This window comes from Capra hircus, chromosome 15 (assembly GCF_001704415.2).
Source record: "Capra hircus breed San Clemente chromosome 15, ASM170441v1, whole genome shotgun sequence".
NCBI lineage: Eukaryota > Metazoa > Chordata > Mammalia > Artiodactyla > Bovidae > Capra > Capra hircus.
In genome coordinates, this window is record NC_030822.1 from 63420426 (window position 1) to 63492514 (window position 72089).

Consider the following 72089-nt stretch of genomic DNA (forward strand, 5'->3'; position numbering starts at 1 on the left):
CCACACTAGTAGATATAATGGTCATATGAGTTAAATGCACCCATTCCAGTCCATTTTAGTTCACTGATTCCTAGAACGTTGACGTTCACTCTTGCCATCTCCTGTTTGACCACTTCCAATTTGCCTTGATTCATGGACCTGACATTCCAAGTTCCTATGCAATGCTGCTCTTTACAGCATTGGACCTTGCCTCTATCACCAGTCACATCCACAACTGGGTATTGTTTTTGCTTTGGCTCCATCCCTTCATTCTTTCTGGAGTTATTTCTCCAGTGATCTCCAGTAGCATATTGGGCATCTACCAACCCAGGGAGTTCCCCTTTCAGTATCCTATCATTTTGCCTTTCATACTGTTCATGAGGTTCTCAAGGCAAGAATACTGAAGTGGTTTGCCATTCCCTTCTCCAGTGGACCACATTCTGTCAGACCTCTCCACCATGACCCTCCCGTCTTGGGTGGCCCCACATGGCATGGCTTAGTTCCATTGAGTTAGATAACTCTGCAGTCCATGTGATCAGATTGGCTAGTTTTTTATGATTATGGTTTCAGTGTGTCTGCCCTCTGATCCCCTCTCCCAAAACCTACCAGGAAGAATACATGGAAGAACTGTACAAAAAAGATCTTCATGACCCAGATAATCATGATGATGTGATGACTAATCTAGAGCCAGACATCTTGGAATGTGAAATCAAGTGGGCCTTAGAAAGCATCACCATGAACAAAGCTAGTGGAGGTGATGGAATTCCAGTTGAGCTGTTTCAAATCCTGAAAGATGATGCTGTGAAAGTGCTGCACTCAATATGCCAGCAAATATGGAAAACTCGGCAGTGGCCACAGGACTGGAAAAGATCATTTTCATTCCAATCCCAAAGAAAGGCAATGCCAAAGAATGCTCAAACTACCACACAATTGCACTCATCTCACATGCTACTAAAGTGATGCTCAAAACTCTCCAAGCCAGGCTTCAGCAATACGTGAACCGTGAACTTCCAGATGTTCAAGCTGGTTTTAGAAAAGGCAGAGGAACCAGAGATCAAATTGCCAACATCTGCTGGATCATGGAAAAAGCAAGAGAGTTCCAGAAAAACATTTATTTCTGCTTTATTGACTATGCCAAAGCCTTTGACTGTGTGGATCAAATAAACTTTGAACAATTCTGAAAGAGATGGGAATACCAGACAACCTAACCTGCCTCTTGAGAAATCTGTATTCAGGTCAGGAAGCAACAGTTAGAACTGGACATGGAACAACAGACTGGTTCCAAATAGAAAAAAGAGTACATCAAGGCTGTCTTTTGTCACCCTGCTCATTTAATTTATATGCAGAGTATATCATGAGAAATGCTGGACTGGAAGAAACACAAGCTGGAATGAAGATTGCTGGGAGAAATATCAATAACCTCAGATATGCAGATGACACCACCCTTATGGCAGAAAGTGAAGAGGAACTAAAAAGCCTCTTGATGAAAGTGAAAGAGGAGAGTGAAAAAGTTGGCTTAAAGCTCAACATTCACAAAACTAAGATCATGGCGTCCAGTCCCATCACTTCATGGGAAATAGATGGAGAAACAGTGGAAACAGTGTCCGACTTTATTTTTGAGGGCTCCAAAATCACTGCAGATGGTGACTGCAGCCATGAAATTAAAAGACACTTACTCCTTGGAAGAAAAGTTATGACCAACCTAATAATATATTCAAAAGCAGACACATTACTTTGACGACTAAGGTCTGTCTAGTCAAGGCTATGGTTTTTCCTGTGGTCATGTATGGATGTGAGAGTTGGACTGTGAAGAAGGCTGAGCACCGAAGAATTGATGCCTTTGAACTGTGGTGTTGGAGAAGACTCTTGAGAGTCCCTTGGACTGCAAGGAGATCCAACCAGTCCATTCTGAAGGAGATCAGCCCTGGGGCTTCTTTGGAAGGAATGATGCGAAAGCTGAAGCTCCAGTACTTTGGCCACCTCATGCGAAGAGTTGACTCGTTGGAAAAGACTCTGATGCTGGGAGGGATTGGGGGCAGGAGGAGAAGGGGACGACCGAGAATGAGATGGCCGGATGGCATCATGGACTCGATGGGCGTGAGTCTAAGTGAACTCCGGGAGATGGTGATGTACAGGGAGGCCTGGCGTGCTGCAATTCATGGGGTTGCAAAGAGTTGGACACTAGTGAGCGACTGAGCTGAACTGAACTGGACGTGGGGTATCTCTTCATGGCTGCTCCAGCAAAGCACAGCCGCTGCTCCTTACCTTGGACGAGGGGTATCCCCTCACCGCTGCCCTTCCTGACCTTGAACGTGGAGTAGCTCCTCTCAGCCCTCCAGCACCCACGCAGCCACCGCTCCTTGAATGTGAGGTTGCTCCTCTCGGCCGCCTCACCTGACCTCGGGCATGTGGTAGCTCCTCTCAGCCACCGCCCTGACCTCCAGCATGTAGTGGCTCCTCTCGGCCGCCACCCCTGACCTCGGACTTGGGGTAGCTCCTCTCGGCCACTCCTGTGCCAACACAGATTGGCACTCAGTCGCTGCCCTTGACCTTGGGCGAGGGGCAGCTCCTCTCAGCCACGCTTCTGCGCAGTCCATCACAGCTGGCGCGCTTCTGCTACGACCCCATAATTCAAATGTTGTTGCATTTAATGTTATCCCAGAGGTCTCTGAGATTGTTCTCACTTCTTTTCATTCTTTTTTCTTTATTCTGCTCTTCAGCAATTATTTCCACCATTCTGTCTTCTAACTCACTTATCTGTTCTTCTGACTCAGCTATTCTGCTACTGATTCCTTCTAGCATATTTTTCACTTCTTTTATTGTATTGTTCATCACTCTTGGCTTGTTCTTTAGTTCTTCTAAGTCCTTTTTAACATTTCTTGTATTTTCCCCACCTGTGCTTTCACTCTATTTCCAAGATTTTGGATCATCTTTACTATCATTACTCTGAATGCTCTTTCAGGTAGATTGTCTACTTCCTATTCATTTATTTGACCTTATTTTTTACCTTGCTCCTTCATCTGCAACATATTTCTCTGTAATTTTATTTTCTCTAACTTACTGTATTTACGGTCTCCTTTCTGCAGGCTGCAGGGTCATAGTTCCTCTTGCTTTTGTTGCCTGATCCCTGGTGAGTGAGTAGGTTCAGAGGCTTGTGTAGGTTTCCTGATGGTTGGGACTGGTGCCTCTTTTCTGGTGGGTGGGGCTAAGTCTTTTCCCTCTAACTGATAGGGCCATATCAGAGGGTGTGTTTTGGGGTATCTGTGACCTTAGTACTATTTTAGGCATCCTGTCTGCTGATGGGCAGAGCTGTGGTCCTGTTTCACTGTTTGGCATGAGATGTCTAGCATGGAAGCCTGCAGGAAGTTGGGTGGAGCTGTGTCTAGGTGTTAGAATGGATACTCAGGTTAGGGAGGAAATGGTGGATTTGTGGCTAAAGTTTTTCTTTCAGCTAAGCATGGTCTTAAAATTGGCTCTATTGTCCGGCTTCCCAGTCATACTCCTATATTTCAATTTTTTAAAAAGTAAAAATAATTCAACACAGAAAAAGCAAAAAAGGATGAAAAGTAAATGTGTTGGTTTCTCAGTTGTATTTCAGACTCTTTGAGACCCCATGGACCATAACCAACCACACTCCTCTGTCCATGGAGTTCTCCAGGCAAGATTACTGAAATGGGTTGCCATTCACTTCTCCAGGGAATCTTTCTGGCCCAGGGATCAAACCTGTGTCTCTTGCATTGCAGGCATACTATTTACTTTCTGAAAGTGAAAGTGTTAGTCACTCAGTCATGTCTGACTCCTTGCGACCACATGGACTACAGCCCACCAGCCTCCTCTGTCCATGGAATTATCCAAGCAAGAATATTGGAGTGATTGCCATTCCCTTCTTCAGGGGATCTTCTCAAACCAGGAACCTGGTCTCCTGGGTCGAACCTGGGTCTCCTGCATTGTAAATATTCTTTACTGTCTAAGCCACTAGTAAACAAATAGGGCAGAATCTTCAAAATAATTGAAAATTAATATACCTGTGGAACTTCTTATTTCTCTTTACTTTTTGTTTTTAAGATACTTAGAATATTTTTTAAATGAGTCTAAGTAGTTGTGTTAACGGAAGTGATGACTTAAAAAATTACAGATAGAAATGCAGTTGGGTTTACTTAGAACAAAGAAATAGCTTGAGGGATAGGGCAAAGGTGCAACGTAGGTTGAGGATCCTGGCTTGGGAAGGGCCAGTCTGCACCGATGGAGGAATATAAGTGACATATAGGAACTTGTTTGTATGAGAAAAAGAAGAAAGGAATCAAGGGATGACACACTTTCCCAAAGCCAAACAATCCAATCATGTAAGGATCAGCCAAACTCCAAGGACATCAAATAGAAAATTCAGGATTGGCTGGTCAGTAATGGACAAAACAGGAAGTGAGGCATAGCATGGGGCCTGGCACTAGAGCAGCGAAAGTGCAATGAATACGTCTCCTTAACCTGCACCATTCTTGCAGGTGTCCTGTTCTTAAGCTTTCCTTCTTCACTGAAGCCAGCGCTTCTTGCTCTCTTTTCTGGTTTCTTAGAATAATAGCTGCGTACTCAGCGCTATACATATTTAATAATGACACTGGCAGACATTTATCTGGTGGTTGCCTCCTGGTAAGGTGAGCACACTGCTCAGGGATTCTCTCCATGAATCCTCATGGCAAACCAAGGAGTCTGAATGATGTTAGATCAAAGTGAGGGAATTGGGATTTGAGTGATTGCAAGGCCAGAACTCCTAAACAAAAAGCAATACTACAATTACAGCTTGTTAGCTTCAACTTCTCTGATTTATTCTTCAAGAAAATATTTCAGCATCCAAACAAGTGATGTTTAGAAATTACACTGAATCCACCCTAATAATATACAAAATAAATAACTCACAAATTTTAGGTTTTCAGTTATTATTACTAGTAAATTACCTGCAATAAATCTCACAACCAATTGTGACACATGTGTGTAATAGTAAATACTGTAGCTGAAAACTGAATTCCTAATATGCATAGTCTTCAAAACGTTTTCTTTTCAATTTCTTCTGTGGTTAAGCACTTAATTTTTCTGTTTTGTTCATAAATATGAGACATTAATGCCAGATATTCCCAGTAAATTATAATCTCCTTGAGAGGAAAAATTAAGTCCTGTGATTTAAAAAAAAAAAAAAAACACTCTCCAAAATATTCAGAATATGCCAAGCATATTCAGTTCAGTTCAGTTCAGTCACTCAGTTATGTCCAACTCTTTGGGACCCCATGAACCACAGCACGCCAGGCCTCCCTGTCCATCACCAACTCCCTTGAGTTTACCCAAACTCATGTCCATTGAGTCAGTGATGCCATCCAACCATCTAATCCTCTGTCGTCCCCTTCTCCTCCTGCCCTCAATCTTTCCCAGCATCAGGGTCTTTTTTTTTTTTAATGTAAATTTATTTATTTTAATTGGAGGTTAATTACTTTGCAATATTGTATTGGTTTTGCCATACATCAACATGAATCCGTCACAGGTATACACACGTTCCCCATCCTGAGCCCCCCTCCCTCCTCCCTTCTCCCTCCCCATACCATCCCTCTGAGTCGTCTCAGTTCACCAGCCCCAAGCATCCAGTATCATGCATCGAGCCTGAACTGACGATTCGTTTCATATATGATATTATACATGTTTCAATGTCTTTTCAAATGAGTCAGCTCTTTGCACCAGGTAGCCAAAATATTGGAGTTTCAACTTCAACATCAGACCTTCCAATAAACACCCAGGACTGATCTCCTTTAGTATGGACTGATTGGATCTCCTTGCTGTCCAAGGGACTCTCAAGAGTCTTCTCCAACACCACAGTTCAAAAGCATCAATTCTTCTGTGCTCAGCTTTCTTTATAGTCCAACTCTCACATCCATACATGACTACTGGAAAAACCATAGCCTTGACTTAGAAATCACTTAATAAATATTCTCTGAATAGAACCAAATTACTGAACTAATAGTAGAAGTAGTAACAGATGATATTAAAATGGGGCTTTCCTATTTACAAAACCCTTCCATCTAGTCATCAGACTTCTTTTGAAAGTACAGAATAGAATCAGAGACTCCAATCCAAAATGGGTATTTCCATTGTGATAGAGTTGCCTTTTTTATCCTATGTCTTTAGAAAAGACATGGATGGAGAAGTTTTCTAGAATTGAGAGTGTAAATGACACAGCTGGATCTCTTTTGTTTTAACTCTGAACCCTAGTGCATTCTAGCATAGCTTCACAAGCTTATGTTTGCCTAAATAAGATCTTATATCAGCACCCAAAACTCAGTCTATTAACAAGTAAATAAAATTGATTTTCTGTACAGAGAAATGAATGCTCACCTGACAATGTAACTCATTGGTTTTCAAAAAATATTCATACACTTATATAACTACTGTAAATTCTTTAGTATGGATTTCTAACACAAAAAATAAAGTAATATCTACCAAACTAGGCAGTTTAAAAAGTTAAGAGTCAAAAAGAGAATACAGAGTCAAGTTATATTACAATTAAAGACATTCTGCAAGTTTAAAAGGTAAGGTAAAAAGAAAACATCAGAATTTGCAACAACTAGGATACTTTTCACAAAACGGGCTCATGCTCTTGTATTTTAGGTCAGAAGAGTAGCAACTTTTCCTTTTGGGTACTTCCTAGCAGGGAACTTAAGAACATGCTATTTTAACTAGGCAGGACTGCCTGAGGACACTTGGTGAATGTCAGCTACCATCTTCCTTGCCTCTAGGGATGAAGGAGCTGTAGGGTCTACACTGGTTCATGTCTTCCTAATAGATGGGGGGCCCTCTGTGCTCTGTGACCACTCTTCCTAGGCAGACCTTGCTAGGTGAATATACTGCCCAGAGAGATGGTCCTGCAGTCTTCTCATGAGCTTTTCTGCTCCCCCACAGATAAACAGCTGGGTGGTGAACTGAGTCCAAGACCTGTTCTGAAGACCAACTAGCTAGCTCTTTCACTTTTTGTTCACTTCCTTTGTATTGCTAATAAAAAGGTTTCAGATCCCAAGACTTGTAAGGAAGGCAGAGCCAATTAGGCATCAAACTCAGACCCCAAATGGATGCCAGGCAGCACTGAAGCATGGCTGAATCAGAATCACATCATTTCATAATATCAGAATTCTACTATGACCCAAATTGTCATTGTTATTATATTTCATTGCTGTTATTACTGACTTTGAAGTGTGGAGGTCAATTGTGTAATTGATTGACTTATAGAGGCTTCCCATTGTCTGTGTGCATCAGTCCTATCTTACCCTTGTAGTTCACTTTCTGGCTAATTTTTCCTACTATGTGTAGGTATCCTTTATTGGGCGCCAATCACTTTGGTCATGTTTATACAGTTCTTTTTGTCTTAATATTAATTAGTCTTTGCTATTCATTCTGAAATAATTCTCTCCACTTTATATAAGATGACATGGACAGAGAGTTTAAGTAACTTGTCTAGAACCATGCAGCTTATGAGTGGGAGACTCAGATCTGAAATTCAGATCCATCTGACACCCATGAGCATACCTCATATGAATGTCCCTACTTTACCATATCCATTTGAAACCCCTTGAGAACTTCAGTTGCCTTAGTTTCATAGAAATGGAATCAAGGTCATGGATTCAATATATAAGATCCTCTATCCCTTGAGTCAATTGTGAATTGACTCAAGTCCCTTCTCCAACCACCACAATGCATATCATCCGCTATCTCTGACCCACTCAGAGTTAAAAAGTTTTCTCTGATCAAGACTGCTTCTTCCAGCCTTGTCATAAGTCAGATATCTTTGTTTAAAATCAGGACCTCTGAACTTTTAGAGTAGGCATCAATTAGGACACAAGTCACCCACCTCTTGTCATTCAGCATCTACCACCAAACCTCAAAGAGACATACGGCTCAGTGGTGTAGGAGGAGTGTACTTGCCCATCACTTAGATCCTAGATTGACTGGATTTGGCAGTGCTCAAACCTCAGGTCTCCATTTTTCCTCATGTCAAAAAAAGAGAGGAAAAAATGCCCAGATACTTTTATGTGACATTAGAAAAGGTCCCTTTACCTTTGGAAGTTTCTCCAACAGTCAGAAAGAGCATATGTTGTATTTAAATAATACCTCCAGCCCTCTCAGTGATCATGAGAAAGCCAGAAATGAAAACAAAAGCTTGCAGCTGAACAAAAGGAGGAATGGTATACTTGAAAGGAGGATAAATGATAAGACACTGTATATTGTGAATCACTGTCAGTTCAGTGGGAAAAGATCAAAGCTAGGCCTTCTATTCAAAGAATTGTGCCAGGCCATTATTTGACTCACTTTGTCAAATTTTTTTAACAATTTCTTTTCAGCCACCTTTGTAAAGTGTCATCTCTTGACTTCAGGTTTCACCATTTATTACAAATCTTGGCAGGAAATCCCAAATACTATTCAAGCTTTTATCAGTTAGTGGTAGCTCAGCTGGTAAGGAATCTACCTGCAATGCAGGAGACCCCGGTCCAATTCCAAGGTGAGGAAGATCCCTTGGAGAAGGGAGAGGCTACCCACTCCAGTATTCTTGGGCTTCCCTGGTGGCTCAGTTGGTAAAGAATCCACCTGCAATGCAGGAGACCCCAGTTCAATCCCTGGGTTGAAAAGACCCCCTGGAGAAGGGAATGGCTACCCACTCCAGTACTCTTGTCTGGAGAATTCCATGGACAGAGGAGCCCGGCAGGCTACAGTCCATGGGATAGCAAAGAGTCAGACACAACTGAGCAACTTTCACTTTCAGGCATTATTTTAATTAGAACAATTTCACTATGAAGCTGTTGTGAGTTCCTTAAAAAGAAAAGCAGACTCTCCAGAAGGCACAATATCTCAGTCTTCCCTGTAATCAATTGAGCAGTGGCTTCCACGTATTTTTCTTAGAATTAAAAAATTGCTAGAGCAAAAATCTCAGAGTCCTCAGGTGAATTCAGTGAGCACACAAGAATCTTGACACCAGACATTATTAGGTCTCATCCAGTTAGAAGAAGATAGAGTAAGAATGTTTTGGGAAAGAGTCTTCAACCAGATGATGGGACATTGTCCCACCGCCCAGAAGGCCCTCTCCTCCCTCTTCAACAAGTTAACCCCTTCTCATCTGTTAAAACTCAGCTAAGGCCTCATTTCTCAGCTAGCATGGGACACCCTTCTCCAGCATCACTGTGCTTGCCTATAGAGCAACCCACTCTATGCTATAATCACTGATCTGTCTGTGTCTCTCCTGTTACAATGAGAAGGGGAAACTGACTCTTTTCTCTGTATCAACACATAAGCTGTATCTCTAGCTCAACACATAAGTGTTGAATGACTATTTCTTGAATAAATAGATGGATAAATAAGACAGATGCAATGGATGGATGGATGGCTGAGTGAGCAAGGGAGTGAATGAAGGAATAGCACAACCTCAAGATACAGGTTTGGAATTCTGCTCTGGTCTAGATCAGTCCAAATGACAGTGGGCCTATCTGAAGCAGGAATAATAGACCAAGATAATAATTTCCACTTACTAGCTTTATTATTTAAAAAAAAAAGATAGTCACTCAGTCATATCTGACTTTTTACGACTCCATGGACTATAGCCAGCCAGGCTCCTCTGTCCATGGAATTCTCCAGGCAGGAATAATGAAGTGGGTAGCCATTCCCTTCTCCAGGGGATCATCCCAACCCAGGGATTGAACCCAGGTCTCCCGCATTTCAGGAAGATTCTTTACCATCTGAGCCAGCAAGGTACTAGTTCCATTATATAAGGATATGAATTCCACCTTTCTTCCTCAAACACCAGTATTAACGCTTTTTTCCTCTCTTATTGACATGTATCTAGGCACAAGCTACATACCTAAAGACACTAAATTTGCTCAAAGAATCTCATTTCTTTCTGGGTAGAACTCATCTGATACCATAGTTCTTCAGCTTTACCTAGCAAAGACCCAAAGGACCATACTGTCCACAAAAGCTTTAGCTTCAGAAACCAGGAGACAAAGACCAGAGGAATCAATAGAAATACCTCAACCAAAAACTGCGAGACACTCCTTATGCCCTCAGGCCAGAATAGACCACCACGGGGACTACAACCCTGAGTGACTTGTTCCAGGACCAAGCAACCATTGTTTGTCTTCAGACCTCAAAGCCAGAGTTCACTTAGAACATGTCCACACCTTTGTGTGTTAATTACTGAATGCACTGAAAATCCCCTTGTTTTTATTTCTCCCAAAGTTCCCCGTTTATGCTTTCACCCGTGCCACATAAACTAGCTCAGTCTGCAGGGGAGATACCGAAGGAAAGAAGCAAGAAATAAGAGCCTTTAGGGGCACAATCTCTCTGGCAAAAGTTGTGAAGATGTTGATTACTGAGGTCCAGAGGTCACCAATAAATAATATAAACATATAACCTAAATTCTTCAGCCAAAAACCCAGCTGCCAAACCATTTGTCTGCAGCTGGCCCAAAAGATAGAGGCTACATGAGAAGAAGTAATACAGAATGAGTACTGCTAACCATTCAGCAGGGATTTTACATCATTACTGCCTCTGCCAGTATGCTGGGAGATTCTGAAGTTCTTTTAAGATAATCTCAGTTTGTGTATTTTATCCACATAACCATCAGAACTGAAGTATACAGTAAGAAGTAGGAGGCTCTTTGCAATCTGATGAAACGAGGTTAAGAGGATTAGTTTGACCCATATCCACCAAAAGAGATTGCATTCAATTAAACTTGGTTTTTCTCACAATTTATATTTTCAGTGCTTCTGAGTAATTCTCATGGGCACATGTTTAGAAGTAAAAGAAAGGAAGATTCAGAATTGCATCCTTCCACTTTGGAATTATTACATTTATTGGAAGGTTTGTGCTGTTTTTCTTTTTTAACTGCAGTACTTGAGGCAAGTCCATATACAGCATAGTAATATTCTCAAATATCACAGCAGAGATTCCAGAAAATGTCCCTTGGCTCAAATAGAGTCATCACTGTACTCTAATGCAGTGTATCAATACACAATATAGTCGTGCACATGACATTACAATAAACTTGGTCATTGTAATCCCTCACCCAATGCTCTGATAAAAAGACTATTTTCACAAATGATCTGGGAAAGAGATGGGTTGATGAAATCCCTGAGTACAGTATATACTGAACAGAGAAAGGAACTGTCTAGGACTTGGAGGATGACTAGTGTACACTTTAGGAAGGTTTGTGTTCTCCCTTCAGTTACTATTTCAAGAAGAAATAGTAATCAGCACTGTGGGACCTGACCATGAACTGTGCCCAGAAATGCTTTAGATGCCTGTCTTCCAGTTTTGACTTCTGGAACGTAAGCACTGCCTCTGCTCCACTAATTCCCGACAAACTGTTTCTCTTTATATATGTTGAGTGACATAGGATTTCAAATGAGAATTCAGATAACATGAAACTCAGTTTATTCTGCTTTCGAGAAAATAAAGACTAGCTCATGTTCATGATTTTTAGATAGGATAACAGAAGCACAGATAACAAAAAGGAAAATAGACAGGTGGAACTGCATCAAATTAAAATCTCTGTACAGCAGAGGAAACAACCAACAGAGTTAAAATGCCACCTATGGAATGGGAGAAAATTTTTGCAAACTATATATCTGATAATTGGGCTAATATTCAAAATATATAAGGGATGCATACAACTTAATAGCAGAAAACTAATAACCCAAATTTTTTAAATAGGCAAAGGACCTGAATAGACATTTCTCAAAAGAAGATGTACTAATGGTCAATATGTAAATGAAAAGGTGCTCCACTAGGGAAATACAAATCAAAGCCACAATGTTATATCATCTCATACCTCTTAAAATGCTATTATCACTGTCAACTATAAATTGTCACTTGCCATTTACATCTACAAGGATTAAATCATGTGCTCCTGTAGCTACTGACCTTCAAGACCCCCTGAAAGGAGTTCAGGGTGGAGAGCAGAAATGAAGCACTTTGTGCTCAGGGGAAAAAACTGCAAAGATAGGTCTTCAGATGGTTAGATATTTTCAGGAGCCAATTTTATGAGCCCAATTCTTGTATCTCCTCAACTGTGACCTCTTGACTAGCGGAAAGCTTCATGAGAGTAGTAGAAACTTTCTAAAAAACTATGTGCTTGATTGCAGATCTTCCCCCTTCACCAAAATCACATATATACTGACTTTTCTCCTTGCATCTTTGGAGCAGTTTCTCAGAGCTCTCTGAGGTGCTGTCTCTTGAGCTGCAGTCTTCACTTTGCCCCAAACAAAATTTAACTTGCAAATTTTGTGTTGTGCAATTGTTTTAAGTTGACATCAGAAAGAAAAAAGATAAAAGTATTGGTGAAGATATGGAGAAAAGAGAACCCTTGTACATTGTTGGTAGGAATATAAATTGTTATAATCACCATGGAAAACAGTATGGAGGATCCTCAAAAAGTTAAAAGTAAAGCTACTTTATAACCCAGTAATTTCAATTCTGGGACTATATCCAAAGGGAATGAAGTCAGGATCTTAAAGAGATAACTGTACCGGGGCTTCCCTGGTGGCTCATTGGTAAAGAATCCACTTGTCAATGCAGGAGATGTGGGTTTTATCCCTGATCCAGGAAGATCCCACATGCCTCAGAGTAACTAAGCCTGTATGCTATTGAGCCTGTGTTCTAAAGCCCATGAGCCACAAGTATTGAGCCCCTGTGCTGCAACTACTGAAGCCTGCATGCCCTGGAGCCTGTGCTCTGCAACAAGAGAAACCATCACAATGAGAAGCCCATGCCCTGCACCTAGAAAGCAACCCATGCTCACCACAGAGAAGAGCCTGTGCAGCAATGAAGACCCAGTGCAGCTAGAAATAAATAAATGAATAAATTTTAAAAAGAAACAGCAAGAAGGCCAGTATGTCTGGAGTGAATGGGAAATGAGTTCAGAGAAATAATGGAGGATCATATTAAGTAGGGGGCTTCCCCGGTGGCTCAGTGGTAAAGGATCCACTTGCAATTTAGGAGATATGGGAGACACAGGTTCAATACCTGGGTCAGGAAGATTCCCTGGGGTAGGAAATGGCAACCCACTCCAATATTCTTGCCTGGAGAATCCTATAGACAGCGGAACCTGGCAGGCAACAGTCTATAGGATTGCACAGAGTCAGACACAACTGAAGCAATTTATCATGCAAGCACGTATATTAAGTAGAGGGGCCTTGAAGGGCTTTATGAAGACACTGACTTTTACTATGAGTGAAATGCAATTTTAAATAGGAAGTACAATGACCCACATTCTTCACATCCTAACAAAATAACTCTGACTTCTCCACTGAGAATAGGTGGTAGGAGAGGGGATGAAAATTAGGAAACTATGGCAAGAATCCAGATAACAGGAAAATGAGACTGACACCAAGGTGGTAGTTAGAGAAGTGGTGAGGAATGGAATTCTGAATCGATGCTGAGGATAGACCCAACAAAACTAGCTGATAGATTAGATGTGAAATGTGAGAGTCAAAGAATTCCAGGTTTGGAGCCTGAGCAACTTTGAGTTCAAGCTCAAAGTTTGAAGAGTTTGGAAAAGAGTTCAATCTTTTTTCTTTGAGAGTTTAATCAGTCCTCAACTATATGTAGCAGTTTAGGAATATGCACTGGGAACTGGGGATGGTAGGGTAGGAAGGAAAACCATAGTATACAGCTCCTGTGCTTTCAACTATATTTTGTTTCTGGATCACTAATTAGTTCAGTTCAGTTCACTTCAGTTCAGTTGCTCAGTCATGTCTGACTCTTTGCGACCCCATGAATCGCGGCACACCAGGCCTCCCTGTCCATCACCAACTCCTGGAGTTCACTCAAACTCATGTCCCTTGAGTCAGTGATGCCATCCAGCCATCTCATCTTCTGTCATCCCCTTCTCCTCCTGCCCCCAATCCCTCCCAGCATCAGAGTCTTTTCCAATGAGTCAACGCTTCACATGAGGTGGCCAAAGTACTGGAGTTTCAGCTTTAGCATCAGTCCTTCCAATGAACACCCAGGTCTAATCTCCTTTATTTATTTTTTTTTTAATTTTTTGTTTTTTTTAAATTTTAAAATCTTTAATTCTTACATGCGTTCCCAAACATGAACCCCCCTCCCACCTCCCTCCCCACAACATCTCTCTGGGTCATCCCCATGCACCAGCCCCAAGCAAGCTGCACCCTATGTCAGACATGGACTGGCGATTCAATTCTTACATGACAGTATACATGTTAGAATTCCCATTCTCCCAAATCATCCCACCCTCTCCCTCTCCCTCTGAGTCCAAAAGTCTGGTATACACATCTGTGTCTTTTTTCCTGTCTTGCATACAGGGTCGTCATTGCCATCTTCCTAAATTCCATATATATGTGTTAGTATACTGTATTGGTGTTTTTCTTTCTGGCTTACTTCACTCTGTATAATTGGCTCCAGTTTCACCCATCTCATCAGAACTGATTCAAATGAATTCTTTTTAACGGCTGAGTAATACTCCATTGTGTATATGTACCACAGCTTTCTTATCCATTCATCTGCTGATGGACATCTAGGTTGTTTCCATGTCCTGGCTATTGTAAACAGTGCTGCGATGAACATTGGGGTACATGTGTCTCTTTCAATTCTGGTTTCCTCGGTGTGTATGCCCAGAAGTGGGATTGCTGGGTCATAAGGTAGTTCTATTTGCAATTTTTTAAGGAATCTCCACACTGTTCTCCATAGTGGCTGTACTAGTTTGCATTCCCACCAACAGTGTAGGAGGGTTCCCTTTTCTCCACACCCTCTCCAGCATTTATTGCTTGCAGATTTTTGGATCGCAGCCATTCTGACTGGTGTGAAGTGGTACCTCATTGTGGTTTTGATTTGCATTTCTCTAATAATGAGTGATGTTGAGCATCTTTTCATGTGTTTGTTAGCCATCCGTATGTCTTCTTTGGAGAAATGTCTATTTAGTTCTTTGGCCCATTTTTTGATTGGGTCGTTTACTTTTCTGGAATTGAGCTGCAGAAGTTGCTTGTATATTTTTGAGAGCTCCTTTAGAATCAACTGGCTGGATCTCCTTGCAGTCCAAGGGACTCTCAAGAATCTTCTCCAACACCACAGTTCAAAAGCATCAATTCTTCAGCGCTCAGCTTTCTTCACAGTCCAACTCTCACATCCATGCATGACCACTGGAAAAATCATAGTCTTCACTAATTAAGGGATCTCTAAACTTGAAATCTTCCAGGAAATGGTCATCCTCTGCTCAACAATAATAGAATTTGTGCTTCAGAAGTCACTGGCTCTTGTTTCATAAAACAGTCACACTCCAATGTGGAAATATGCTCCCTACAATTTCAGTCTATTCGGGCACTATTCTGAAATAAGAAATCATTGATTGCACTGTCTCCTCAACCCTGGCAAGGGTCTTAGTAACTATTTCAATTGGATGAGAGTTCTTCCTCTTCTCTTGAAGCCCATGAGAAGCCTAGAGAACCAAACAAACTTTTCAGGTTGCCACTGTAGGCTGAACCTGCACCAAATCCTGCATTAAGACTTCTCTGGCAATGAGTTTTGAACTACTTCCTTCTAGCCACAGCCTCTATTACAATGGCCATAGTTCAGCCAAGGAGTGCTTTGTTTAAACAAAGTCATAAGCAGTGGCCCAATATTCAGAGCCAAGCCACTATGGTTGAAGGGTAGGTAGGAGACCAGGAATCCCAACTCTTGGCCTCCCTCCCCACCCATCACATTTTCACACTCTCTCATTCCACTGCAGGCGGGGGGTACTCTAAGGAGACACTGAAGAAAATTCAGGGCTCTGTGCAACATATTTTGAAAATGAATGAACAATGGCCTTCTGTAAGAACAACAACACAAATAAGTAAAGTGTTCATTTGTTCATTCTCTTCCAGTTCATCAAGCTTAAGAAACTGGCACTGTCCTACAACTTCCCATATTTGAATAACTGTTAAATATAACCAAGTTCTCCATCACAGCATTCTGCCAGAGAAGTTGGACAAACTCCAGCAAAGAGCCATACAAACTATCAACACCCTTATTTTATTTCTTTCTGGAGCCTACCTCTCAGAAGGCATGTTTCAGTCAAAGTTCAAAGGTTTTTAGTAAGGCCGGAAAAGAACCCTCCAAGGAAACTGTCCATTTTCTGACTTCATTCTTTTTATTAATACAAGAGGCTGTCAAATTTCCTCACCATTTTTCCCACTACAAAAATTTATTTCTCTGGTGGCATGCCAAACCTTGAGACTGTGTGAGTGACACTGTAGCCAGGGTTGATACAGTCTAAGTTTTTCCTTGGAAAGTATCATCTTTTAAAATACTCGGTGCCAATGGTATGGGGCTAAAGATCTCTTCTCAATCCCACTTTTCCTACTACCTCTCCTATAGCACAATGAATTTTACCAAAGCTGGAAAGGCTTTAGCTGGAATTCTCCTCACTTCTGAGCTGTTGGCTGATGGAAGAGAATGACCCTCTGTCTACTTCTGGGTTGCATTGCACCAACTGAGCCTCAAAGGAGCTTCACCTATGCTTAGAGGCTCATCATGACCTTCCCCAAAATATCTTCAGCTTCTGCTTATAACTTCTCTTGTTCTGGGGGCTCAGAATGAACCCAAATTATCTGCCCTTTCATTATATTATTCTTTTCTTGTGTTGCCCTTATACCTCCACAGAAATGTCCTTTTTTTCTCTTCTGATGAAGAAGGGAGAGATGCTCTTGTGACTATTATTTCATGAGAATATGCTCAGTGGAAGATGAGCTTGGGCTGTTAGGACACTCAGCCCAATCTATGCTTAAGCTGAGCCTAGGGCCACCCCAGCAGCTACATACAGATGAGGAAACGAACCCCTACTCATCATTAGGAAGACTTATTTGAGGTCACAGAAGTCATTAGAGACAAAGCTGGCCTTTTACATGATGCACCTTAATTCCCTATCTAAAGGGCATCAACTCTCTGAATAAAAGTAACAGATTTTTCAAAGATCAAAATATTTTATTATTTTTAAAATTTAAGTATAACTCGTAAAAAGTGTTGTTATTTATCACAGGGGGAAAAAAACTTATTCTGGAGAAATTCTTTTTTTCAGCCTTCTAGTGACTAATTTTCATCCTTTATTATGAATTAGCTCAAAGGCATGTATGTGCCTGCACCTAAAATCCATTAGCCATAAAAGTGGGAGGGAAGTGGGCTGAATGTCTGACAGGATCCCTCCCAAACCCTCAGCTGCACAGGTAAAGGGATGAATGAGCTCTGTGTGCCTACAGTAAAAAGGGAAAGAGTGGAAAACAGGACACTGGCAAGGCTCATACATCAGCTTCTCAATGATTAAAAACTGCCCATAGGGGTGGCATTTTCTGAACTCGTATAGTCAGCTGCTGTGGCTGTGCTTTCCGCTTATTACAGGGGTCCTCAAGAAAGGACTTGGTTATTATTCCCTGTTCTTCAGAGCTAAATTATCTTGCAGTGCACACAAGTCAGCAAAGCTGTTTCCCCACAAATTGTGAACAGTCACTTCCCACAGTAATTGTTCTGTGAATTCCTCTGTCTGCATAGACAAAAGGTTCCAACTTTAACTTTATGCATAAGTTTGGCAGTTACTGTGAGAATAAACCAGCTCTCAGGCTGGAAGTCAGGAAAGCACTAATATGGAGGGTATTGTGCTGGCCAAATTCAGGGGAGAAACTGACAGCTTGAAATGACAACAGAATAAAACATGGCAAATGACTATGGATCTTTTAATAGAGGGCATTTCAGAGGTCTCTATATTTTAAATTAATTTTTAGAGAAGGAATGGATAAGGAGGGGCTGACAGTGGAAGGGAAGTGAGATAAAAAGGGATAGAAAGGAGTGGATCCTTTTGTTTTCTTTTATTTGTGTGGTCTTAATCCATAGGAGAAAGAAAAATTCTGGATGCTGAGCATGACCAAAATAATTTACCTTCATATAATGTGACCACTTGCTTACTCAGTGAAACTTGCCTTAAAAAATGAAAGTGTTAGTAGTTCAGTTGTGTCTGACTCTTTGAGAGCCCATGGACACCTGCCAGGCTCCTCTGTCCATGGAATTCTCCAGGCAAGAGTACTGGAGTGGGTTGCTATTTCCTTCTCCAGGGGCTCTTCCTGACTCTGGGATCAAACTGACGTTTCCTCCATTGCAGACACTTTCTTTACCATCTAAGCCACCAAGGATTTAAGGCCAAAGTTAGGCTTGCTCTTAAAACAATAATAACAATAACAACATTAGTAATAATAACGCAATGCCATATTGCTGACTCACTGTCAGCTAACCTCCACTCACTATGATCCTGTGCCTTTTCTTTGTCTAAAAGCACCAACCACTCTCTCCCCACCTTTCTCAGTCTCTAGAAGTTCAACCTTTCAATATTTCATTGCCTAGAATGTAAACAACAGACTTAGATATGTGCAGAACCCCAAAAGCATCTGCTTCTCTCAATACCTACTTCAGGATATGTCTGCTTCTGCTCACCACTATACTCTGCTCCTAGAGGGTGCTTAACAAAACTTTGTTAAAAGAATAAATGAATCACTCCCTCCCGATCTATCTACCCAGTATAAAGAAATAGGTACTGCCTTATTTTCTAAATGTTTAAAATTTTATGATTTTTAAATTTATCTTTGGCTGTGCTCTCTCTTTGTTGCTGTTAATAGATTTTCTCCAATTGCAGCGAGCAGGGTCTACTCTCTAGTTGTGGTGTGCAGGCTTCTCATTGTGGTGGCTTCTTTTGTGGAGCATGGGCTCTAGAGCGTGGGCTTCCACTGGGTTTCAGTAACTATGGTGGACAGGTTTTGTTGCCCTGTACCATGTGAGATCTGCATTGGCAGGTGGATTCTTAACCACTGGACCACCAGGGAAGTCCAGCACTCCTTCTTGGACTTGGCTTTTTCAGTTTCTAGATTTTTCTGTAACTCCTCAAGGCCATTTTGAACCACACACTTTTTCTTCAGAGTGTGAAAAACACACTGATGATGTCAGTGTCATCTTAATATTCTAAATGAACTTCAGATCCAGCTTGTGTTCTGCCTAGTTCATGAAGCCTCTGCTGCCCATATCAGCTCAAAGTGACCTTTCTACTCTGATCTTACAGCTCATTTGTCATTTATTTGGTTTCATTTTATTTCGTAGATTTTCAGACATGTTTGCCAATTATAAATACATTGAAGAAAAGAACCGCACTTTATATTTCCCTTACCTCCTAATCAGTGCACAAACTTTAGCAGGAAGGCAGTAACTAAACATTGATATGAACCAATGAAAACACTTTCTATTTCAGCATTCCTGCTAGAGTTTTTAAATGCTGGACTTAGTTTTGACTGAGTTCTGAGTAACAGTACTGATAGAGCCTTAAAAACAGAAATAAAACTGTTCTCTTTTTATTCTAACAGTTGTGTGGCCTCGTTAAAATGATATTCATGAAAAATATCACCAGTCAATACATATCCACAAAAACCCAGAGCCTGAAAGAAATCAAGTAGCAAGCAAGAAAAATTACTAGTAAATAACAGCTATGGGGACGTCAAGATTAGTTTGTATTTCTACCTAAACAACTGGCCCTTCAATTATTAGGCACTGATATATAGAGGAAAGAGAAGGTTCTTTTTTATTGTTTATGTTTTAATCTCTGGTTATACATTTATTGCCTGGAAGATTCATTTATTTGTCTTCAATCAAAAGTTCCTAAATGATATCATCATCATCACGTTCCTCATCATTCCTGGTATGGAGTTGAAAGATAAAAAGAGAAAATAAGGCATATCTGATTCCTGACACCTTGAAACATCGCAAAAACAGGCACACTGGTGGGAACACTCCTTGCAGAATACACCGGTAGCTGAATCTTGACCAAAATCTATCTTGCGATTGAAACATGCAGAGAGTCATAAGGCGGTTAAATAGAAGTAGTACTGATAGAAAATATGGGTTCTGATTTCAACTTTGCCTCTACTCAATTGAGGGATGTTATACAAGTGACTTAGAAGCCCTGGCCCAGATTCTTAACTTCCAAAATGTAAGAATTTGTACTAGATAATCTCTAAGATCCCTTCAAGCTCTAAAATTTAAACAGCAGCAGATTTTTGTCATGTCCCCACTCCAGGGCCACCATTAACAAAATAATATACAACTGATGACAGTACACAAACAAAGTGGATGAAGACAAGCCTGGGTTCAATTCTGACTGTGCCACTCACTAATTTGAGGCAAATCATTAACCTCAGTGAGTGCAGCTCTGCAAATGTAAAATGAGTCCAGTGATATTCGTATACTATCATAAGAATGACAAGAAATGTAAGTTACCCGGAACATACTTGGTATTCAGTAAATATAAGCATTATTAAAATTATTTCCCCTCTAACATTTAATGCATAAAATAGACTCAGAATCCTTTTATAGTAAGCATACAAAAATCTGTTAGCTCCAAGATTTGAACAATTTGGATGTTTGACCCATCAGTCAGAGGACTAAGAAACCACCTTGATGGCTGTTCTGGGGCTTAAGTGCTAGGACAATTTGTCACTACACTGGGCCTCCTCACATTTCTTCCTAGATATCCAACACCCACCAAGATCAGGACATGGCTTGCCTTATATCAGTTTTTTATGTGATAAAAACCAAAGACCACCAGAAACTTTCTACTTCTTAGAATATTTTCCAAAAGTCTCTGCAGTATTTGAAGTTTCACTATTAGAGACTTGCTTCTTGGATAAAAGCTCAAAAAAGAGTCCTCACCAGATTTCTTTTTTCAAATTGCAAGTTCTTTAGAGAGTGATAAGTTATCTGTTAGTGATTAAGCAGATAGAGGGCATCATAGGAATGAAAATGTCCTGAGGGAGGAAAAATGCTACTGAATTCTAATGATAAACTTTTACTAATCTCACAGTTCTGAGAAGCACTGTACTGGGATGGAGGTACTTTGTGGAGAAAATGTGTCCCGTTGGTGATATCCACGGGAGGTGATTTGTGCCAAAGGACATCATACGCAATATCCTCCACTTTTCACCTGACTGGTTCCCAGTGTTCAGGCTATATATCCATGGGTATCTGCACCCCTAACTACTGTGGAAATGCCTCCCTGGCCTTCTGCTTCATGGAACTTACAGCTTTCTCTATATCTAGTCTGAGCTCTGTGCCATCTCCTGACACTGCACATCCAGTATCCCTGCCCAATCTCTCTAAAGAAAGTGAGAGAGGTCTAGGAGAATGGCTGAAACGGGAGACTGATGGCCCAACCCAGAGGGCCAAATCTTCACCAGAGGATTCTGAATGCCACAGCTGATTAGAAAAGGCCGAAAGTTCCTCCACTGAAAGAGCATAGTTTACAACTCTGATAATTTATACACGGGTTCACTTTCCCTGAATAATTACAGGTTATTATCCAGCTAATTACAGTACGTGGTATTAAAAGATCTGGAATTCATTACTTCAATCTAGAAAATTACTTTGGCACGTGTTTTGAAAAGAAAAGTGCTAGAAAAGGAGTTTAATTCTTGCCAGGGTGATCTACTGCAATAGCTTTATGCTCTCTTCCCAGCATGAGACAGGCTTATATTTCCATGTATCCTGCAGATGTCCTATAAAGAGAATTTTAGCATCTCAGTCCCAAGTGACTTCTCTCTAAGTAGCAAATAAAAACACAGGATGCCCAGTTAAATTAAGATTGTACACAAACTTAGTGCAAGTATATGGGCTTCCCTGGTGGTTCAGATGGTAAAGAATCTGCCTGCTGGGTTGGGAAGATCCCCTGGAGGAGGGCATGGCAACCCACCCCAGTATATTTGCCTAAAGAATCCCCAAGGACAGAGGTGCCTGGTGGGTTACATTCCATGGGGTCACAAAGACTCAGACACAGCTGAGCAACTAAGCATGGCACAGTGCAAAGATATACCAAATATAGCATGGGACATATTTGCACTAAAAATTATTCATTGTTTATCTGAAATTCAAATCTAAATCAGCATCCTATATTTTATCTGACAAGCTTATTCCCAAGGAGGTTTGAAACAGCAAATATTTCTGTAAAAGGCTATGTTCAACAAACAGCGTCCTAGTGTCAACAACTGGGAGGTCAAACTTCATCCAAAAATATGAATCTCCAACAGTAGGAGGAAAATATCCATCAGTTCAGTTCAGTCGCTCAGTCGTGTCTGACTCTGCAACCCCACCAGGCCTCCCTGTCCATCAGCAACTCCCGGAGTCCACCCAAACCCATGTCCATTGAGTCGGTGATACCATCCAACCATCTTATCCTCTATCGTCCCCTTCTCCTCCTGCCTTCAATCTTTCCCAGCATCAGGGTCTTTTCAAATGAGTCAGCTCATTGCATCAAGTGGCCAAAGTATTGGAGTTTCAGCTTCAACATCAGTCCTTCCCATGAACACCCAGGACTGATTTCCTTTAGGATGGACTGATTGGACCTCCTTGCAGTCCAAGGGAGTCTCAGGAGTCTTCTCCAACACCACAGTTCAAAAGTATCAATTCTTCAGCACTCAGCTTTCTTTATAGTCCAACTATCACATTCATACATGACCACTGGAAAAACCATAGCCTTGACTAGACGAAGCTTTGTTGACAAAGTAATGTCTCTGCTTCTTAATATGCTATCTAAGTTGGTCATAACTTTCCTTCCAAGGAGTAAGCATCTTTTAATTTCATGGCTGCAATCATGGGAATTCTCAAATGAGTCTTCAACCCCAGATCAAAATAATAAAAGGGTTAACTATTCCATTCCTATGTAGATCTGATCCTTGTGGAGAGTGCCTGGCTATCTTCAGCTACTAAGAATCTTCTCAATCAACATTTCAATCATCATCATCTCTCTCTCTCTCTGTCTCTCTCTCTCTCTTCCAAACACACACACACACCTACATACACACACACAGAGCCTTTGTGTGTGTGTATGTAACAGAGTTCACTGAGGGTTTATGAGAGGCACATAAAGACAGTTAATTTCACCACAATACAAAAACTTAAAATTGAGTGTTACCCATTCCTGTTATAAACCATCTTGGGGCACTGTATCTATCATTTTGCTTCTACCTTCTGGGCTTCCTCTCCAACATTCTCTTCATACCTAATAATAACTTTTTACTTCTTATGTTGATTTACCTTCTACTAAACTACCACTTCAGTGTCTCGCCTTTTGTTCAGCTTATCAAGGTATTTCTCTAAAGAGTTTCTTTCTTAAAGAGAAATTCTGGTCGCAGTTTTAAGATAATAATTCGTTTCAACTAGTTACACATAATAGTCAGAAATCTACATTTTTCTCTGTTGTCTGAGTATGTGAATTATCAAAATCCCTTGATTTTGTGGTAACAGAAAGTTTGAGTAAAACCAACACTATTTCTTCTTGCAGTCAGTTTTCCAGATCTTTTTTGTGTACATAGACTATATGTCTGGTGCACAATAAGTTCTTAATAAACATTTAATGAATTTAATTCAGTGTAATACAGCCTGCTTGTGTACCATGGAGAGCATAGAGCAGATAAACGAGAATGAGCCAACATCAACAAAAGCAGCCAGTTTATTCAAAAAAATTTGCCACTACCTGCCTTTAGGAGTAAGTTACTATTCATGCTATTTAGTATTCTTATAATTAAAATATACTTAAAAGGTACCTTTTGAAGCAAGCTCAGGAAGAATATATCTCTGTCCTTTGAGATTTCACATTTATAGATGTATCACCCAGAAGGTCTCAAGAGGATACTGAAAATAGAAGTAATTAAGCCAGCGTCAGTTAGATTCACCCATTACCCACATCTAATCAATGTATCAAAATTTTCTCTATTTAAACAAAATTGAGTAACATCCTAATTGCGCTAGAATTTTTCAGAGTTTCTTTATGATTCGTTCTTGTCTTAATAGGATTTGTTGTTGTTCAGTTGCTAAATCGTGTCCTACTTTTTACGGCTCAAGTACTGTAGCATGCCAGGCTCCTCCGTCCTCCACTATCTCCAGGAAGAGAGTGTCCACTGAATCAGTGATGCTATCTGGCCACCTCATCCCCTAACACCCCCTTCTCCTTTTGCCTTCAATCTTTCCCAGCATCAGGTTCTTTTCCAAAGAGTCTGCTCTTCCCATCAGGTGGGTCAAAATATTGGAGCTGTCAGTCCTTCCAATGAATAGGTTGATTCCTGTAGAATTGACTAGTTTGATATCCTTGCAGTCCAAGGGACTCTCGAGAATCTTCTCCAATACCACAGTTCGAAACCATCAATTCTTTGGTGCTCAGCCTTTTTTATGGTCCAACTCTCACATCCATACATGACTACTAGTAAAAACAGCTTAGACTGTACGGATCTTTGTTGGCAAAGCAATGTCTCTGCTTTTTAATACACTGTCTAGGTTTGTGATAGCTTTTCTTCCAAAGAGCAAGCATCTTTTAATTTCCTGGCAGTTACCATCTGCAGTGATTTTGGAGCCCAGGAAAAAAGAAGTCTGCCACTACTTCCATTTTTCCCTATTCTTTTGCCATGAAATGATGTGACTGGATGCCCTGGTCTTAGTGTTTTGAATGCTGAGTTTTAAGCCAGAGTTTTCACTCTCCTCTTTCACCTTCATCAAGGGGCTTGTTAGTTCCTCTTCCATTTCTGCCATTAAAGTGGTATAATCTGTATATCTGAGGATGTTGATATTTCTCCTGGCAATCTTGATTCCAGATTGTGAGTCATCCAGCCCAGCATTTCACATGATGTACTCTGCATATAAGTTAAATAAGCGGGGTGACAATATACAGCCTTGACATACTCTTTTCCCAATTTTGAACCAGTCATTGTTTCACGTCTGGGTCTAGCTGTTGCTTCTTGACCTGCATACAGGTTTCTCAGGAGACAGGTAATGTGGTCTGGTATTCCCATATCTTTAAGAATTTTCCACAGTTTTTTGTGATCCACATAGTCAAAGGCTTTAGTGTAGTCAACGAAGTAGATTTTTTTTTTTTAATCCCTTTGCTTTTACTATGACCCAGCAGATGTTGGTAATTTGAAATCTGGTTCCTCTGCCTTTTCTAAATCCAGCTTGTACATCTGGAAGTTCTCTCTTCATATATTGCTGAAGCCAAATTTGAAGGATTTTGAGATTAATCTTGCTACCATGTGAAATTAGTGCAATTGTCCAGTAATTTGAACATTCTCTGTCATTGCCTTTCTTTGGTACTGGAATGAAAACTGACCTTTTCCAATCCATTCAGGTATGACCTATGTACCTAAATCAAATCCCCTTTGATTATACAGTGGAGATGATAAATAGCTTCAGGGGATTAGATCTTGTAGACAGAGTGCTTGAAGAACTATGGATGGAGGTTTCTAACATTGTACAGGAGGCAGTGAACAAAACCATCCCAAAGAAAAGAAATGCAAGAAGGCAAAGTTGTTGTCTGAAGAGACCTTACAAATAGGTGAGAAAAGAAGAGAATTGAAAGGCAAAAGAGAATGGGAAAGATACGCTCAACTGAACACAGAATTCCAGAGAACAGCAAGGAAAGATAAGAAAGCCTTCTTAAGTGAACAAGGCAAAGAAACAGAGGAAAGCAATAGAATGGGAAAGACTAGAGATCTCTTCAAGAAAATTGGAGATACCAAGGGAACATTTCATGCAAAGATGGGCACAATAAATGACAGAAATGGCAAGGAACTAACAGAAGCAGAAGAGATTATGAAGAGTTGAAAAGACTACACAGAAAAACTGTACAAAAAATGTCTTAATGACATAGACAAACATGATGGTGTGATCACTCACCTAGAGCCAGACATCCTAGGAGTGTGAAGTCAAGTGGGCTTTAGGAAGCATTACTATGAACAAAGCTAGTGGAGGTGATGGAATTTCAGCTGAGCTATTTCAAATCTTAAAAGATGATGCTGTTAAAGTGCTGCAACAATATGCCAACAAATTTGGAAAACTCAGCAGTGGCCACAGAACTGGAAGAGGACATTCATCATTCCAAGGAATGCATGCATGTGTTAAGTTGCTTAGGTCATGTTTGCCTCTGTAGGATCCCATGGACTGTAGCCTGCCAAGCTCCTCTATCCATGGGATTCTCCAAGCAAAAATACTAGAGTGAGTTGCCATCTCCTTCTTCAGGGGATCTTCCCAACTGAGGGATTTGATCCCATATCTCTTATGTCTTCTGCACTGGCAAGCACGTTATTTACCTCTAGTGTCACTACTGACTAGTGGTGTGTCTTTAAATTTCACGCCGCAGTCATCATCTGCAGTGATTTTGGAGCCCAAGAAATTAAAGTCTGTCACTAATTCCACTTTTTCCCTTTCTATTTGCCATGAAGTAAAGGGGCTGGATGCCATGATCTTAGTTTCTTGAATGTTGAATGTCAAGCCAGCTTTTTCACTCTCCTTTTTCACCCTCATCAAGAGGCTCTTTAGTTCCTCTTCACTTTCTGCCATTAGAATGGTATCATCTGCATATCTGAGGTTTTTGATATTTCTCCCTGCAATCTTGATTCCAGCTTATGATTCATCCAGCCCTGCATTTCGTATGATGTACTCTGCATAGAAGTTAAATAATCAGGGATAATTATTATAATAATCAGCCTTGTTGTACTTCTTTCCCAGTTTTTATCTAGTCAGTTGTTTCATGTCCAGTTGTAACTGTTGCTTCCTAACCTGCATACAGTTCTCTCAGGAGACAGATAAGTTGGTCTGATGTTCTCTTCTATTTTAGAATTTTCCACAGTTGGCTTTGTTTTGAAGGGACAGAGGATTCAGAGATCAAATTGCCAACATTTGATGGAGAAAGCAAGATAGTTCCAGAAAAACATTTACTTTGCTTCATTGACTATGCTAAAGCCTTTGACTGTGTGGATCACAACAAACTGTGGATTGTGGAAAATTTATAGGACTAGCTTAAAATAACCTTTTTTTGCAATTATTCTCATTGAGAGTTATTTTACTTAGTCAATATCGACTCTAAAAAACACTCTTACTAGAATCTTGCTATGGTCTGAATGTCTGTGCCATCCCGAAGTGCATGTGCTGAAATTCTAGTCCCCAACATAATATTTGAAAGGAAGACCTTTGGTGAGTAATTAGGTCTTGATGGTAAAGCGCTTATGTGTGAGATTAGTGACTTTATAAAAGAGACCCCAGGGAGCTCCTTCCAACATTTGAGGAGACAGATGATGAACCAGCAAGCAGGCCCACACTAGACACTGAATCTGCTGGTGTCTTGATATTGGAATTCCCAGGCTCCAGGAGTGTGAGAAATAAATTTCTGTTGTTTATAAACTGACTAGTCGACAGTACTTTGTTACTTTGCACCCAAACAGACTAAAACAAACCTTGAACTCCCAGCAAGTCATACATAGTCCAACCTCTAAGCTATTGATTACCATGAATCCACCTGACATTTTGTCAACCACCTCTCACCCTCAAAGATACTCATTCCCCTTTTTGCTTCCCAAATCTTTATTATACTTTCATCCTAGCACTATGAAATTATATTGTAAGTATTTATAGCTGGCTTCTCTCACTGGATTATGTGGTTTCTGAGAGTAGATATAATACTCTTTTTTTGTAGCTCTATCCCCTAGTACAATGCTTGAAAGAGGTGTTGCAGTTGCTTAACAAGTGCTTGCTGACTAAATCAGTCTCTTGCCTAGCAACTTATGGAAAAGGTGAAAGAAATATAGAATTACATTGGAAAGAATTAAATAAAATTTTTTTTATTTCTATTTAATGTCTATTGCATAAAAGACAACTTTAAATATTCTGTTAATCTACCTTAATCTTTCATCTAAATTGGAATTCAGGGCACTCTGCTCCATACATGAATTGCCCAGTTTATGAGAATAAAGTAATTTTTTTTTAATTTTAAAAATTTTACAATAAAATTGGTTGTTCAACAGTAAGTGTTCTGGGCTCTTCTTGGTCCCCCTGAGTTCTAAACGGTTCAATGTAATGAAGGAAAGAAGCTGGAGATGTGATAAGCAAGAAGGCTGATAGGGGTCTAGCTTTGATCTGCCCATGGATCCTCTTTATGAAAATATACCTAAGTCCTGGCAAAGCTGAGAGTCAAAAGAGGAACCCTTAATGGAGGACCCTATAGGGAATCCCATCCTCTTCTGGAATCCAAAATATTTTAAAAGAAAAGGGAGACTTAGGCCAGAGCTGTCTGGTAGAGGGTATAAGAGTAGGTATTCTGCATTTTTTCAAGCATGTCAGTACTATTCCAAGTCATTTCTTTGTGGAGGAGACAAATTCCTAATAGTCTGGGGAAAAGTTACCAGCAAAGAGAAGATATTTTTAATCAGTTGAACTTGAAGGTGGTCATCATATAAATTTCTTTGAAGAGATATCCATAATCAACAACAACAAAAATAGTAGAAAAGGACTGAAAATTCTTTGAATCATCAAGGGACCATTAAGATATTTAGTCAGCCTCCATTATGACTACATCTCTGCCTCTTCCTTGGCCATCCAAATCCTACCTACTTGTCCAGTTCTAGCGCATTTCATCTCTTCATCTAAACCTCCACAAAATTCATCTGGTCTCATGCAACATCACTCGGTTCTGATTTGGATGAGTCTGGGTTATTATTCTAGCTGCCCACTCTGCTTTAAAGTTGAACATTCTGAATCTGCACACATCAAGCCGCCTGTATTGTACACACTGGCGCAGTACCAAGTGTTCCCTTCAACTAATTTAGTGAGTGAACTTGATGTTCTCAGGATGCGCCTCCATCTGCAAGTAAGACTGCCAAGTTTGCATCTTTGGGCAACCTATTTCTCTGAATCTTAGTTTTCTCAGTTGTTAAGTGGAAATAATTTTATCTATTTGAAGTAATTTGCTTATGTTTCAATAGGATATAACACATGGAAAGTACCTGGAATTTAGTAATAGCTCAATAAAAACTTACTAATTTGATAAAAAATAATAATTTCTATATTTTTTATTAGGAAGCCTTGTTCTTTCTACTAAGGGTCTATAAAATTTTCCATCTTGATGACTTTGTTCTTTCACACTCTCTTCCTTCACAATTAATATCAAAATATTCTCTTATAATCTCTTATCTCTTTATCTCTGAGATCCCCCCATAAAATATTTTATGGGAGTAAAACATCAATAGAAACCAGTTCTTGTCTGTGCTCAAGCATTTATCAATTCTTCTATAGGAAAAATTTTTAAAGTGTTTAAATTGCTGAAGATTGAACTGCTGCTCTTTTCCTGAGTGTCTACCCAACAGCTCAAAGAGCCTACCCCTTGACACCATATGTGAAAGAGTTGCTTTCATTACTGAGGTCTGAAGCTCAAAACATCTGAGGCATTTGTAAGTGCTTCCTTCAAGTTATCCACTTGCTAGTATCCATGTCAGCCTTGTTCTTGTTTCAACTGGCAAAAAAGCAATTCTATAAGGGCAGTATGAAGAGTGGTCCCCCAAAAGGTCCAGTTTTTTAATTTTTTTTACTTTTTAACCCCTAGACTACAGAAGAGTTGCAAAAATAATAGAGAATTCCAATGTACTCTTCAACTTGCTGATGTATTAATTTCATATAACCATAGCACAATCATCAAAACTAAGAAAATAACTTTGATACAATACTATCAATATTAACAAGGCTTTATTCAGATTTTACCAGTTTCTCACTAATTTCCTTTTTCTCCTCAGGGTCCATTCCAAGACCCCATATTGTAGAGACATTACTTTGCCAACAAAGGTCCATATAGTCAAAGCTATGGTTTTTCCTGTAGATATATATGGATGTGAGAGCTGGACCATAAGGAAGGCTGAGTGCTGAAAAACGGATGCTTTTGAACTGTGGTGTGGGAGACTCTTGAGAGTCCCTTGGACTGCAAGGAGATCAAACCAGTCAATTCTAAAGGAAATCAATTCTGACTATTCACTGGGAGGACTGATGCTGAAACTGAAGCTCCAATACTTTGACCACCAGATGTGAAGAGCTGACTCGTTAGAAAAGACTCTGATGCCAGGAAAGATTGAAGGCAAGAAGATAAAGGGACAACTGAGGACCAGATACTTGGATGGAATCACCGACTCAATGGACATGAGTTTAAGCAAGTTCCAGGAGATGGTGAAGGACAGGGAAGCCTGTCATGCTGCAGTCCATGAGGTCACAAAGAGTTGGACATGATAGAGTGACTGAACAACAAGTTTTTGCAATCCTGTGCCTGTTCTTCAGTCATTCATGACCTTGACATTCTTTTATTATTACTATGATGTGTAATTGATTTACAATGTCTTATTAGTTTCAGGTGTAAAACGCAGTGACTCACATGTCTATATATTTTTATTTTATATTATATATATATATATATATATACTCTTTTCAGATTCTTTACCCTTATATGCTATTATAAAACCTTGAATATAGTTCCCTCTGCTACACAGCAGGATATTGTTGGTTACCTATTTTATACATACAGTGGTGGGATGTATGTGTTAATCTCAAGCTCCTAATATATCCCTAGTCCCATTTCCTTTTTAGTATCCGTAAATTTGTTTTCCATGTCTGTGTCATGATCTGGAATTTCTTGGAGAGTATTAGGACTGGTCAAGTGTTTTGTCTCTCAGTTTAGGGTTGTCTGAAGGTCCATCTATTAAAAAAGCTGAGTGCCAAAGAATTGATGTTTTTGAACTGTGGTGTTGGAGAAGACTCTTGAGGGTCCCTTGGACAGCAAGGAGATCCAACCAGTCCATCCTAAAGGAAATCAGTCCTGAATATTCATTGGAAGGATTGATGCTGAATCTGAAATTTCAACACTTTGGCCACCTGATGCGAAGAACTTACTCATTTGAAAAGACCCTGATGCTGGACAAGATTGAAGGCGGGAGGAGAAGAGGATGACAGAGGATGAGATGGTTGAATGGCATCACCAACTCAATGGACATGAGTTTGAGTAAACTCCTGGAGTTGGTGATGGACAGGGAGGCCTGGCGTGCTGCCGTCCATGGAGATGCAGGAAGTCGGACATAACTGAGTGAACTGAACTGAACTGACAGCTTCTCTTGTTTAGACTAAGATTATTAATGTTTGGGAAGAAGGCCAGAGACAGAATGGGCCTTTCTTATCCTAAAATACAGTACATGTTGCCTATACATGTACAGTACATGTGTTGTTACTGGTGATATTAATTTTGATAATTTTGTTAAAATGGAATGTGCTCAGATTTTCTAGTTTTGTTGAAAGTTTATGTGTAACTAGTAAATATTTTCCTTTCTACTGAGTAACTATTAATTCAAAAATATTTCTTCTACTCTGATTTCAATATTCATCTGTGGCTCTTGTCTACAGAAATTATTACTGTGCTGCCCTCTTCATGATTTTCTACAACCCTCATTCTTTCTACACCTATCAAATGGAGTTTTTTGTGAGGAATTTTCCTTTTATTTTTTACTCAGCTATGTATATCAGTATGTACTTATGAATATTTTCTTCTTTGAGTTATAATCCAATCAGTTCAGTTCAGTCAGTTCAGTCACTCAGTCATGTCTGACTCTGTGACCCTATGAACCACAGCACGCCAGGCCTCCCTGTCCATCACAAACACCCAGAGTCCACCCAAACCCATGTCCATTGAGTCAGTGATGCCATCCAACCATCTCATCCTCTGTCATCCCCTTCTCCTACCCTCAATCTTTCCAAATATCAGGGTCTTTTCAAATGAGTCAGCTCTTTGCATCAGGTGTTGGAGTTTCAGCTTCAAAATCAGTCCTTCCAGTGAACACTCAGGACTGATCTCCTTTAGGATGGACTGGTTGGATCTCCTTGCAGTCCAAGGGAGTCTCAAGAGTCTTCTCCAACACCACAGTTCAAAAGCATCAATTCTTCAGTGCTCAGCTTTTTTATAGCCCAACTCTCACATCCATACATGACCACTGCAAAAACCACAGCCTTGACTAGACAGACCTTTGTTGACAAAGTAATGTCTCTGCTTTGTAATATGCTGTCTAGGTTGGTCATAACTTTCCTTCCAAGGAGTAAACGTCTTTTAATTTCATGGCTGCAATCACCATCTGCAGTGATTTTGGAGACCCAAAAAATAAGGTCAGCCACTGGTTCCACTGTTTCCCCATCTATTTGCCGTGAAGTGATGGGACTGGATGCCAGGCTTTGGCATAGTCAATAAAGCAGAAATAGATATTTTTCTGGAACTCTCTTGCTTTTTTGATCATCCAATGAATGTTGGAAATTTGATCTCTGGTTTCTCTGCCTTTTCTAAATCCAGCTTGAACATCTGGAAGTTCACAGTTCACATATTGCTGAAGCCTGGCTTGGAGAATTTTGAGCATTACTTTACTAGAGTGTGAGATGAGTGCAATTGTGCAGTAGTTTGGACATTCCTTGGCATTGCCTTTCTTTGGGATTGGAATGAAAACTGACCTTTTCCAGTCCTGTGGCCACTGCTGAGTTTTCCAAATTTGCTGGCATATTGAGTGCAGCACTTTCATAGCATCATCTTTCAGGATTTGAAATAGCTCAACTGGAGTTCCATCACCTCCACTAGCTTTGTTCTTAGTGATGCTTCCTAAGGTCCACTTGACTTCACATTCCAGGATATCTGGCTCTACGTGAGTGATCACACCATTGTGATTATCTGGGTTGTGAAGATCTTTTTTGTACAGTTCTTCTGTGTATTCTTGCCACCTCTTCTTAATATTTTCTGTTTCTGTTAGGTCCCTACCATTTCTGTCCTTTATATAATATAATCCAATACTACTTTTATATTTTTGTATTGTACAATAATACAATAATTATATAGTATAATCCAATACTACTGTTATTTATTTTGTTGTGCAAATTGTTCCAGCTTTGACCATTCCAAGTTGTTTTAGGTAGGTTCCAGGGTTAATTTTAATATATCTCATCTTTGTTTGTAAGCATCTATTAGCACTAGGTCAGACCATTTTTCCAAGGACAGCATCCCCGATTTTTTCCTAACTTATTTAATATAATGAGTGCACCTAATGTTCTTGGATTGATGGCACTAACCTACAAGCATTACTGCACTAGAGAAATCACTAACCCTTACAAATCTTGTTGTTCCTCCCAGCTTAATCACATAGCATTTTTCATCTATTTCTATTAGAATATACCTCAAATTGCATTCTAACCATTCGTTTGCATTCCTGCAGCTTCATCTAGATTCCTCAAGCCTGGGGCTTTCTTTTTCTTTTATTCAAAACATAATAATTGAGCATTGTTATCATTGGAGATATAATAGTGAATAAGACAAATCCAGTGGGAATACCAGACCATCTTGCCTGACTCCTGATAAAACCTGTATGCAGGTGTAGAAGCAACAGTCAGAATCAACCATGGAGCAACAGACTGGTTCCAAACTGGGAAAGGAGTACTTCAAGGTTGTATATTGTCACCTAGCTTATTTAACTTACATGCAGAGTACATCAGGAGAAACGCTAGGCTGGATGAAGCACAAGCTGGAATCAAGATTCCTGGGAGAAATATCAATAACCTCAGATATGCAGATGACACAACCCTTATGGGAGAAAGCAAATAGGAACTAAAGAGCCTCTTGAAGGTGAAAGAGGAGAATGAAAAACTTGGCTTTAAACTCAACATTCCAAAAACTAAGATCATGGCATCTGGTCCCATCACTTCATGGCAAATAGATGGAGAAACAATGGAAACAGTGACAGACTTTATTTTCTTGGACTCCAAAATCACTGCAGATGGTGACTGCAGATATGTAATTATAAAAGACACCTCCAATTAAAATAAATAAATTTATATTTTAAAAAAAGACACTTACTCTTTGGAAAAAAAGCTATGACCAGTCAAGACAGCATATTAAAAAGCAGAGACATTACTTTGCCAATGGTGGTCCATCTAGTCAAAGCTATGATTTTTCCAGTAGTCATGTATGAATGTGAGAGTTGGACCACAAAGAAAGCTGAGTGCCAAAGAATTGATGGTTTTGAACTGTGGTGTTGGAGAAGACTCTTGAGAGTCCCTTAGATTGCAAGGAGATCAAATCAGCCAATCCTAAAGGAAATCAGTCCTGAATATTCTTTAGAAGGACTGATGCTGAAGCTGAAACTCCAATACTTTGGCCACCTGATACAAAGAACTGACTCACTGCAAAAGACCCTGATCCTGGGCAAGACTGAAGGCAGGGAGAGAAGGGGATGACAGAGGATGAGATGGTTGGATGGCATCACCAAGTCAGTGGGCATGACTTTGAGCAAGTTCCAGGAGTTGTTGATGGACAGGGACACCCGGCATGCTGCAGTACATGAGGTCACAAAGAGTTGGACACAACTGATCAGCTGAACTGATGTAATGTTTCCCTAAGCTATCTTGACTTTCATGATTAAAAAAAAAAAAATACAGGAAATGTCTTGAGGAAGAGTAATAATTACTATATATATTCATGTTGCAGTATAGTCTTTATGTTGGATACATATAGACAAAGCTCAGTGTTTATACATTTCATATAAGACAGATTGAAAATTATATAAGTAATGGGAAAGAGTAAATTCTCTTTAAGAGTGCAAAAAAAATCTCTACCTTAGAAGAGAAATTTGCTACAGAAGCTACACAAACAGCAAACAGTCAAACAACCTTATGGATTCCTTCTGTCAAACCAAGTTACGCAAGAGCCTAAGGCACGATACTTCTTGTAGAAAGCGATAGTAAACTTTAAATGTAGCAGACTTCCAAACCCCTAACACTTTAGTCTTTATCACAGGAAATAAAATGGAATCTGACTTTTTAATATAATATCATCTTTAAACACTTAGAGAATTCCTATATTTTAAGTTACATGTAGTGTACCTAAGTCTAGTAGGGGAGAATAGACTGCCAGTTTATAAAATAAAATCTGAGCTACGCTTCATTTCTCAAGGCTCAATTACAAAGGTTTGTAAGGAAGAAGCTGCATCACTATTGTGAAGTGATTACTTCCCTCTGAGAATGATATGTGTGGATTTTCATCAAATTTCTTTACCAGTGATTCAAATTTGCTTATGAGGAAACTTCCCTTGAACAAATAAGCTATTATTATTATAAGAAAGTTTTTTGGAAAGTGTAGAACTAAGATCAAATGTACCAAAAAATCTCCTTATGTGCATGTTGAAAATGAATAATCCTAGACACCATCTCATACCCAAATGAATTTATATTTTTTAAAAGATGATTCCTTTGCACATCAAAATTTGAGAACCACTAAAATATAGGCAAAACTCTGATGACCTTCATCTTTACCTAAAATGTGTGAGTGTGAGAGCATAGAGAACAGAAAATGATGTTGGCAAATGGTTCAAAGCCCCAGAGAAATTATTACGTATTTATATAATGTAGTAGCAGTTGCTTCTGCATACGATAGAATAGCTAGTAAAACTAGACTTACTCTCCCGCCATAAACAATTATAAAACTGAAAAAAAATATATAAGACAGCTGTTGTCATGCATTAAATGATGAGGCGCACAGGGCCAGAGTTCTTGAGCAAAGGAATACTCAGGTAAAACCTATATTCACCTGGGATTTCTGCCTGGGGGCACTTTTCAGAGCAGAAAGTATAGTGACGTAGAGACTACAGAGGAACTGTCTCACTGAGCTGCAGAAGCAGACATCAGGGTTTATACTAGCTGAAGTGACTGGATTTTGTGGGACAAGCTATTAGAATATATATCTGGATATCAATATAGCTACAAAGTTTGGCCAATCTCAAGCAAGATAAATAGAAATCAAAACCATTCCTAGTTATTTAATAGCTAAGCTGCTGAAAACCAAAACTAAAGAGAAAAGTAACTTAAATGTCCATCAATAGAAGCATGGATAAAGAAGTTTAGTACATACATGTATATGTATATATACACTTTAGTACATACTTTAGTAAAGTATATACTTTAGTACATACTAAGTTTAGTATGTACTAAACTTAAACTATATATATATATATATATAATGAAATATTACTCAACCATAAAAAGGAACACATTTGAGTCACTTCTAGTGAGGTAGATTAACCTAGAGCCTGTTATACAGACTGAAGTAAGTCAGAAAGAGAAAAACAAATGTCATATACTAACACGTATATATGGAATTTAGAAAAATGATGCTAATGAACCTATTTGCAGGGGAAAAATAGAGAGACTGACATAGAAAACAGACTTGTGGATAGAGTAGGAGAAGGAGAGGGTGGGACAAACTGAGAGAGTAACGTTGAAACATATGCATTACCGTATGTGAAATAAATAACTAATGGGAGGTTGCTATATAAACAGGGAGCTCAACTCTGTACTCTGTGACAACCTAGAAGGATGGCATGGGGTGGAAGTAGGAAAGAGGTTCAAGAGCGAGGGGACATATATATACTTATGGCTGATTCTCTTTGTTATATGGCAGAAACCAACACAATATTGTAATATTCTCCAATTAAAAATAAATTTAAAAATAAAAACTAATAAAAAAGACTGTGTAATGTAAGTTAAGGATACACATTGTAATCTATAGAAAACTCACTGTCAAAAATACAGTGGAGTATAGCTAAAATATGAATAAAAGGAAAAATATAATACTAAGAAATGTTTAATGTATGGATATGAGAGTTGGACCACAAAGAAAGCTGAGCACTGAAGAATTGATGCTTTTGAACTGTGATGCTGGAGAAGACTCTTGAGAGTCCCTTGGACTGCAAGGAGATCCAACCAGTCCATCCTAAAGGAGATGGATATTGTCGGTTTGGGAATGAAAAAGCGGCAGAGCCACAGATGCTATAGACCAGCTGGCACACTGTGGCCCGTGGGCTGGATCTGCCAGCGCCTGGTTTTCTGTAGCTTGCAAGCTAAGAATGGTTTGTACATTTTTTAATGGTTAAGACATGAAAATTATGTGAAGTTTATATTTTAGTGCCTACCAATTACTTTATTAGAACACTGCTGCTACTGCTAAGTCGCTTTAGTCATGTCCGACTCTGTGCAAGCCCATGGACAGCAGCCCACCAGGCTCCCCCGTCCCTGGGATTCTCCAGGCAAGAATACTGGAGTGGGTTGCCATTTCCTTCTCCAAGGCATGAAAGTGAAAAGTGAAAGTGAAGTCACTCAGTCGTGTCTGACTCTTCGCGACCCCATTGACTGCCGCCCACCAGCCTCCTCCTTCCATGGGACTTTCCAGGCAAGAGTACTGGAGTGGGGTGCCATTGTCTTCTCCGTTATTAGAACACAGCCATGTTCATTCATTCATGTATTACCTATGGCCACTTTCACACCACAATAGCAGAACTAAGTGCTTGTGGAAGAGACTGCCTGGCTCATAAAGCCTAAATGATTTACTATGTGGCCCTTTACAGAAAAAAACTTTCCAAGCCCTATAAACATTAAAAGGATAATAAAGAAATAGTACTTAAAACTTTATGGCAACAAATTCAACAATTAAGATGAAATAAACACATCCCTGAAAAACATAACTAACCAAAACTGACCAAAAAAAATGTGAATATCTACTAGATATTGAATTTGTAATCAAAAACCTTTCCAAAAAAGTAAATTCCAGGTCCAAAGATGTCCATATGCTAAATTTAATTTAAGATGGATTGCAGCCCTAAATGTGGAGAGTAAAATAATAAAGATATAACATCAGAGGATAGTTGGTATTGGAAGAGTTTTTAACCAGGACAGTAAAAGTACTAACCATAAGGAATAACATTGATAAATTGGACTTTACTCAAATTCAGAACTTATGTTCATCAGAAAATTCCTTTAAAAGAATGAAAAGCCAAGCCACAGATGGGAGAAGATATTTTCAAAATGCATCACTGGCAAAAAGAACTCTTACAAACCATTTTTTTTTTAAGGCAACACTTTTTTTAATGAGCAAAAGAATTGAACAGTCACTCTACAAAAGAAGAAAAGTAAGCATATTAAAATTGCTATCATTAATTATCAGAAAAGAGCAAATTAAAAATACAGTGATAAAAATCTGTTGTCTGCAACTTAGCACCTTGTATCAAACATAATCAAATTTTCTTTGACTTCTACTTCTACTTCTCCATTCTCAGCTATGTAGATTGGATAGGAATCAACTCAACCTTAACTCGAAGGCTAGAACTTGATTAACCTTAGCCAATTAACATACCCCATTTTCTGGCTGCAAAGTTTGGTGTGAACATGAAACCCAATCAGAACCAGTGAAATATGAAACTACAACTTGAAGTCACAGTTTCAAGCAAAGGAATTTTTCTTTCCAATTAGAAATACCAGCAGAGGTTGTTTCTTTCTCCCCCCCCCCCCCCCCCCCGCCCAATGGATAGCCAGTGAACTAGTACAATCAAAAAAGGAGAGCCTAGAAGATCAAAGTGAAAAAAAGAGTTGATTGGAAAGGTGAGTGGGATAGGAAAGATGAAGAGAAAGTTTCCTTGTTGTTGTTGCACATAGCTAGTAGGAAGGTGGATCAAATCTCATCTGAAGCTACTCCCACCCATGATCTTTTTATATATGTCAACCAGCAAATTTCCTTTATTACATAAGCCACTTTCAGTTGAATTTTCAATGGCTACAACATATAGTCCTAATGTTGATATAGTTACCATATTTTAGTGCTTGCTAATGTAGCAGAAAACATGCTCAGTGCTTTGCGTCCGGGGTCCCCTAACCCCCAGAGCTGTACCTGCTGCACAGCAGGAACTGAGTGGCTGGCAAACAAGTGAAGCTGCTCCCCATCACTCCCCATCCCTCACACTACCACCTGAACCACCCCCTACCCAGCCTTGTCCGTGGAAAAATCGTCTTCCATGAAACCCATCCCTGGTGCCAAAAGACTGGGGACCTCTGCTTTACACACACAATCCCGAAACTCTAACATACTGAGACAGGCATTATGACCTCTACTTTGCAGATGAGTCAACCAGGAAACGGAGATGCTGAGTGGTCAGGAGACTGACACTCAAACATACAGCTGCCTCTTGCTCCATAAAACCTGTGACTCAGGAGAGCCCTGCCAGGCGATGACGGAAACTACATCAGCATTTGAGCTGCCTCTCCATGGACCTGGAGAGCTGAGTCGCATAATGAAGAGCCTATGAGCATTTTATTATTATTTCAAAGTAAACAACAAATAATTATGAACTTACCTTTATAGCGGTTGGGGCATAGACTTGGATTACTATTATATTTAATGGGTTGCTTTGAAAATGAACCGAGATCATTCTGTCATTTTTGAGATTGCACCCAAGTACTGCATTTTGGGGCTTCCCTGGTGGCTCAGACAGTAAAGCTTCTGCCTGCAATGCAGTTCCATCCCTAGGTTGGGAAGATCCCCTGGCAAAGGAAATGGCAATCCACTCCAGTACTCTTGTCTGGAAAATTCCAGGGACTGAGGAGTCTGGTAGGCTACAGTCCATGGTGTCACAGAGTCAGACACAACTGAGCAACTTCACTTTCACTGCATTTTGGACCCTTTTTCTGACTATGAGGGCCACTTCATTTCTTCTAAGGGATTCTTGCCCACAGTAGTAGATATAATAGTCTGAATTAAATTCACCAATTCCAGACCATTTTAGTTCACTGATTCCTAAAATGTCAGTGTTCACTCTTGCCATCTTGTTTGACCATTTCCAATTTACCTTGATTCATGGACTTAACATTCCAGGTTCCTATGCAATACTGTTCTTTACAACATTGGACTTTACTTTCGTCACCAGACACATCCACAACTGGGCATTGTTTCCACTTTGGCTCAGCCTCTTCATCCTTCTGGAGCTATTTCTCCACTCTTCTCTAGTAGCATATTGGGCACCTACCAACCTGGGGAGTTAATCTTTCAGTGTCATATCTTTTTGCCTTTTCATACTGTTCATGGGGTTCTCAAGAGAAAAATGCTGAAATGGCTTGCCATTCTCTTCTCCAATGGACCACATTTTGTCAGAACTCTCCGTCATGACCCATCTGCCTTGGGTGGCCTTACACTGTATGGCTCATAGTTTCATTGAGTTAAACTAGGTTGTGGTCCATGTGATCAGTTTGGTTAGTTTTCTGTGATTGTGGTTTTCATTCTGTCTGCCCTCTGATGGATGCAGATAAGAGACCTGTGGAAGTTTTCTGGTGGGAGGAATTAGCTGTGGGTAAAACTGGGCCTTGCTCTACTCTGGTGGGCAGGGTCATGCTCAGTAAATCTTTAATCCAATTTTCTGCTGATGGGTGGGGCTGTGTTTCCTCCCTGTAGTTGACTAAACTATGGTAGGGGTAATGGTGGTAATGGCGACCTCCTTCAAAAGGACTTATGCCTGCATGCTGCTGCTCCAAGAACTGTTTTAGTCAGTGCCCCTGACCCTGTGGCATGCCACTACTGACCCACACCTCTGCCAGAGACTCCTGGACACTCACAGCGAGTCTGGCTCAGTCTATTGTGGGGTCACTGCTCCTTTGTCCTGAATCCTGGTGCACACAAGGTTTTGTTGTGCCCTCCAAGAGTCTGTTTTCCTAAGAATTCTCAGTCCTTTTGCCAATCCCAAGGTTGGGAAATCTGTTGTGGGACCTAGAACTTTTGCAATAGTGTGAGAACTCCTTTGGTATAATTGTTCTCTAATTTGTGTGTCATCTGTTTGGTGGCTCTATAGTGGAGCTAATGGTGACCTTCCCCAAGAGGACTTGTGCCACGCACTGTGCCTCCCAGGTCTGCTGCAGCTAGAGCCTCTGTCCCCATGGCAGGCCTCTGCTGACCCCTGCCTCTGCAGGAGACACTCAAACACTCAAAGGTAGGTCTGACTCCATCTCTTGCGAAGGTCACTGCTCCTTTCTCTGGGTCCGGGTGTGCACAAGGTTTTGTTTGTGCCCTTTGAGCATCTCTGGCAGGTCTGGGGTCTGATTCTAAACGTGACTTTGCCTCTCCTACCATCTTTTTGGGGTTTCTCCTTTGCCCTAGGACATGGGGTATCTTTTTTTGGTGGGATCCAACATTCTCCTGTCAATGGTTGTTCAGCAGCTAGTCGTGATCTTGGTGTTCTCACAGGATAAGATGAGCACACGTCCTACTCTGCCATCTTATGGGAGAGGGAGAGGAAAAGTATTTAATAGGCAGTTTGAGGGAGTTAATTTTTTCCTTTATTTTAAACTCTTTAATATTAAATAGCCCAGGGGAAGAAGTAGACTAGAGCTGTCCTGCTTTTGTGTCCCAAAGAGAGGCATGACCTACTCTGCGATACACTCAATGTAAAGGACACAGATAGCTGAGACATAAATTACAAATCATGGACTTCTACTGGCTGCCTAACCACAAGACAGAGAAAGAAAAGACCCCAGTGGCTCCTGCCAATTCCAGCATTGCCCCACATTATTTGTTTAATCATCTCCGGATACTTTCAAGCCTCCTCATAGCACTGCCTCTAATTTTTCCTAAGTTACTTCCTAAGTATAATGTTCTGAGAGTATCTAGCACAAACTATGCAAAAGCTGGTTCTGTTATGCAGAGGCAGAAAAAAAGAAATGTCAGCTTTCCAACTTCCCTCAAAGATTCTGACAAACAGCAAAGGAGGTGGCATTCAGTTAGTAAGAATCAAGCAATTTCCTAGGAATTTTTTTTTCTTTTTTTTAATTTTTTTTTCTTTTTTTTTTTACTTTACAATATTGTGTTGGTTCTGCCACACATCTAGGAATTTTTTATTACTAAAAGTAAAAATGTAAAGCCCTATAATATCACTATTAGAGATAAGTACTCTTATCTCTAAACATTTTGTGTATGTATGGTTTTCCTTGTTTTTTCACCAAAAAGCATGGAATAATACAGTACTTCAAACTCAAACATTATTGGGCATCCATCATATCAATAAATAGGCTCTTACAACATGATACTATTGACTAGGTAATCCGTTACACATATATTATGATAATCAATTTAACCAATCTCATTCTGTTGCTGTTCAAATCATCTCCAAATTTTAAACCTGCTATGGAGAAGGCAATGGCACCCCACTCCAGTACTCTTGCCTGGAAAATCCCATGGACAGAGGAGCCTGGTAGACTGCAGTCCATGGGGTCGTGAAGAGTTGGACACGACTGAGCGACTTCCCTTTCACTTTCATGTATTGGAGAAGGAAATGGCAACCCACTCCAGTGTTCTTGCCTGGAGAATCTCAGGGACAGGGGAGCCTGGTAGGCTACCATCTATGGGGTCGCACAGAGTCGGACACGACTGAAGCGACTTAGCAGCAGCATGTTGAACATTTTGCAGTATAATATCTTTACCCTTGTCAAATTATCTCCATGGGATAAATGCTTAGAAGTCAAATTTCTGAGTCAAAAAATAAACATTTTTAAAGCTTTTGACATGTATTCACTCTCTGGAAAATTTGTACAAATTCATATTTATAGACTCAAACTTGAAAGTTCACCTAGCCACTGATTGCCCTAAACACTTGTTCCCCATCAGTGCTCTTCTGTAGTTTGCCTTCATTCTTAATAGAAGGGAAGTTGCTCTCTATAAATCTTTTCTTAGTTTATTGATAAACTTGATTGTCAAACCCACACCTGCCAAAGACTGTCTTTATACTCCTTCTTCATAAAATAGAAACCCACATTTCCTGAGTGTTTAAAAATATTAAATAGAGATATATTAGATGCAATAGATTTTCAATAAATATTTCTAATGAATAAACGAATGAATGGAGAATAGCTGGGTTTAACCCAGATCTATCTAACTCTAAAGACACTGTTCTATACATAACAAATGATGCCTGCTTGACTCATACTGAGTCCTGCTTCTGGAAATGACCTTTGATGCACAGGAAGAACCCCACATCTAACTAATCTGATCAGATCATCTCCTGGAAATCTGAATGGGAGAGAACTCAATCCTCAGAACTGGAACGCATTGATTTCCAAACTCTGGAGAGATCTACCAAGTCCTAGGGTGGGATCCCCAGAGATGCCCTCATTTATTAACTTTTTTTACTCTTCTTTCAGTCTCATGAAATACCCCAGGAACTTTTCATTATTTTTCTATGTTTTTAGCTTAAGCTAGCCAACGTCTGTTTTTATTGCCTCACAACAAGCAACCTGAAATATTAACTAGAACCTAGACTGTAACTCCAAGTGATGGCAAGGTCTTAAGAAAAAGATTAACCCTTCACAAAACCCTGGGAGCCCCTGATATGCAGACCTGCCTCAAAAGTAAGAACCAGTTGCTGGTAGCAGACTGCTGATAGTGAGCTTCCAGATGTCTTGTTACCAGAAATTCCATGAAAATGTGGGCATAAAAGTGCATAAATTTCAGACATCACAGAGGGCTTGTGCTTTCATTGTTCTTTTCCCATATGTTACAAAAGAACAGGCTGTGTAGCTCTGGGTGTGTGGCAAGCTGCAACAGTAGCTAAGTGAATTTGCTTATCAAAGAGCCTGGAGAAAGTTAAACTGTTTCTTTGAAACACTGCAGGTGTAGCTCATACCTTCTGGAAACTAATTATGAGAACTAAATGTCCTTGAATAAACCTGCCAAAAGTGAAAAGACTTGGGCTATTACTTCTTTTTAATGTTTTATGAATTTTTCAAATAGCTGTAGGTTTGTGGAGATTGCAGTTGAAACCATTGGAAACTGGGGAGTGAAATAATTTAGACTAAAAGAAAAAAAAAAGGCTTTATCCTCTATCAGATCCATCTTATTCAGCTTCTTCCTTCAAGGCATTTTCTTGGGTATATTCTCAGAAAGTATGCAATAATGATGCTTTACTTTCCCCTTTCTAATAAGCTCTTCAACACCAGCTCTTCCCAACCCACTGAGGCTCTTCATAATCTGACTCCACCCTCCATGTCCAATCATGTGTCCCCTTGAATAAATTTTATGCTACAACTAGGCTCCCATCCCTCTTCATCTCCATTTTTCCCTCTCTCCTTTTAATGTTAGTCACTTCAGTTACGTCCGACTCTTTGCAATCCCACTCCAGGCCCTGTCCATGGGATGCCCCAGGTAAGAATACTGGAGTGGGTTGCCATTTCCTTCTCCAAAATATCTTCCTGACCCAGGGGTTGAACCTGGGCCTCCTGTATTGAAGGCAGATTCTTTACCATCTGAGCTACCAGCGAAGCCCTCTCTCCCTTTCCTTTATATTAATCCTCCCTCATTATACTCTCACCTGTCCTTTAAATCCATTAAGATCCAACTCAAGCCCTCACCCTCCAACCTCCTTAGTCACAACGTTTTCACTTGTTTTAGAATTTTGTGGTAGATACAAACTCTCCAGGCCCCAAACTCAGACATCTAGAAATAGAAATCATTTTGCTTTTCTGTAATTAAATGTGATTTCTAGCTCAAGCTCCCAGTCTAACTAGAGGTAGTAATTTGATTGTAATCACATTTGTTTCTTCTTACTCAGATCATTTCTGCATTTTCAGATTCTTCTTCTTCCTAGGATCGCATCTAAACTCCAAGCAGCCTTGCACAATGTTTAGGTTGAAGTATGGATGAGGGAAATCTTATTGCCTTGGCATTGTCCACTCTTTATTTATTCTGGCATCTGCTGAGACAGCCATCTCCCCACTGACCTGACATCAGAGTCTTTCCCTACCTACATCTTCTTTGAGGCTTGAGTTTCCAGGTGGTCTCTCGTTCTACAGACTAACTCAACATCCTATGCTGCATTTTGTCTTCCTGGCCGGGTCTGCTGGTTCATATTCTCAGTCTCTCTAGGGTGATAAACAACTGAGTGAGGTGTGTCAGGCCTCTTTGACTAGACATCCCCCACAGCCACCTCTCCACTAATGCCTCTTGCCCTGAGACAAGAGAACTCTGCTAAGATTGATGACTCCTGAGACTCCAAACGTATAAGCAAGACTCACCCAACTTCTGCTCCCTGACCTTCCAATATACATGATGATTCTATCGTCCTCACCCAGACCAGTGCAGGCTACACTACCCCTTATCAGAAAACTGCACCAGTTTCTAACACTATCCTTCTTCTCCAAGGAAGAGTTTCTCTCGTCTGACTTGGAAAAACAGGTTTTCGCAGATTCTCAGTCTTCCAAATCAAAATTCTATGTCTGAGTCCTTCAGGGCTTTGATTTTTGAGATGGAAATAATTTTTGTGTTTTTATCTACTGTGTCTGCCATGAAGTTTACAAGTCTGCTGTGGAACACAAAAGCTGAGTATTGACCCATTCCCTCCCTGAAAGTTTAGGTTGCCTTAGCTCCCACCTGAAATAAATGGATAGGTTTAAGTACACAGGGAAATATCAGGAACAAAACACAAAGTAAACAAATAATTCAGAGCAGAAAATAATACTCTGTGTCCTTCCCATTCTTGACTCCTGCCCAAAATGCCAGTCCGCCATCATTTATCCCCTCATACCTTCATTCTCTGTGCTTTCTTCATTCCAGTTGCAATGCTAATACTCCAACCCTCCCTTAGTTTTTTCTTCTCTATCCCACAGTATTCCCAGCTTCTTCTCGAAACACTCCTCCTCTGTCATGTCTTGACTGAAGTCCGGCTCCTCCGCAGGCATGCTGCTGCCCCTTCCGTCTCCACACCTCAGCTATCTAACAGGATCACTACCAGAACCTCTTCCTCCTACTGCACTGCTGAACACCAACATTCATCCCTTCTACTCCTAACTTTGACATCATTAAGACATCCAGACAAAAGACTCTCCACTTTCTACCACACTGTCAGTTTCACATTCTTCCATAGCCAACTTGGACATTGTGATCCATTATTTAAAACACTTTCTGGCATAACCCCCTATCCAGGTTCAACCCAGCATGGGCCTTTTCTGCTAGAAAATAGGAGTATCATTCCAACCCTGGAAGGTACTTAGGCTGCTAGGCAATACGCTTTAGTCCGCAGTTGGCTCTATCTTTTAATCCCCAACAGCTACATTACAGTACATCTTTCTATTGGTCTGTTTCTCAATGAGGCTTTGAGTTCATTATGAGTAGAAACTGATTTTTCAGTTCTGTATCCTTGGAGCCTCCCAGAGCCTTGTTCATTGTCGCTACTTAAAACATTTCAACTGAGTGAATTAGGAGATTTCTAAAGCTTTTTCAGCTCTAAGATCCAGTGACTATGAAACCCTATCTTTAGGCACTGGCTTTGCCCAGACTAAACTCTTTCTTCCAATCCTGAACTCTACATTCAGAAAAAGCTCTGCTTACAGCTCCAATGCCACCGCAAATATTCAGGAATTTCAGGGGCTCTCCTGCCAGAGGGAGAGTTCACAATGTGGTATGAAGATCAAATGAAATATGGATGCAAACAGAAGCATATTCCTTATAAAGAAATGTGCTATTTTCCACCCCCCAAATCCCAAGACTATCATAACCAAACTGCCTGCAGAGGACATGTCCCTTATTTGTCTCTGTCTGATAAAAGCGCTAAAGTTTAAACCAATCAAGTTGATTAAGTATATATAATTTATATTATTATAAATATATGCTTATATAGGAAATAGATGGGGAAAGAGTAGAAAGAGTGTCAGACTTTATTTTGGGGGCTCCAAAATCACTGAAGAGGGTGACTGCAGCCATGAAATTAAAAGACGCTTACTCCTTGGAAGAAAAGCTATGACCAACCTAGATAATATATTCAAAAGCAGAGACATTACTTTGCCGACTAAGGTCCGTCTAGTCAAGGCTATGGTTTTTCCAGTAGTCATGTATGGATGTGAGAGTTGGACTGTGAAGGAGGCTGAGCGCCGAAGAATTGATGCTTTTGAACTGTGGTGTTGGAGAAGACTCTTGAGAGTCCCTTGGACTGCAAGGAGATCCAACCAGTCCATTCTGAAGGAGATCAGCCCTGGGATTTCTTTGGAAGGAATGATGCTAAAGCTGAAACTCCAGTACTTTGGCCACCTCATGCGAAGTGTTGACTCATTGGAAAAGACTCTGATGCTGGGAGGGATTGGGGGCAGGAGGAGAAGGGGACGACCCAAGATAAAATGGCTGGATGGCATCACGGACTCTATGGATGTGAGTCTGAGTGAACTCCAGGAGATGGTGATGGACAGGGAGGCCTGGCGTGCTGCGATTCATGGGATTGCAAAGAGTCAGACATGACTGAGTGACTGAACCGAGCTGAACTGATACAGCCAGTAAAGAATTTGCCTGCAATGCAGGAGACATAAGAGATGCCTGTTTGATCCCTGGGTCAGGAAGATCCCCTGGAGCAGGAAATGGTGCCCCACTGCAATGTTCTTGTCTGAAAAATCCCATGGGCAATGGAGCTTGGTAGGCTACATTCCAAGGGTCGCAAAAAGTCAGACTCGACCGAGTGACTAAGCACACATATTAAATTATTTGTTGAGAAATAAGCCATGTAAAAATTTTGAGAGAAAAATGTAAAATCAATAGATCTAATGTTTCCAATTCCACTCACTGAAAGATAGCGTAGTATTGTAAAACAAAATACAACTTCGAGTCTAAGGCTTGGGTTTGTGTCTTCCTGGGACTATAGACATCCCACTTAATCTCTTTAAACTTTAATTCTCTCCTCCCCAGTGCAGGGTGATACTCAAATATTTACTGACCAGTAGGGCAGAGGAGGCAATGGCAGCCCACTCCAGTACTCTTGCCTGGAAAATCCCATGGATGGAGGAGCCTGGTAGGCGGCAGTCCGTGGGGTCGCTAAGAGTCTGGCACGGCTGAGCGACTTCACTTTCACTTTTCACTTTCATGCATTGGAGAAGGAAATGGCAACCCACTCCAGTATTCTTGCCTGGAGAATCCCAGGGACAGAGGAGCCTGATGGGCTGCCGTCTATAGAGTCACACAGAGTCAGACATGACTGAAGCAACTTAACAGCAGGGCAGAGGTGCCAACTGATTAGAACCAACACTGGCTGCCATTTTGGAGCCGGGGACAGCACCCTCTTGCTGTGCTAGGCACAGTCCAGTTAGTTATTAAATCCTAGGAAAGATTTGGAGGCAAGGGACCAGAGGAGTTGGATTGGGATGCTTGAGAAGTTCCAGGCAGTGACTATTTCTAGAGATTTAGAAATATTTTGAAGTTTTAACAGAAAGTATAACCACTTTGGTATGCACCTGCTAAATATCAGCTCTGCTTCTATCCTTCTGGGATAGTACTTCCTGAGGCTTCTCATGTGGAAAAGGGAAACTCTGATAACTCCTTTCAAGTTGTCTTGAGAAATAAATGAAGCAATTTTTATGAAAGAAAAACCCTATTCCCGTTTTAGACATGATAAAGTGAAAGTGTTAGTCACTCAGTCATGTCTGACTCTTTGCGATCCCATACCTACCGTGTTTGATAAATGACAGCTAAATGAATGAATGAATAAATGAAAAGAATCTGTTCTGCCTTCTTCACAAAGTTTTGGGTTCTTTTGTTTGATTGGTTGGTTGGTTTGCTTTTGCTTTTGTAGTGGCAGGTTTAATAGGCAAGGGAACTTATATTCAAGGCTTGTCTTGGGCAGCTGCAAGATGCGTAGATTCCCAAACCTACCACCAGAATCTTAAAAGTTTACATAGAGGCCTTAATTAGGTTCAGTCACCCTTATCTGAATCCTTAACTGGCTTCAGTGCTTAAATGCATCTCCACAACACATTGCTCTCTCAAGGCAGTGCCCTTGAAAATGGCTCCCACAGCTGGAATTATGGGCAGAATGTACATCCAAGAACAGAGGAGGGATGAGGAGCTTCCGATTGCCAGGGTCCCACCATTGTGGGTCAACCGGCTGTCATGTCTTCTTGACAACCTCCCCAAACATTCCACCCCATTGTGACCAGCTCTTATAATCCCACATGTCCTCCTCTTCTGTAATGTGCCCTGAGTGGTCAGCAAGGGGTTTCATCAGCATGGAGGTGATTCCTTCGATGGCTACCTGTCTGCATGGGAGACAGATGCCACAGCAACAATATAGGCCCATGCAAGAGAAAACACTCACTGGAAAAGACCCTGATGCTGGGAAAGACTGAAAGAGGGAGGAGAAGTGGATGACAGAGGATGAGATGGTTGCATAGCATCACTGACTCAATGGACATGAGTCTGAGCAAGCTCCATCTGTTGGTGATGGACAGGGAAGCCTGGCGTGTGGCAGTCTATCGGGTCTCAAAGAGTCAGACATGACTGAGCGACTGAACTGAACTGAACTGAAGAGAAAACACAGAGTAAGATAATGATTTCTGATGTGAGCAACATTTTTCCCACCAAGAACCCCATGATCTGAACCACTGATTTAGTAAGGTCCCTAGACTGGGGGTCAGACTACTCAGGGCATTCACTTGTGTCCTCGTGTGATTTAATAAAGATGACACATAAGCAGATTCATCAGGTATGGACATACAACATTTTATGTAGATAATGGCACAGGTGCTTCCTTGCCAGGCAGTAATAATGTCCATGGTCGTTTATTTTAAAAGGCAGCTTTTTCATTAGAGACATTTCTGCGTTCAGTGAAAACAGGTTTTGCTAGTTATCATTGAAGGCTTATTGGTTCTTAAAAGTTTTTAAAAAGAATAATTGAAAAATGTTAAGCAGGTCTGTGGGCCCTGATTGTTATTTGCTGTCCCCTGGAAACGCATTGTTCTTACCAGAAGCTCTACAATATTCACTGAGACTCTCCCTACATATACCCCACACCTCATACTATAGAAAATCAGACAATACCTTCCAAGCAAGGTATCTAAGGTTCCAGTGCTTTTGGATTCACCATATCATTTAGCAGGCAGTATTTTGAGAGACTTTTTTTATAGTTTGGATTCTCTGTATCTTCTCCCAACCTCTGTATCCAGTAACAGGATTGACAACTCCCTCAAGAGTTAGTGATAGTGTCTGACAAGGAGAAAACTGAATAAGCAATCATCAGAATTAGTGTGTCTGCCAGCCGAGTGACTCTATTAAGGGAGAACACTCAGAGTGTGCCTGAAGAGCTTACCCTATGTCCCTGGTGAATTCAGGTAATTTGACACTACCCACATTCAGGAGTTATTCAAGGTTAGCTGAATAGAAGTAAGAGGGATTTACCATCAAGAAGAAACCGTAGCCATTTTACAGGTGAGTAAGCTGAGACCCAGAAAGGCATCATTTGCCTGAAGCCATATGGCCATGAAGTGGTGAATGAGTTTAACCTCAGAGAGCCTTCACTGGTTTCAGAATGCCCAAACTGTCATGGCTGCCCACTCCAGTACTCTTGCCTGGAAAATCCCATGGATGGAGGAGTCTGGTAGGCCACTGTCCATGGGGTCGCAAAGGTTCGGACACGACTGAGCAACTTCACTTCCACTAAACTGTCTCCCACTAGACATCTCGGCAAGCACAGGCAGCAAGCAGATAATTAAACACAAGAGAGACTATCTGCTGCTACAGCCAATAATCTATACAAATAAAGCCATGCACTTCCAAGCAAAAGGTGATATTGCTAAAAACGGGATTCTAGAGACTCCTGAGTCTGAGCCTTCAGCAGAGATGGGAGATTAAGCAGCCTATTTAGACAAAAACTGGCTCCTGTGTTCCAAAGACCTCCACTTGAGAGACATGGTCCTAATGTGTGTGTGTGTGTGTGTGCGTGTGTGTGTGTGTGTGCGTGAGTGTGTGAAATGATAAAAATTCCCAGGCCCCAGTTTCCAATTTTCCATCTCTGTTTCAGAGTAAGGAGTCCTGTACCTACATTTGGGAAGCTGAAGAGGTCTCAGCTGGTAAACTGTAACAATTACAGACCTTCTGAGCCCAGATCCCATCCCTGGAGCATTTAAAGCCTAGTCCCAAGAAGAGGATGAAAATGCATGCAAAACTTTTAGGGTCTTTGCACTTCTCTTTTTCTGAAATACTATTCTACTAGACATTTTCATGGCCTGCTCATTACTCAGTTCAATTCTCAACTCAGATGTCACCTCCCCAGAAAGGCCATTTGGGATAGTCATATGTAATAGAATCCCTCTCACATTTTGCATCCTTACTCTGCTTTCTTTTTCCTTTGGAATATCTATACTATCTAACATTGTTTTATGTCTTTGTGCATTTTGTATTATTTACTTATTGATCTTCCCCCATTGTTGTATAAGCTCTAGTAGGGCAGAGATGCTGGTTTTGTTCATGGTTGGATCACCTGTGCTAGAACAATACCTGACACACAGTGGACACTCAATAAGTATTTGTTGAATAATAAAAGCAAAGTTGGTACTGCCTGCATCTGTGACTACACAGGTAAAAGCAGAGATGTCGTAAAGGCCAAAGAAAAGCAAATGCCTAAAAACAGGAGCCAAATCTTTTCACATTTATGATCCTTTTCACAAAGTGATACTGTCTGTTAAGGGAATTTTTGCTATGTTCAGACTCATCATGTAAAAACATTTGGGGAGCCAACCACCTCTTACACTGTCAACCCAGGGTTCAAACCCAGGATACAATCTGCTACAACAGTTTTTTTCCTATAGCACATTTTTAAGGTTAAAGAGCCAAAGAAGTGCCAGTTTCAAAACAAATGGTACTGTCTAGGCTGTGATTGAAAGACCGCTGGACTGAGATGACAGATTCCTGTGAAATCAATGAGACTCAGGTCTCATCCCACATTGTTTCGCCACTTCAGATGTCACTTCCTCTTCTCTACCACATGCAGTTGAGAAAACTTCCCTGACTCCACCATGCCTACACTTAACCCTTACAGGATGTTTTCAAAGTTCTGTTACAATATTTCATAAATATTGGATGGATTGATGCATGGATGGATGGATGGATGGATAGATAGATGAATGGACAAATAAGAGATTAAGGGCTTGAGCAAATTAGTTAACCACTGTGTACTTCAGTTGCTTTACCTGTAATATAGCTAGATTATATGACCATTTTACCCAAGTAGCCTATGTAATAACAAATTTTGAAAATAGCTGTGCAACCTTTAGTTGTTTTTAGCATATGTTTTGCATCATTATTCAGTTTTTAACTCTATGTCATATTTGTCCAGCTAAATTCAAGTTTCTTAGACTAGGGCTCTATATGCATGCTCAGTCCTGTCTGACTCTGTGACACCACGGACTGTAGCCTGCCAGGTTCCTCCGTCTATGGAATTTTCCAGGCAAGAATACTGGAGTGTGTTGCCATTTCTTACTCCAGGGGATCTTCCCAACCTAGGGATTGAACCCGCATCTCCTGAATTGGCAGGGAGATTCTTTAGAATGATTCACCTGGAAAGTCCCTGTATAAAGCACATCTTTTTTTTTTTTTTTTTAAGGTGTGTATGCCAAAGAAATAAACCCAAAGTTTATTTAACTCGATTATGAAAATATTGTCCTTGAAAATGAGGATACCCATATACATATGTTTTATATATATATAATGTATATTATATATAATAGTAGGATGAATAAATCTTTTTTTTTTATTTTAAAATCTTTAATTCTTACATGCGTTCCCAAACATGAACCCCCCTCCCACCTCCCTCCCCACAACATCTCTCTGGGTCATCCCCATGCACCAGCCCCAAGCAAGCTGCACCCTACGTCAGACATGGACTGGCGATTCAATTCTTACATGACAGTATACATGTTCACATCTTTTAACTGTTGAAGTCTAGCAGAGCACTGCATAATAGTGGTGGTTTTATTTCACATTGTCTATTTATTTATTTGTTGTTGCTGTTGTTGTTGTGCTGGGTCTTTGTTGCTGCACATGGGCTTTCTCTAGTGGTGGCAGGTTGGGGCTATACTTCCTTGCAGTGCATGGGCTTCTCATTATGGTGGCATCTCTTGTTGTGGAACACAGGCTATAGGCGCAGTGGTTTCAGAGTCGCAGCATGCAGGCTTAGTCGTTGTGATGCACCAGCTTATGCTCCATGGCATGCGGAATATTTCCAGACCAGGGATTGAACCCATGTCCACTGTATCAGCAGAAAGATTCATATCCTCTATCAGTTCAGTTAAATTCAGTCCCTCAGCCATGTCTGACTCTTTGAAACCCCATGGACTGTAGCACACCAGGCTTCCCTGTCCATCACCAATTTGCGGAGTTTGCTCAAACTTATATCCCTCGAGTCAGTGACAACATCCAACCATCTCATCCTCTGTCGTCCCCTTCTCCTCCCACCTTTAATCTTTCCCAGCATCAGGGTCTTTCCAATGAGTCACTTCTTTGTATCAGATGGCCAAAGTATTGGAGTTTCAGCTTTAGCATCAGTCCTTCCAATGAACATTCAGGACTGATTTCCTTTAGGGTTGACTGGTTTGATCTCCTTGCAGTCCAAGGGACTCTCAAGAGTTTTTTCCAACACCGCAGTTCAAAAGCATCAATTCTTCAGTGCTCAGCTTTCTTTAGTGTCCAACTCTCACATCCATACATGACTACTGGAAAAACCATGGCTTTGCCTATACAGACCTTTGTCGGCAAAGTGATGTCTCTGCTTTTTAATATTCCCTCTAGGTTTGTCATAGCTTTTCATCCAACGAGCAAGCATCTTTTAATTTCATGGCTGTAGACACCATCTGCAGTGATTTCAGAGCCCAAAAAAATAAAGTCTGTCACTGTTTCCTTTGTTTACCCATCTTTTTGCCATGAAGTGATGGGACCAGATGCCATGATCTTAGATTTTGGAATGTTGAGTTTTAAGCCAGATTTTTCACTCTCCTTTCACTTTCCTCAAGAGGCTCTTTAGTTCTTCTTCACTTTCTGCCATAAGAGTGGTGTCATCTGCATATCTGATGTTGTTGATATGACAATCTTGATTCCAGCTTGTGTTTCATCCAGCCCAGCATTTCATATGAAGTATTCTGCATATAAGTTAAATAAGCAGGGTGACAATATACAGTCTTGACATACTCCATTCCCAATTTGGAACCATGTCCAGTTGTTCCATGTCCAGTTCTAACTGTTGCTTCTTGACCTGTGTATAGATTAGTCAGGATGCAGGTAAGGTGGTCTGTATTTCTATCTCTTTAAGAATTTCCCACAGTTTGTTGTGATCCACACTGTCAAAGGTTTTGGTGTAGTTAATAAAGCAGAAGCAGATGTTTTTCTGGAACTCTCTTGCTTTTTCCATGATCCAGCTGATGTTGGCAATATGACCTCTGGTTCCTCTGCCTTTTCTAAATCCAGATTTAACATCTGGAAATTCATGGTTCATGTACTTTTGAAGCCTGGCTTGGAGAATTTTGAGCATTACTTTGCTAGTGTGTGAGCAAGTGCAATTGTGCAGTAGTTTGAGCATTCTTTGGCATTGCCTTTCTTTGGGATTGGAATGAAAACTGACCTTTTCCAGTCCTGTGGCCACCGCTGAATTTTCCAAATTTGCTCACATATTGAGTAAAGCACTTTCACAGCATTGTCTTTTAGGATTTGAAATAGCTCACCTGGAATTCCATCACCTCCACCTTCTTTGTTCATAGTGATGCTTCCTAAGGCCCACTTAACTTAGCATTCCAGGATTCCAGCAGGGGCTCTAGGTGAGTGATCACACCATTGTGGTTATCTGGGACATGAAGATATTTTTTGTACAGTTCTGTGTATTTTTGCCCCCTCTTCTTAATATCTTCTGCTTCCGTTAAGTCCCTACAATTTCTGTCCTTTATTGTGCCCATGTTTGCATGGAATGTTCTCTTGGTATCTCTAATTTTCTTGAAGGGATCTCTAGTATTTCCCATTGTATTGTTTTCCTCTACTCCTTGGCTTTGATCACTGAGGAAGTCTTTCTTATCTCTCCTTGCTATCTTTAGAACTCTGCATTCAAATGGGTATATCTTTCCTTTTCTCCTTTGCCTTTCACTTCTTTTCTTTTCTCAACTGTTTGTAAGCCCTCCTCAGATAACCATTTTGCTTTTTTGCATTTCTTTTTCTTGGGGATGGTTTTGATCCCTGCCTCCTGTACAGTGTCATAAACCTCTATCCATAGTTCTTCAGGAACTCTATCAGATCTATTTGTCACTGCTACCGTATAATCATAAGAGATTGATTTGTTTTAGGTCATACCTGAATGGTCTAGAGCTTTTCCCTACTTTCTTCAATTTAAGTCTGAATTTGGCAATGAGGAGCTCATGATCTGAGCCACAGTCAGCTCCCGGTCTTGTTTTTTACTGACTGTATAGAGCTTCTCCATCTTTGGCAGCACAAAATATAATCAATCTGATTTCAGGATCTGGTGATATACATATGTAGTCTTATCCAATATACCACCAGAGAAATCCAGAGTAGCTGTGTTTGCTGAAAATACTGATGTATAAAACTGGTGATCAACAATGCTAATTCCATCATTCTTCCTCATCTCAACCTAATAATTTAGGAAAAGAATATGAGAGATTATGTCATGTAAGGGCATGGGCTCTGGTGTACATTGCCTGGTTGGATCCCTTCTTTGACAAGTTAGTTCCTATAATCTGGTCATGTTCTTATTCTTCTGTATCACAGTTTCCACATCTGTTAACAGAGACAATAATAATACTTTATCTTACAAGGTTGATATGAAAGAACAAATGCTTGACATATAACAATTACTGCTATCATTATCATGGGCATAAGGACATATTCAGAGCTCAGTTCAATTCAGTTCAGTCACTCAGTCGTGTCTGACTCTTTGTGACTCCATGAACTGCAGCACACCAGGCCTCCCTGTCCATCACCAACTCCCAGAGTTCACTCAAACTCATGTCCATCGAGTCGGTGATGCCATCCAGCCATCTCATCCTCTGTTATCCCCTTTTCCTCCTGCCCCCAATCCCTCCCAGCATCACAGTCTTTTCCAATGAGTCAACTCTTCGCATAAGGTGGCCAAAGTACTGGAGTTTCAGCTTTAACATCATTCCTTCCAAAGAACACCCAGGACTGATCTCCTTTAGAATGGACTGGCTGGATCTTCTTGCAGTCCAAGGGACTCTCAGGAGTCTTCTCCAACACCACAGTTCAAAAGCATCAATTCTTCAGTGCTCAGCTTTCTTTACAGTCCAACTCTCACATCCATACATGACCACTGGAAAAACCATAGCCTTGACTAGACGGACCTTTGTTGGCAAAGTAATGTCTCTGCTTTTGAATATGCTATCTAGGTTGGTCATAACTTTTCTTCCAAGGAGTAAATGTTCTTTTAATTTCATGGCTACAGTCACCATCTGCAGTGATTCACAGGTGTGCCACTTTTCCTTGCTGCCATGAAGATCTACTCTCTCAGGACCCCACTAGCACAGTGGCATAATGTTGGGAGACAAAGCTTTTATTTTATTTTTATTAATTTTTTTTTAGTACCAAAATTTTATTTTTATTTTTTAACCATTTATCATTTTTTTTTTTTTACTTTACAATATTGTATTGGTTTTGCCATACATCATTCATTGGTTTTTGCCATGAATCTGCCACAGGTGTACATGTGTTCCCCGTCAAAGAGACTATGCATGCACAGTGATATGACAGCATTCCCTAGACAGCATCTGCTGAACCCAGTGTCTGTCTGACTGCCTCTTTGAGCTCACATGGATTGCTCACTTGAGGGTTTATTTGCCTTTACAGTGCCGGTTTGTCTGACCTCTTAAAAATTTAGTTCCTTCCGCCTTCTCTCAATCCCCCATAACTCCGTAAATAAAGCATCACTATGCATCCATCAGGTTCTAGGTACTAAACACATGAAAGTGAGAAATACATGATCCCTGCTCTTAACTAGCTCATAGACAAGTTGAGAAGGCAGATACGTACTTAACTCACTAGTGGAATATGAGACATAATGGGGAAATGAAGAGTATTTAGGGAACAAGGAGGAAGAAGTCAAAAACCATCAGCAAAGCCTTACTTTTTAGGTTCTAAAGTTCACAATTTTATGGCTTTAGGTATAGTAAGAGGACAATAAAATATGCAATGTCAAAATATGCTAAAAATTCCAAATCCTAATTATAGCAAGTCAGTGGCATAAATCTGTATAAGCTTCCTATAGATCACTGGCCAAGGTTGCGCTGCACACATACATGGCAAGACTCCACGGAGCCTGCCAAAGAATGGCCATCACAGATTTAAAAGCAGAACAAAGATACTAGAGGCTACACAGTTCTAGAAGACACTGGTACTCTGGCCCAGTCAGAATGGAGACTCACCAACATCCCATTCACTGAAATTCCAGAAAGGTCTAGGAGTAAGGAACATACCCTAGGGTTAGATCTAACCTAGACCTGCACTGACCAATGCAGTACCCACTAACCACACATAGCAATTTAAATTTCAACTAATTAAAATTAAATAAAATTTAAATTTTATTTTGTCAGTCTTACTAGCACATTTCAAATGCTCAAGATTTAAATGTGACTAGTGGCAACCATAGCAGATAGCAGAGATATAGAACATTCCCATCATCACAGAAATGTTCATTGGACAGCCCTCCTTTAACAAAGCTGAAAACTAAGCCTGAAAGATGAAGGAAAAATACTCAGAAGTTATCTACCACAACACGCTTTAAAGGACAGCAACATAACCCTGTCTGTTTATAATGTATGATCCGCAATATATAGCAAACAATAAATAATCTTGGACATACAAAGAAGCATGAAAAGGTGAGCCATAAGCAAAAAAATAATACAAAGAAAAAAAGAAGTTGGAATCTTCAGACAATGGCTTTAAGGTAGCTATAAATATCTTCAAACACTTAAAGTATGGTCTTAATCAGTAAATGAATGGAGTCTATTTTTAAAAAAGAATAAAAATAAATTTAGAATTCTAAATTATTATATCTGAAATGAAATGTACACTCCTAACCCTAACCCTAAACAACAGTTTGGAAATAACAAGAAAATGGATCCACAAACTTGAAGATGATCCCTAGAATTAAACTGAATAGAATAGGGGGGAGAAAAAGATTATAACAAATGTGAGTATCCATGCTTCCTGTCCTTCTCTAAGATTTATCATTAATTATTCTTTGTTAAACTTGTCAAGTTTTCAACATCCGCTGAGTGTCTTTTCATATGTTCAAATGCTCCATCATATTACTGCCAATTCTTAATGACTAAGAAGCTAATTTGCTGAACAAAGTGAAATCTCAGCCAATTTATAAAGTTTTACATTAACAATCTATACCACAGTCACATTTAAAAAAATGTTGGATTTTTATTAAATTAGGAACCTTTCTAAAGATTATCAACACTATTGATTTGATTCACTCTGCAACTTAAAACAAGATGAGGGACTTTCCTGTGGTTCAGTAGTTAAGACTCCATGCTTCCAATGCTGGAGGCAAGGGTTTGATCCCTGGTCAAGGAACTAAGTTAAACAAAGCTGCACTCATTTCACATGCCAGCAAGGTAATGCCCAAAATCATTCAAGCCAAATCAAGAGTTCATGAACCAAGAACTTTACAGATATACAAGTTGGATTCAGAAAAGGCAGAGGAACCAGAGAACAAATTGCCAACATCCATTGGATCATAGAAAAAGCAAGGGAATTTCAGAAAAACATCTACTTCTGTTTTATTGATTATGCCAAAGCCTTTGACTGTATGGATCACAACAAACTGTGGGAAATTCTTCAAGAGATAGGAATACCAGACCACCTTACCTGCCTCCTGAGAAATCTGTATGCAGGTCAAGAAGCAACAGTTAGAATCAGACATGGAACAACAGACTGGTTCCAAATTGGGAAAGGAAGACATCAAAGCTGTATATTGTCACCCTGCTTATTTAACTTCCATGCACAGGACATCATGCAAAATGCTGGACTGGATGAAGCACAAGCTGGAATCAAAACTGTTGGGAAAAATATAAATAACCTCAGATATGCAGATGACATCACCCTTAAGGCAGAAAGCAAAGAGGAACTAAAGAGCCTCTTGATGAAATTGAATGAGGAGAGTGAAAAAGTTGGCTTAAAACTGAACATTCAAAAACTGAAGATCATCACATCGAGTCCCATCACTTAATGGCAAATACATGGGGAAACAATGGAAACAGTGACAAAATTTATTTTCTTGGGCTCCAAAATCACTGCAGATGGAGACTACAGCCATGAAATTATAAAAGATGCTTGTTCCTTGGAAGAAAAGCTATGACCAATCTAGAGAGCATATTAAAAAGCAGAGACATTACTTTACCAACAAAGGTCCATCTAGTCAAAGCTATGGTTTTTCCAGTAGTCATGTATGGATGTGACAGTTGGACCATAAAGAAAGCTGAGTGCCAAAAAATTGATACTTTTGAACTGTGGTGTGGGGGAAGACTCTTGAGAGTCCCTTGGACTACAAGGAAATCAAAACAATAAATCCTAACGGAAATCAGTCCTGAATATTCATTGGAAGTACTGATGCTGAAGCTAAACTCCAATACTTTGGCCACCTGATGCAAAGAACTGGCTCATTGGAAAAGACTCTGATGCTGGGAAAGACTGAAGTAAGGAGGAGCAGGGGATGACAGAGGATGAGATGGTTGGATGACATCACTGACTCAATGGACATGAGTTTGAGTAAGCTCTGGGAGTTGGTAATGGACAGGGAAACCATGGGGGTTGCAAAGAGTCAGATACAACTGAGCAACTGAACTGAACTAAACTGAAAGGAAAATAATTGACTTTATTTTACCTCAACTCTGCACTAATTTTCTCTAAGAATCCTAGATATGTACTGCTTTGACTTTATTTATAAAGTCAAAAATCATCACATTTATATAAACATCTGTGTTTGCGTTCAGTCACTCATGTGTTTGACTCTTTGCAGTCCCATGGACTGTAGCCAACCAGGCTCCTCTGCCCATGGAATTTTCCAGGCAAGAATACTGGAGTGGGTTGTCATTCCCTACTCCAAGGGATCTTTCCAACCCAAGGGATTTAACCCACATCTCTTGTGTCTCCTGCATTGGCAGGGAGATTCTTTACCATAATACCGCAGGGGAGGCACTGATGTTAATATCTCATCATCAGAATTCACATCACATTTTCCTTCCTGGTGAGCCCTCAAGACCTTCCATTAAAAGGCATGCACACAAGCCCTAGCCTACCGCTTCTAACCACTATCATCAGAGCTCACTGTTTTATTGTATAATCCAAACACCACTGACTTAAAGCCTAGCTTCAATCTGGCATTTTGGCAGGCAGTCTTCTCTTACCTCCTGGCCAGTCCCAGATCAATGGAGAAGCCAGGGAGTCAGATGCCCAGTCTGATCAGTATACAAGGGACACTAAAGCATAGGGAATATATAGACACTGCAATATCAGCTTCCACAGGGACAGTGTAGTCCATTTTACATTGAATAAGGCAGTATCCTCAAGTTAAAATTTCAAAGGTACTGTTGGCTGTTGCTGACTTCCCTGCCTTGACTATTTCCACAAGATACATATACACATTACCTGATGTGACTACAGTAATCTGAAGCTGGAAGTCCCATCAACATTGTATATTGCTTTTTGCCACAAATGACTTATTTACCATTAACTGTATTGTAAACCTTGTGGTATGATTTTTAAGAAGTTGTCTGGTTCAGGAAGTTCCAAAAGAAAAATAAAGACAAAATAGGAACAACTAACAAGTGAGAAATAATTTAGCTACATAAAGCCCAAGGGGAAAAAATTCAAAATATTTTGAATAAGATTTAGCAAGAATTTCTATGTAAATTACTCCCATGCTTAATGAGTCCAAGTGACTAAACCTATCATGAGTGATATGAAAACCTAGAAATTGGGACTACCTTGGTGGTCCAGTGGCTAAGACTTTGTGCTTCCAGTGCATGGGGCATTGATCTTATCTCTGGTCAGGGAACTAAGATCCCACATGCTGTGTGACACAGCCAAAAACTTTAAAAAAAATTTTTTAATAAAATTTTAAAAATTAAAAACCTATAAATGAAAGGTAAACCAAGTAAGTTAAAATATTAGGTCACATTTGGTGCAATGAATACAATTTTGGGCATAAAAGAACACACATAAAATTTTTCTTAGCAAAATGTAAGTGTGCCCCTCTCCCTGATAAAAATGTTGAACAAGTATTTTTAAAATAGTGATTTAAAGCATTATCAAATTATTAGCCTGCTTTTGGCATTCAAATGGATTAGTCTATCCTGGGTCCTGGCTTATTCTGTTCCTTTCTTAGAGTCAGAACAAACTGCAAGGAAAAACATAGAAGTCCGGCAGATCAAGGTAAAAACACTGACTTTTTTTTTTAACTGATAAAGCTGCTCAGACAACACTGGAATCAAGTTGTGTTTCTCATATCTTAGCCCTGAATTAATCCTATGCACCCGGTTATAGGCAGAGACAGACCAACACGGGCCTCACTTAATAAGCAAAAGGCTTCTAACTTTAAGTTTATCTCTTTTTTTTTTTTTAAGTTTATCTCTTAACCAGAGGAGAGCAAACACTTCTTCCAGTAGGAAGATCCAAACACAAGAAAGAAGAGGAAATGGATGCTCAGCTATTCTCTCAAACTCCTCAGTCAGCGTTGTGTTCCACTACCTTGAGGGCCCTTAGAGAGGTCAGTAAAGATTCTGATTTAGTAAGTCTGAGAAGTGGCCTGATTGGGATTTTAAGAACTTGCCAGAAGACTCTAATGAGCAGCCATAGTCAAGAACCACTGCATTCATCCCAGGTTCAAACAAATGAGTGGGAGGAGCTCAGAAGTCCATCCCATCTCCATGAGGTCAATCTCCCAGTGCCAACCGTTGCTTCTATGTGCGTTCTTCTCAGGCCACTCAGTTTAACATTTCTCTTTCCAAGAGCTCTGAAGTGGGGTTTTTAATCTGATAATAAATTAAATATTATTTAATAAATTAAGTGATTTATTTATTGTTTTACTTATTAAATATTATTTAATGTTTATAAATTTATTGTTTAATTAATTAATTAATTAAATCTGCATTTAATAAACTGAAATGCAGTTATTAATCTGATTCATTTCAAAGCTAAAGAATTCATTCTCTGTTCCACATCCATCCCAAATTTGCCCAGCTGTAAAACCTAATATAGCACATCAGAGGTTCTGCAATGTTATTATTAACAGCATAAAATACTATAGTCCATTCAAAGAAATAAATGTCCCCAAATCTAAGTAGAAATCATCTCCAAGTATGACTTCTGCAAGGAGAAATTAATGTTCATTTCTTCATAAGTTAAAGGCCAAACTTAAATTATCTTGCCTTTTAAAATTTGAAATCAAAATAATTTTAAATCTATATGATTATTATATTATAATCCCTCGGAATTTTTAATGTTGCTCAATCTCAAATTGGAGGATTTGTGATGCCTGGATAGAATTTGGATTTTTCAGTAGCATTGCCTTAGCTCTTGCCCACTGTATGAATTTAATTTTCTCAGACCCTCCCAAGTTGAATTAAGTGGCAAGTCCTCATGTGTTATAAGTAGAGTCCAAACAGTCAGTAAGACACATAAAAGTATCACAGTGCTAGTTTCAAAATATAGCCCCTAATATGATTAATCTCTGCATTTCTGTATCTCTGGGTCTGAGTACTTAGTGTTACCACAGTCCATAGCAAAGTCTGTGCTGAAAGGTGAAAACAATAGACAACAAAAGTCTCTGCGTGCAGCCTTACCAGGATACCATTTAAAATCTTCCACTGGGAGGCTACTTTGGACCCTATGTATTTACTTACCTAAGGGGAAATCCCACCTCCTGCATATACTGTCTTTTCACTTGAAGAATGGCATTTGAGATATCTCGCAAGAAATAACTGTTACTGCAAAGTTTCAGATATCTACAATAATGACACTATCAGTGAACAGATCTTGTTTGAGGTATTTGTTGTTGTTGTTGTTGTTGTTGTTTTTCTGCATCATTAAGGAGCTCTAAATTTTCATTTTTCTTTTGAGCACTGTGTCTGAGGATTTGTGGGCAGATGAAGATAACCTAGGCTTCCCCAGTGGCTCAGAGGTAAATAATCCTCCTGACAATGCGGAAGATGCAGGTTCAATCCCTGTGTTGGGAAGATCCCCTGAAGAAAGGAAATGGCAACCCACTCCAGTATTCTTGCCTGGAAAATCCCAATCCAGGGGTCACAGAAGACTCAGATATGACTGGGCAACCAAACAACAACAAAGTTAACCTACAAAGGAAGCATCCAGGGAAGATTTTACCAGCCCAGGCTGAAGGGGTGAGAGAAGGGAGCAGGGAGAAGAGCTACCCAACAGAGAAATGCAGCCACTGCCAAACTGTAACTGGGCAGGCAGGGAGTCGGTGAATAAATACCATAGCCCCTCTCTTACTCTCTAATCCTGCTGGGCCTTCCATTGGCTGGACTCAACCAGATCAACAGGGTAAAGCAGTCTCAGTGATAGAGGTTGTCCTCCAGAGCAGGTCTGGAGAATGGACAGTGGATCTGAAGGAGTAAGCAGAGAACATTGAGTGCTCCTTTATATTCTATCACCATCTGTTATTCCCCTATCCTTTTCAGGAAGGCTCAGTTGAGTTCCTAAATGTTCAAGCTACATTTTTAAGGACACCCTTTCCTGTTTTAACACAGGTAGTGCTAAAACGTTCCTAGAATCTGCCTCCTCTCTTCTTTCCTTCTACTTTCCCTTTGATTTCTGGCTCAGACATATAATTTTGGAAAATACTCCTTCATATTCTGTCTTGCACATTTTCCTATAGCAAGAAATAAGAAATCAAAACAATCTGGGTCTGTTACAATCATCCACTGTTCAAACCTTCCCACCTACAAAGCATCACTGTGTGGCGTAATTTCATTCACAAGGGACAGATTCTCTCATCCGGTCAACCCAGGCCTGAACTTCATCTATTATTATCTGCTTGCTCCCATTTACAGAGAAGGCAATGGCACCCCACTCCAGTACTCTTGCCTGGAAAATCAATCCCATGGACAGAGGAGCCTGGTAGGCTGCAGTCCAAGGGGTCGCGAAGAGTCGAACACGACTGAGGGACTTCACTTTCACTTTTCACTCTCATGCATTGGAGAAGGAAATGGCAACCCACTCCAGTGTTCTTGCCTGGAGAATCCCCGGGACGGGGGAGCCTGGTGGGCTGCCGTCTATGGGGTCGCACAGAGGCGGACACGACTGAAGCAACTCAGCAGCAGCAGCAGCTCCCATTTAATATTCCCTTTTTTTTTTTCTGTGACGTCTCTTAATATACTAGTCTCTTATACTTCTTGGCTATGTCCCCTCGAGGTGAAAGCAACATCCATGGCATTTTGAAAGTTTCCAAATCATTCTTCTTCTTAGTAATAGTCTCTCGAGTAGGGTTTTCTATAATCTCTTTGGAACAGCTATCCCAATGTGCAAGGACGGTTACCCATTTCTCTTATGTTGGAGTCTGTATTTCCACCTCTAACTGTTTTTTCCATCATGTTCTGGATTCTGGCATCTTCTGAAGAGTCATTTCAGTTTTCTCCCAAAGGCATTGTTTCTCTTACCTTTGTTGTACCCGGCACTGTTTCTGATTTAGTAACATCTGAAATATTTCCCTCTTTTCTAAAACCCCATTTAAGAGAAATTATCCCCAGGCTTATTTGTTCTTTTCCCTTTCATATCTGCCTCTCCTGGCTTTCAAATATCTGATTTTCTATGTCATTTCTTCTAGCTTGGCATCTACATTATAATATGTATACTGAGGAAATCTCTCCTTTACCTAGCTTAAACATATTATCCTCTATTATTTTACTTTGTCATTTCCCTTGCTCCTGTTCTGATTATAAAAATGTAATATATTTTTCCAACTACTCATTCCTCCTTGATTTCATGAGTCAATCTGATTTCTAGACAGCCAAGAAAACTAGGTTAAAGCCTTTTCAGACTTTGCATCTGAAATCATTTCATTGAGATAATTTCCTAATTTTTACATACTTTTTGTATTTGTTTATTCTAAAAATCTGTTGCTATTATATGAGTCTCAGAAATGTGAGGCTGTGGCTCCTGGGAGATCCAGTAAGACAGGAAGACAAAGAGGTGCTGGCTGCTGAAGGCTACTGTGATTAAAACCACATCTATACGGCAGCTCATCCCATGGCAGGGGACTGTTCTACATACTTTCCAGTCCCAGTCAGGTAACAAGCCTGGAAGAATAGAACAAGGGGGGAAAATAATCTAAACAATTTGTCTCTAACTGTTGAAGGACAGTGAAGTCAGTCAGTCTAGAACCTAAATATCCAAAGCAGCTTAATGATCAGATCACTTGACTCTACCACCCTGCACATGTGAAACTATCATGACACATGACCCTCACAGCCCTGTGCTGTGCTTAGTTGCTCAGTCATGCCCCACTCTTTGTGCCCGCCAGGCTCCTCTGTCAATGGGGATTCTCCAGGCAAGAATACTGGAGTGGGTTACCATACCCTCCTCCAGGGGATCTTCCCAACCCGGGGATCGAACCCATGTCTCTCGCATTGCAGGCAAAATCTTTCACTGTCTGAGCCACAGTCTAGAGCATAGTCCTTCTCTCACTATAGGAAACTGGGCCAGGGAGAGAAAACAGAGAGGTAAATCCTTTTTCACATTGGCTCCTTCCTATGGCAGCAGGAATGCAATGAACTAAGCCCTCAGAAGCCGTAGCTGCATCAGCGTGGACCCAGAGGGGTTGACAGGGCCTCAGTCTGGTCACACGAAAGCTTTGTGGGGCAGAGGAGGGGCCATTAGCTGTCTTGTTTCTTGGAAAATGATAGCTATGGGTCACCCTGAGCCAATAGCAGCTGGAAAACAGCCCCCTTAGCCCTTAGAACCAGATACTTGTCTTAGTCTGCAGCCAAGCTTGCTGCCTCCCCAAGGCTCCCCAATCGCACAGAGGCTCAGAGTGGCCCTCAAAGTGTGGTCCTCATAGAAGCAGCAGCACCACCACCTGGGATTCCCAGTGAACCTAAATCTGCATTCAAACAAGACTCCTTAGGAGCTCTGCTTCCTAGGCTGAGGTTGATAAATGGGATTGGAAGGAAGGGAAGGACAGAAAGAGAACCAGAGGCAGAAGTGCCCATATGTGAAATCAGACTGCTTTTCAGTGGTTCAGGTCAAGCCTGCTGAATGCTATGAACACATAAAACTTGTTTTCAATCCATGCTGCATCTCTGAAATTTCCATTTTTGAGAGTGTGTTCCTGAATCTTTGTGTGAATTTGATAAGCTAGGATTTCTAATCAATAATCAAAATATTCCACTACATTCCAAGAAGCCAAACAGGAGGCAGTGAACAGTTACAGGAAATCAATAAACAAACTAGAAATCAGATTTCCATCCCAGGAAGCCTGCCATTTTCATTTTGCCAATTCAGGGTACTTTCTCACATCCTCCACTGCCTCACTGACTCTGAGTGAGTCCCTAGCCCTCATCCCTTCATGTCTGAGATGAGGACATATAAATAGATCTCTGTGCTCCAAGGATCAATAAATCACAATACAGAGCTTATCACTCCCCATTCAGCACCTCACTATCTAATTAATTATAAAGATGCTTATTTCATCAGTGAGACAACTTCCTGAAGATATTTTTGATCACTCAACATAAGCTTTAAAAGGCAGAAGCAATTTTAAGGGAGGTGAACAGTGTGTTTTTTTAATCTCTTTACCCAAGGCAACTCCTGATACCTTCAAGTGAGCATAAACCGTAGAAGTCTTGGTTAACCACCAAGATAGGACACTTGTGATGGGACAGCCATCACTTATCCTGCGCAGCCCTGGGAGGAAGCTGGCCTTCAGAGGCAAGCAAGAAGGCTGATGAAGCAGCTAGGATGCACAGTCAAATCTGTGAAGATGCTAGTAAGGGTCACACAGAGAAAAGGTGGATAATTCATATACATCCTTCTCAGCGCTGTGCCCAGCCCAGCCATGCAATGGTTGGGTGTGTCATTTCCCAGAGGAGAGGGATCACCTTGCATAGAAATAGCAAATGTATCTGTCCTACAGATGTAAACCGATGGGAAAACATGGAATCTTTAGAAGTCAGATTTATGTGTGACTCTCAATTTATTACCTATGGGGATTTTTCCCATAAGAGAAATATAAGTTAGGGGGTTTTCAAGGTGGCAGAGGATGAGGAGGATGTGGAATTCATCTCTCCCCCACAAACTCATCAAGAATACATCTACACTTGGAAAAATTCTCACAGAGCATCTGCTGAACACTAGCAGAGGACCTCAGACACCTATTAATAAAAAGATAAGAAAGATCCCCATAAAACCAGGTAAGATGAGAAAAAGAAAAAGGGAAAGGGAAGAGGATAAGAAGAATAATGGGACCTGAGCCCCTGGCATGGAGCTGAAGGTGAGGAGAGGTTCCTGCATCTGTGGAAGCCCCCTTACCAGCAGAGAGTTCAGCTAGAATGTAAGGGAACTTCAGGGGCTCAGAGGAGAGTAGTCTGTGGCAGGCAGGGCAGAGCGAAACCTATGCATATGGTTCATGCTACAACCCTGCATGCCCCAGCTGGAGATGGGTGTCCACTGGTGGTCGTGGAGGCTGAGTACTGCAACGTGGGGTTTCGAGAGCACACTAGGAAAGTGACTGCTATTGGCTGTGAGGAGACAGTCTGAGGGGATGGGAGTGAGAAGTTCTGCAACTGGGAATGCTTGTGAAGGAAGCTCAGGCCATCACAGAAAAAAAGCACCATTGTTGAGTGGTGCACAAAAGACAGGGCCACCATCATAGGCTCTCTCCTCCCTCACCACCCCCTGCTTCCGTAGACACTAAGGAAGGCTCCTGCTTCTGCTTCTCCCCCAGCTGCTGCCTCCTCTCACTCCCTTCCCCCAGCCTGGGTGACGTGCTCACCCAGGTCACCACTTGATGAGCACTTGTGGTTCAATCCCTACCTCAACACCCTCCTGCCTGGGTAGTCTGTTTGCCTCAACTACCACTTCAGCTCCTTTCTGCCTGAAAGGTCTGTGGGCCCTGGTAACCTCTGGAGCAGATTCTGGTGTGAGGAACACATGCAGAGATGGAGCTGAAACCACAGCTGAGCCCCAGAGATGTATGGCTAAGGAAGAAGAGCTGAAATTTCTCCTCCTGGCTGCACCAACCACAGAGTCACACCTCTGCAGACAGATTCCTAAATTCAGAACCTGTGAAACATCCAAAAGTGCAAGTGCTTCTGCAGCTGAGCCGGGTCTGGCTTTAGCAGCTTTGTAGACATGTATGCTCATGGGTACAACTGAACAACAGGTGAAAAGGGCCACAAAAGAGCACATTTCACAGATGAACATCTTCAGAGGAGGAATATTCAGTAGCTGCTATTCCAGCAGGAGTGCTCCAATTCCACCCATCCCACATTGCAGATAAGAAACACAGCTAGGAAATAGATAAACAACTAGGGAGCAGACTCTGCCCTTGACAGGGCAGGGACAACCACAGGTCAAAGAGAAGGTCCCGCTCAACATCCAAGGCAGGCTCTGGCCACACAACACCAAACACCCTCTCAAAGAGGTAACAGCACAAGTCTCTGGAATAACCTCACCCCACCAGGAGGCAAACACCAGAAGCAAGAGAAATTATGATCCTTCAGCCTGCAGAAAGGAGACCACAAAACACAGTAAGCGTGACAAAATGAGAAGACAGATAAATACTTGCAGATGAAAATACAAGAAAAAAACCTGCAACAACAACTAAATGAAGAGGAGATGGGCAATCTATATGAAAAGGAATTCAAAGTCATGAGAGCAAAGATGATCCAAAATCTTGGAAAAAGAATGGAGACACAGATCAAGAAGATACAAGAAATGTTTAACAAAGACCTAGAAGAACTAAAGAACAAACAGAGATGAACAGTACAGTAACTGAAATGAAAAATATACTAAGAGAAATCAGTAACAGAATAACTAAGGCAGAAGAATGAATAAATGACCTGGAAGACAGAAAGGCAGAAATCTCTATCATGGAACTGAATAAAGAAAAAAGAATGAAAAGAAATGAAGTCAGTCCCAGAGACCTCTAGGAAAACATTAAATGCATCAATATTCAAATTATATGGATCCCAGAAGAGGAAGAAAAGGAGAAAGGGCCTGGAAGATATTTGAAGAGATTATAGTCAAGGGCACATGGAACATTCTCCAGGATAATCACATCTTGGGTCATGAATCAAGCCTCAGTAAATTTAAGAGAATTGAAATAATATTAAGTATCTCTTTTAAACACAATACTATGAGATTAGAAATCAATTGCAGGGGGAAAAAAAGCTGTAAAAAACACAAACACATTGAGGCTAAATAGAATGTTACTAAATGACCAATGAATCACTGAAGAAGTCAAAGAAAGAATCAAAATCTATCTAATGATAAACAACAATGAAAACACGATGACCCAAAACCTATGCGATGTGACAAAAACAGTTCTAAGAAGAAACTATAGAGGGAGAGGGGTTCGGGGTTGGGAACTCATGTACACCCATGGCAAATTCATGTCAATGTATGGCAAAACCAATACAGCATTGTAAAGTAAAAAAAAAAAAAAAAATTAAATTAAATTAAATTTTAAAAAAAAAGAAACAAGAAAAACCTCAAATAAGCAACTTAATCTTATATCTAAAGCAAATAGAGAAAGGAGAACAAACAAAACCTAAAGTCAGTAGAAGGAAAGAAAGCATAAAGATCAGTGCACAATATTGGGGTACATGTGTCCTTTTGAATTATGTTTTTTCAGAGTATATCCAGGAATGGGATTGCTGGGTCATGTGGTAGTTCTGTTTGTAGTTTTTTAAGGAACCTCCATACTATTCTCCATAGTGATTGCATCAATTTACATTCCCATCAACAGTGCAAGAGGGTTCCCTTTTTCCACACCCTCTTTAACATTTATTGTTTGTAGATTTTTTAATGATGGCTATTCTGACTGGTGTGAGGTGTTGTCTCATTGTAGTTTGATTTGCTTTTCTCTAATAATTTATGATGTTGAGTGTATCTTCATGTGCCTCTTGGCCATCAGTATGGCTTATTTGGAGAAGTGTCTATTTAGGATTTCTGCCCATTTTTTGACTGTTCCCCGCTCCCCCCCACCCCCGCCTTATTGAGCTGCAGGAACCATTTGTTCATTGCAGCACTATTTACAATAGCCAGAACTTGGAAGTAACCTAAATGTCCATCAACAGATGAATGAATGAAGAAGATGTCATACATATATACAATGGAATATTGGTCTTAAAAGGAATAAAACTGAGTCATTTGTAGAGACATGGATGAACCAGTAGTCTATTATGTGAAGATAGAGTGAAGTAAGTCAGAAAGAGATGAGCAAGTGTCATGTGTTAATGCATATATGTGGAATCTAGAAAAATGGTACAGATGAACCTATTTGCAGGATAGGAAAAGAGACACAGATATAGTGAATGGATGTGTGGGCATGGAAGGGGAGGTATGTGCTGAACTGGGAGATTGAGACTGACATATACACACTACCATGTGTAAGACTGATAGCTAGTGGAGACCTGCTGTATAGCAGAGGGAGCTTAGCTTGGTACTCTGTGGTCACCTAGATGGGTGAGATGGGGGGTTGGGAGGGAGGTATAAGAAGAGGGATGTGTGTATACTTGCAGCTGATCCAGTTTGTTGTACAGCAGAAACTAATGCAACATTGTAAGGCAACAATACCACATTTTTAAAAATCAGAGCAGAAAGAAATGAAACAGAAACAAAGAAACAATAGAAAAGATCAATGAAACAAAAGCTGGTCCTTTGAGAAGATAAACAAAATCGATAAACCTCTAGCCAGATTCATCAGGAAAAAAAACGGTAGAGGACTCAAATCAACAAAATGACAAATGACAAGTTACAAGGGACACCACAAAACTACAAAGGATTGTAAGTGACTACTACAAGCAACTATAAGTCAATAAAATGAACAACCTAGAAGAAATAGACAAATTCTTAGAAAGGCACAACTTTCTAAGACTGAACCAGGAAGAAACAGAAAATGTAAACAGACCAATCAAGATACTGAAATTGAAACTGTGATTGAAAATCTTCAAACAAACAAAAGTCCAGGAACAGATGGTTTCACAGGTGAATTCTATCAGAGAAGAGTTAATACCTATCCTTCGGAAACTCTTCAAAAAAATTGCAGAGGAAGGAACACTCTCAAGCTCATTCTTTGAGGTCACCATCAAATGGATATTGATGAAAATTACAGGCCAGTATTGCTGATGTACATAGACACAAAAATCTTCAACAAAATGCTAGCAAACTGAATCCAACAGTGTATTAAAAGGATCATGTCTCATGATCAAGTGGGATTCATCTCAAGGATGCAAGGATTTTTCAATATTCACAAATCAGTGTGATATACCACATCAATAAACTAAGAAATGAAAGCCATATGATCATCTCAATAGATTTAGAAAAAGATTTGACAAAATTCAATGCCAATTTATGAAAAACACTCTCTGGAAATTGAGCTTAGAGGGAACCTACTTCAACATAACAAAGCCCATATATGACAAACTCACAAGAAATGTCATCCTCAAAGGTTAAAAATGGAAAGCATTTCCTATAAGACCAGGAACAAGACAAGGATATCCACTCTTGTCACTATTATTCAGCATCATTTTGGAAGCCCTAATCACATCAATTAGAGATGAAAAAGAAGTAAAAGGAATACAGAATGTAAAAGAAGACTTAAACAGATGACATGATACTATACATAGAAAATCCTAAACATGCTACCAGAAAACTACTAGAGCTAATCAATGAGTTTGGTGAAGTTGCACAATACAAAATTAACACACAGAAATCTCTTGCATTCCTATACACTAACAATGAAATATCAGAAAGATAAACAAACAGTAGCATCTCATCAAAAAAATGAAATAAAATTTCTAAGTATAAACTTACTTAAGGAGGCAAAAATCTTGTACTCAGAAAACTATAAGATACTGATAGGAAAAAAAAATTTGACATCAAGAGATGGAGAGATATACCATGTTCTTGGATTAAAATAACCAATATTGTGAAAATAACTATACTAGCCAAAGCAATTTGCAGATTCATTGCAATCCTTATCAAATTACCAATGGTATTTTTCAGAGAATTAGAACAAAAGTTAGAACAAAAAAACTACAATTTGTATACAAACACAAAGACTATGAATAGCCAAAGCAATCTTGAGAAGGAAAAACCAGAACTGGATGAATTAAGCTCTCTGTCTCCAGACTATACTACAAAGTTAGTCATCAAAGCAATTTAGTATTGTAATATAGATCAAAACTGTAACATAGATCAATGGAACAAGGATACAAAGCCCACAGATAAACTTAAACACGTATGGGCACCTTATTTTTGACAGAGGAGGCAAGAATATACAATGGAGAAAAGAAAGCCTGTCCAATAAGTAGAAAGCCTGTCCAATAAGTGTAAAGCC